This window comes from Chelon labrosus (genome assembly GCF_963514085.1).
Source record: "Chelon labrosus genome assembly, chromosome: 13".
Classification (NCBI taxonomy): domain Eukaryota; kingdom Metazoa; phylum Chordata; class Actinopteri; order Mugiliformes; family Mugilidae; genus Chelon; species Chelon labrosus.
The window spans coordinates 25,616,398-25,687,121 of record NC_140346.1 but is presented as its reverse complement, the minus strand read 5'-3'; the positions used below and the strand labels follow the sequence as shown (position 1 = coordinate 25,687,121).

General features: G+C 42.0%; 6 protein-coding genes across 8 annotated transcripts in view; 5 read left to right on the top strand and 1 right to left on the bottom strand.

Annotated features, from left to right (window-relative positions):
• prdm10 (PR domain containing 10) overlaps nt 1-1,250 on the top strand; it is a 12,128-nt gene extending 10,878 nt beyond the window's left edge. For 2 of the 3 annotated variants that reach the window (XM_084558116.1, XM_084558117.1), the window contains exon 23: nt 527-1,249. In XM_084558116.1, the coding sequence (XP_084414242.1) occupies nt 527-715 (189 nt within the window). In that variant the 3' untranslated portion in view covers nt 716-1,249. Of the gene's footprint in view, nt 1-526 lie in introns of all 3 variants that reach the window. The other variant, XM_084558118.1, reaches the window with a different exon arrangement.
• Nucleotides 1,251-15,569: 14,319 nt separating this feature from the next.
• LOC311498416 (Golgi-associated plant pathogenesis-related protein 1-like) lies at nt 15,570-17,594 on the top strand. Its single transcript, XM_084558991.1, has 6 exons — nt 15,570-15,637; nt 15,789-15,815; nt 15,920-16,129; nt 16,267-16,344; nt 16,574-16,723; nt 17,370-17,594. Exons 2-6 carry the CDS (start codon nt 15,809-15,811, stop codon nt 17,372-17,374), a joined length of 450 nt encoding a protein of 149 aa, XP_084415117.1. The 5' UTR covers nt 15,570-15,637; nt 15,789-15,808; the 3' UTR covers nt 17,375-17,594.
• Nucleotides 17,595-20,362: 2,768 nt separating this feature from the next.
• On the bottom strand, nt 20,363-22,001 carry LOC311498288 (putative nuclease HARBI1; the record flags this gene model as incomplete). Its single annotated transcript, XM_084558822.1, has 2 exons — nt 20,363-21,482; nt 21,886-22,001. 2 exons carry the CDS (start codon nt 21,999-22,001, stop codon nt 20,513-20,515), a joined length of 1,086 nt encoding a protein of 361 aa, XP_084414948.1. The 3' UTR covers nt 20,363-20,512.
• Nucleotides 22,002-29,119: 7,118 nt separating this feature from the next.
• On the top strand, nt 29,120-30,237 carry LOC311498287 (Golgi-associated plant pathogenesis-related protein 1-like; the record flags this gene model as incomplete). The annotated part of the gene is made up of 5 exons (XM_084558821.1): nt 29,120-29,126; nt 29,238-29,441; nt 29,657-29,734; nt 29,973-30,122; nt 30,215-30,237. 5 exons carry the CDS (start codon nt 29,120-29,122, stop codon nt 30,235-30,237), a joined length of 462 nt encoding a protein of 153 aa, XP_084414947.1.
• Nucleotides 30,238-32,421: 2,184 nt separating this feature from the next.
• On the top strand, nt 32,422-46,175 carry LOC311498174 (cilia- and flagella-associated protein 44-like). Its single transcript, XM_084558643.1, has 34 exons — nt 32,422-32,665; nt 33,121-33,268; nt 33,508-33,670; nt 34,021-34,123; nt 34,218-34,434; nt 34,539-34,653; nt 35,430-35,594; nt 35,735-35,887; nt 35,995-36,042; nt 36,230-36,329; nt 36,443-36,537; nt 36,627-36,827; nt 37,280-37,390; nt 37,491-37,643; nt 37,863-38,075; nt 38,650-38,792; nt 39,009-39,288; nt 39,435-39,490; nt 39,785-39,947; nt 40,140-40,270; nt 40,566-40,771; nt 40,845-40,986; nt 41,172-41,343; nt 41,559-41,800; nt 42,130-42,373; nt 42,559-42,762; nt 43,129-43,324; nt 43,435-43,545; nt 43,703-43,833; nt 44,313-44,429; nt 44,700-44,901; nt 45,051-45,211; nt 45,322-45,456; nt 45,833-46,175. Exons 1-34 carry the CDS (start codon nt 32,605-32,607, stop codon nt 46,103-46,105), a joined length of 5,355 nt encoding a protein of 1,784 aa, XP_084414769.1. The 5' UTR covers nt 32,422-32,604; the 3' UTR covers nt 46,106-46,175.
• Nucleotides 46,176-46,582: 407 nt separating this feature from the next.
• Nucleotides 46,583-50,550, top strand: LOC311498809 (uncharacterized protein). Its single transcript, XM_084559547.1, has 9 exons — nt 46,583-47,227; nt 47,453-47,708; nt 47,800-47,864; nt 48,089-48,227; nt 48,602-48,720; nt 48,801-48,981; nt 49,101-49,184; nt 49,260-49,355; nt 49,450-50,550. The coding sequence occupies exons 1-9, from the start codon at nt 47,079-47,081 to the stop codon at nt 49,795-49,797; spliced, it is 1,437 nt and encodes a 478-aa protein (XP_084415673.1). The 5' UTR covers nt 46,583-47,078; the 3' UTR covers nt 49,798-50,550.
• The last annotated feature ends 20,174 nt before the right edge of the window (nt 50,551-70,724 follow it).

Below are 70,724 nucleotides of genomic sequence, written 5' to 3'. Positions count from 1 at the left end.
GGTATATTTTTGCGAACCTCCACTCCATTGAGTAGCGTCTCCAATTCGCTTTCTTTGAAGTTCTTCTTTTTTCCCGCCTTACTCATTCTTATGTTTTCATTTTCTGATCGTGCAGAGAGGTTAACTCGGGTGCAGTGTCAATATAAATATAATTTGCATATTAAAAAAGTGGGCTTGGCCAGGGAGGGGTCAGGTACAACATGTGCGCTCAATTCCAGGAAATGTGCTTCACGTTCCAGTAGGAAATCCGCACAAGTCTTTGTACATGAGGCCCCTGATGTTGAGTTCAGTATTCTCTGCCACGTTATTTTATTTATCTGCGTCCCGGGCAGTGCTAAGTGAAAACCAGTGTGATGCTATTTACCTTGTTTAATTATTTATGTGCTCGCATTTATTTCCTTTGTTGTTTTTTACCGTTCTGTTGTTCTGTCCACACATCTTTTAATACCTGTCGGTATTGGTGGCAGATGGGAGTTTCATTTTATCGTGTAACTAAAAAAAAAAAAAAACGTTTTCTGCCCTGTAGACACACTACGTTATCTCCGAAAATCAGAGCGAGCTGGAGTCAAAACAGGCCGCTCCTCAGAGTGCAAGCCAAACCCACACCGAACACCTGGAGCAGCAGCCGACCAGTCAGCAAGCCACCACGCAGTACATCATCACCACAACCACCAACGGGAGTGGCAGCAGTGAAGTTCACATCACGAAACCATGAACTCAACAGTGACGAGGAACGTTTCAGGTCCGATGCAGACCCACAGACTGATCCTGCATGTCGTCTTCAGCAGCTTTTTCGTGCACCACGAGTGAACAAATACGCATCTGGGTGTAGATTTGTGTACATACAGAGATAAAATGGACCGGCACAGTTTTATGTGTTTGTAATGTGTTACGACGTCGAGGAAGGCCGTTGTGCTGCAAGCTGCTCTAGGACTCTGTGACGAAAATAAACTTAGCCGACAGAGAAAATGTGACATCTGATTTTTGAACAGAATAAAAGAATAAATACCCTGAGATGTTTTGAAAACATGCACTGGAAAATGTAGACTTTTCATTAAAACAGAGTGAAGCTCATTTATAATGTTCCAAGTATTTCTTACATAATATAAAATGTCCAAAAATGTTTTTTTGTCCCTTGCTGCTCCTCATGCACCCTGTGTTGTATGTGAGCATACTGCTGCTAATATATGATGTGCGTTTAAAGTATGGAAGACTGTTTCATGTCTAAAACATTTAGTAAAGCAAAGATTATTGGTGCCGTTCTTCAAAAATAATAAAATAATAATCCACAGCACCCAGTGTCACCTTACAAGAGACAGTAACTAAAACAATGTTATATTTATCTAGAAATAAAAGAAGTGGAAACAGGTTAGACTTTAGTGTGATTAGATCTTTAAGATGCAGTCTGCCTGATTGAACCGTCTCTACCACCCACAGGGTGTCAGGCTGTGTGCGTCAGCGGGAACCAGGAATGTCACACCAAATAGCTCAAATAACTTGGAAGGTGCTGCCAAGGATGTGTTCACCCTATAATTTAGATTTATGATTTTGTTGGCACACAACTAAATTATTTGCATACAAACATTGGAAACACAACCCACAACGCCAAACGTAATATGCAAATTTTACACCGACTCGTCTAAACTGCTCTGGGATAGCGTGGTGAGCTACTGAGGGCAATCACGCGTTCTAATCTAATTATTGCTGTTTTCTATGTGTATATACTGGATGTATTTATCAGCACAGAGTTCGAATCGCTTTACACACTTGAGCAAAAAGGACTACACTACACAAGTTATTTGAAATATTTAACTTAAATTCGTATGCACAAATAGTAGTGCAAACAAGATCAATAAAAATACCTTAGCGGAGGCCAGAAGGGGAAGAGTTTACAAGGTTGAGGTGGTGCAAGCACCTGAAACTTAAAACGGCATTCATTAACATGGGATGTGTAAATGCATTCCATGAGTTTTGTTGCTCAAACTCAAGCCACCACTACAAGTTTGTTTTGCACATTTTGTGCCGTAAAAATTCTCAAATTTTAGTGCGAAAATTATAATGAATGATGCCGTGGTTTTCCACATTCTGCCTCATCAAAAACAAAAAGCATGAACTCCTAAATGGGCTTCAACTGTGAGAGACAGAATCTAAAAAAAATCCAGAAAATCACATTGTGTGATTTTTAAATAATTAATTTGTATTTTATCGCACGAAATAAGTATTTGATCACCTACCAACCAGCAAGGATTCTGGCTCTCACAGACCTGTTAGTTTGTCTTTAAGAAGCCCTCCTATCCTCTACTCGTTACCTGTATTAATTAACTGCACCAGTTTGAACTCGTTATCTGTATAAAAGACACCTGTTCACACTCAATCAATCAGACTCCAACCTCTCCGCCATGGCCAAGACCAAAGAGCCACCAGAGACAAAATTGTAGACCTGCACAAAGCTGGGATAGGCTACAGGACTGTTGGTGCAATTATTAGAAAATGGAAGAGACTCAAGACGAGTCAGTTACCACGAGTAACACACTGCGCCGTCATAGATTAAAATCCTGCAGCACATGCAAGGTCCCCCTGCTCAAGCCAACACACGTCCAGGCCTGTCCGAAGTTTGCCAATGACCATCTGGATGATCCAGAGGAGGCATGGGAGAAGGTCATGGGGTCAGATGAGACCAAAAGTGAACTTTTTGGTATAAACTCCACTCGCTGTGTTTGGAGGAAGAACAAGGATGCACAGCCAGGGGAACTAAGGAGTGGCTCCGTAAGAAGCATTTCAAGGTCCTGGAGTGGCCTAGCCAGTCTCTAGACTTGAACACCATAGAAAATCCTTTTAGGGAGCTTAAACTCCGTGTTGCCCAGCTACAGCCTCGAAACCTGAAAGATATGGAGGAGTGGGCCAGAATCCCTGCTGCAGTGTGTGCAAACCTGGTCAAGAACTATAGGAAATGTTTGATCTCTGTAATTGGATCTGTACTAAATATTAAGTTATGTTTTTCTATTGTATCAAATACTTATTTCATATACAATGTGATTTTCTGGATTTTGTTTTAGATTCTGTCTTTCACAGTTGAAGTGTTGTTGCAGACCTCTCCATTCTTTATAAAGGGGGAAACTTGCAAAATCGGCGGTGTATCAAATACTTATTTTCCCCACTGTATATATGAAGGAGCTGTGCCAGGTGAGGAAAGAGGGCAGTGAAGTGGAATTTCACAGTTCTCTTTTCAGCAGAGTGGCTTAAAGCTGATCCCATGATGGTGTCATGTTTCTTTCTCTTTTATTGTTTTCCTTGTGGAGGTAGAACGCTTATGTCCGCTATGATCAGACGTCTCTCTTTTCTACACCGACTGCTTGTTTGACTGACCATTGACTACGTTTACATGGTCTTTAGTATCCCGGTTTTGAGGCTTATCCCGGCTTTGAGCATATCCGGGATATGGTGTTTACATGGACAAACACAAAAACGGGATACTTCAAAAACCCGATCAAAATCGGGATACTAAAAACCATGTAAACATGGTCATTAGCGGTTCTGTAGGCATCTGTTACGGCCCTAGTTTGTGTCTCTGTCTCCCACTCTCCTCCTCCAGGTGATCGCCCCTGCTCTGACCACTCAGGTAATCAGCTGATCTTGGTTAAAGAGTGGAGGAGAGGTGAGGCGGAGGAGAGGTGGTGGTGGTGGAGGAGGCGTGAGGCTTGGCTTTGTCTGTTGGTGATCGTATTAACGGTGAAGTACTAGCTAATCTTTTCTGTGGAAAAGACATTGTTAATCTTTCTTGGTGTTTCCTCCCAGGTGTGGGAGTGTTTTTGGTTTGTTTTGTCTCTTGGATTTTCCTGTGCTTTTTTTTTTTTTTCCCCTGCAGAGTGGCGGCGCTTTTAGTTTGTCCTATCTGCTGTGTTTAGTTTGTGACCAGTGTTTTTAGTTGCCATTATTGTTAATTTGAATAAAGAATCATTATTTTACACACAGTTATCAGTCTCTGTGTCGCTTTACTTTTCCCGAGAACCATTTTCTTTTGTTTTCCTCCCCTCATCCCCTGGTTGCACACTCGGGAGGCAATGGCATCTGTGGCCCTAGATGTAGCACTGTGTCCTGCATCACTGAGAAGAGCTAGTCAAATTAAAGTAGAGCAACATGTGTAGGATGTGAAGGTGTGTCCAGCCGGAGGCCGGACCCCAAAGCAGGAGACAACACCGTATGTCAAAGTCAGTGTAGCTGAGCTTATTCTCTTTTTTTTTTTTTTTTTTTTTTTTTTTAATTAACGTTTTTTTTTTTTATTGATTCCACATATCAATATTCAGCATTTTACATATACAATTTTTCAACAGTATAAAACATTCCTATACTTCTCCACCAGGGAGCAGATACAAGGATAAACACATAATCTCAAAGAGAGTTACCGTATAGTAAGTTTGAAAAGGAAGGAGAAAAAAAAGAAAAAAAAAAAACACTTTTTCACTCCTGTCCTTATTTTCACATCTCTCTTACATCGTCCCTTTACTCCTGGTGGAGAGTAAACATAATAAACATATGAACAACAATTAACAAATTCGTAGCCTGAACCAAGGGGATCAGTAATCTGCCATACAGTGTCCTTACTGCACAAAGTCTGCTCTCAATGGAGACACAAAATTAACCCAGTTTTCCCAGTAATTTTTAAATATCTCTGTTTTTAGTCTAGTTGAAAAAGTCAGCTTCTCCATTCTATAAATATTAAGCATTACCTCTACCCAGTCCTCAATTTTTGGTGCAACAGTTTTTAGCCAATTTCTGGTGATGGCTTTTTTAGCTGCCACAAGCATTATTCGAAATATGTATTTTTCTCCTGACCCTGTAATCACCTGGTTCTCTTTTCCCAAATATAATACTTCAAATGTAAATGGAATTTGCACTTTCAGAATTTTTTCCATACTCTTCTGTAACTCCTGCCAATAAGGTAGAATACAAGGACATCCCCAAAAGATATGAAAATGATTGGCTTTATTCTCCCCACAAAGTCTCCAACAGTGTGTATCTCTAGATTTCTGTTGTGCTGGTGTAATAAAGTATCGGACAATGTTCTTCCAGCCATACTCTCTCCATGAGAGGGAGCATGTTGTTTTCCACTGTCCTTCATTTACCATCACCCATTCCTCCTCTGATAACATCCTCCCTGCCTCTCTTCCCCACTTTTCTTTTATATATGTTGTATTATTGCCCTTTAATCTTTCGATTTCTTTATATAATTTTGTGATTAATTTCTTGCCCTGGTCTGAGTCATAAGCTGAAATGAATAATTTGATAATTCCAGACTCTAGCTCCTCCAAATTGAACTTTTTAATATTTTGCTCCATATAATGCCGCATCTGTAAATATCTGTATAAATCTTGATTGCCTAATTGATTTTTTAAATCCTGAAAGCTTTTAATGGTCTTCTTTTTAAAAAGCTCCCAAAATATTTTTGGACCCGCTTCCCATTTACTGAATCTACTATCTATTGTGTTTGGTATGAAGTCTGAATCATGTGCAATCCATCGCAGTACCTTGCTCTGCTCAATCAGATTATTCTTTGATATAATCTCAAACCATATATTTAAGGATACCCCCAGCCAAGGATTTAACTCCTCTTGAAGATGTTCCCTCAATTTTTTATCGTTTATTATTGCTTGTATTGGGACATAGCTGAGCTTATTCTCAAAACACGGCTGGGTCATAAATCCCAGAACAAAAAATACAAAAGGCGCTGTAAATTTCAGGAGGAATGGATGAAAAAAAAAACTCAAAACAGTTGCTTGGGCAGGACTCTGGCTTGCCCTGGGAGGCAATGGAAGGTAGGAAACAAAAGAGTTAAATCCAAAGTTAGCAAAAGACTAATCCTTAAAGGCGCAAGACGAAACCACAGAGCTGGCACAAACCATGACATGCGGAATTATCTGGCACTGGAGTGAAGCCACGACCACCAGTTGCCTGCCCAGGTGAGCCGAATGAGGGAGAGAGAGAGAGAGCAGGGACAGAGAACAAACAGCACCAGCACTGGAAACCCAGGACCACAACATAGGATTCAATTAATCAATCTTTATTTATAAAGCACTTTAAAAACAACAACCTTGGCCAAAGCGTCGTACACAGACATGAGAATATAAAAACACTTAGAAGAATTAGAAACAAGATTAAAATCATAAAACCAATCAAACAATATAAACAATAAGAACCAACATCTCATGCTGAATGTGTTTTAAGAGAGGATTTAAAATGAGGAAGACAGTTGGTCTGTCTGATGTGCACAGGCAAGTTGTTCCACAGATTGGGGCGAGCAACTGCAAAGGCGCGGCCACCTGTCATCTTCCTCTTTGTCTTTGGGACAGCAATGGGACAACAATGACTGATCTGCCGACCTGAGAGAGCGTGAGAGAGCGTACGGCTAGAGACAGATACTGACGAGCGATGCCATGAATACATTTAAATACAAATAAAAGAATTTTAAAATCAATCCTGAAACGGACAGGCAGCCAATGAAGTTCCGCTAAAATTGGGGTAATGTGCTTTTTGGTACCAGTTAAAAGTCGAGCAGCAGCGTTTTGAATCAGCTGTAGTTGAGACAGTGACGTACGGCTAAGCCCAACATCAAGTGCATTGCAATAGTCTAAACGAGTCGTGATTAAAATCCCGAAGCGATGGAGAGAAAGAAATGGTTTTACTTTGGCCAGTTGTCTCAGTTCGAAGAAACTGTCTCTGTGCCTCCTTTGTGTATTGCCTTTTAGCAGCCTGAAATGCTTTCTAATGGATACACTCAGTTCAAATGGTCAACCCAGTGTCAAACCAGGAAAATAAATTAAAGCAAAAAACTAAAATTAACGACACAAGACAACAAGAAATGGGTTGGTTAAACCGTTCAGGCAGTAATCAGGCCTGTATGACGACACCGCTGTTGTAGAACGAATCTCCCACGACGACGAGACACCCTACAGGAGGGAGGTGTCCCACCTGAAGGACTGGTGCCGGGAGAACCCCCTCCTGCTGAACGTCAGCAAAACAAAGGAACTGATTGTGGACTTCAGCAGGAAACAGCAGAGGGACTTCCATCCACTTATCAGTGGCTCTGAGGTGGAAAGAGTGGACACCTTCAGATACCTGGGAGTGACCATCTCACAGGACCTGTCATGGACTCATCATCTGAACGCCATCGTGAAGAAGGCCAGACAGCGTCTCTACCTCCTCAGACGCCTCAGAGACTTTAAGCTCCCTCTCTAGGTGCTCAGGAACTTTTACACCTGCACCATCGAGAGCATCTTGTGTGAGAGCATCACCACCTGGATGGGAACCAGGGTGGTCCGTTCAGCGGAGCGGACCATCAGAACCCCCCTCCCCAACCTGCAGGACATTTACACCAAACGTTGCAGGTTAAGGGCCAAGAAGATCCTGAAACAGCCCAGTCACCCCAGACACTCTCTCTTCTCCCTACTGCCATCAGGTCGGCGTTTCAGATGCCTGAGGACGAAGACTGAGAGGCTGAAGAAGAGTTTCTATCCACATGCCATCCGCCTTCTCAACTCTGAGCCTTAACCGGACTTAAATACCACTGCACCACTGCACTTTATTCATGTAGCTGCTAAATACTGTAAATGTATGTACAACTACCCCCCCTCTAAGTTTACACTTGAGTCTTACAGTCTATATTTTATTCTATTTCTCTCGGTGTATATTGCTTACCTTGTGTGTAAACTACTGTTTTACTGTAGTACTTATATTTTTTTACTACTGGCTGCAGGTACAAGAATTTCACTGTGCATTGTACTATGTATAACTGTGCATGTGACGAATAAAACCTATCTATCTATCTATCTATCTATCTGGCTGTGTCTGGTCCAGGTGCAACCAGTTATCACTGCAGCTTGGTAGTTTGGATGAAGCATTAAGAGGACAAATGCCTTTGCTTTATCGGGATGGGGTCAAATTCTTTTCTACAGTGATGTACAGTAAACCCTGCACATTAAAGAGTAAAAACAAAGTAAAAATCGTTGGGTACTTTTTGGCTCTTTCTGTGTGGAGTTTTGCACGTTCTCTGCGTGGGTTCTCTCCAGGTACTCTGACTTCCTGTCCAAAGACATGCTCATTAGGTTCATTGGTGATTCTAAATTGGCCGTAGGTGTGAGTGTGAATGGTTGTCTGTCTCTCTATGTTAGCCCTGTGATAGACTGGAGACCTGTCCAGGGTGTACCCCGCCTCTCGCCCGATGACAGCTGGGATAGGCTCCAGGCCCTCTGTGGCCCTTCACAGGACAGGCGGTTACAGAAGATGAAGATGGTTTCTGATACCTGATCACTGCTATGCACCATACTTCTCCTGTTGGGTTATTAAACCACATCTGAAAAACAAAAAGTCCACAGTTTGGTAACTGACAGATGGACTAATACACAATACATGATTTCTTTCTCTCATGCTCTGCACATGTGCACTATTTGATAAGAAGGTAATGTAAATAAGAGATAAAAAGCATTTTCTCTTTTATTAGTTTTAATTGCCAAATATCAAACTATGTGGTACATGTCTGTAGTTGCTACGGTAAAAAGGTATCAAGCAATGAATGTCGTATGCACATTTACAGTAAGAGAACTCACCTGCTGTTCGGTAGAATTATGTGTTTAATGTTTACTTAGTTAGTTCCCTCATTTGACTTCCTGACAGACAGACAGACTACATTCATTAGAAAATAAGGGAAAACCTGTCATCTTTGTCATGCTGTGTTCAGGAAAAGGGGCCATGTAAAACCGGTCAGTCTGAATACCAAAGAATTTTATGTGTCTGGAACCGCGGGCTTCGCTGGAAACAGTTTTTCCTGATTTAGAAAGCTACACAGCACAAGGTGACACTTACTGACTGAGGGATCTTTACCTCCAACTCTTACAAAGTCAGAATAATAATAATAACCGACATGCAGGTCGCATGCCACATTCTTGAATCTTGAACATTCATTCTTTCATTTTCTGCAACTGCTTGTCCTGTGGAGGTTTGCGTGGGTGGGCTGGAGCCTGTCCCAGCTGTCATTGGGTGAGAGGCGGGGTACACCCTGGACAGGTCTCCAGTCTATCACAGGGCTAACACAGAGAGACAGACAACCATTCACACTCACACCTACGGCCATTTTAGAATCACCAATGAACCTAATGAGCATGTCTTTGGACGGTGGGAGGAAGCTGGAGTACCTGGAGAGAACCCACGCAGACACAGGGAGAACATGCACCAGAACCTTAATCTTGAAAATGTACCTCATTCAGATTCTGTTTTAAATGTTATCAAATATCACGTAATATGCAATTACAAAAGCAAAAAGGGACAACTAAATATAGCCTGCGACTTCAAAGACACCTGGTAATTCACCTGGTTGGGGCAAAGAACAAGGTAATTACACAGTACACTTTAATCATTACTATAATATGCTTTCATTTTGTATTCTCTCTTTTCTTATCTTGGCATGATCCCACTCATACAACAGGTCTGTTGACTATCATTCACCACATCGCATATTTCTTTAACTACTCTTCAGGAAAAACACAACTTCAGTTAGCATCGAGTTACAGTTCACATTGTTTGTTTATCTGTCCACCATAACCTTCTCATGTTTGGCTGTGTGAAGGCGCACATCAACTTTGGTAGGAGCGTAACGCATTTCTATAAAACGCATTTTATGGATGCTGAGTGTTGATAATGTAGTTTCATGAGGTAATGTTGTCACACCAGCGATATCAGATCTCTCACGCTCAGCAAATGATATGCAAGTTGAAGTGTTTTATCACGTTTTCTGATGAATAAATAAATGAGCAAATAAATATTGTTGGAAAACATGATCTATGGTTTTTCTCACCACCCATGATCAATTCCCTTTAAAAGAACACTGACGTCTTTATCGTTTTTTAAAACCAAATGATATCCTGAAATCCAGGCTCCGTATGTATCCAGTTTCACCACATTTTGTGTTTTTTCCCTTTCAGCCTTTCTGGGAAGAGCTACTCACCTGCCTCAGAGATTCACAAACAGAAATATTTCTTTGTCTGAGAATGAATGGACTAAAGTGTCTTGTCTTAGAAATGGGATACATGAGTGTAGTGATAAGGATCGAGCTTCTAAATGCTGAAGCTAGGAAACTTTGAACAAAAGTTGGTAAACACTTAGATAGGCTATTTTTTTTTATTTTTTTTTGCAGACTAAGAGAAAAACTTGTTTGATTCTTTGTGGTTGTCTGTTTCTGTTTTTATTCTGTCGTGGCTGTATGGGTGGTCTACTGACTGAACACAGACTGTAACTTTCTCCGTATCAATGGCATCTGCAGAAGCTCTTCTGAGGAAACGTTTATATGTTCAAAACAAAAACACACTGTCTTGACACTTTTGGTTTGTCTTGTCGTGATCCAATCACATTATCTCATTGCAAAAAAAAAAAAAAAAGCTTCAGTCAGTCTCCAGTTACTCCCCATCTAGAGCAGCAGTAAGCGAAAATAAGCAAGCAGGACATTACACAACCTAATTTCCTAGAGTTCTACTATAATATTTTCTGCAGGGCATGTGTCTCAGATGATGTGCTCTATCATTGCATTGCCCATGAGATAAAGGTGAAATTATTAAACAAATCAAACTGCCTTGGCTGTCCTCTGAATTGGTTTAGGAACTGTTGAGTAGTCCGACTCGACCGGTCGAGTCGGACTACTCACGAGAAGTACTGTATGTATTACTCTGTGTTTGCCAACTGTCACTTCCACTGAAGTTTCTTTCCTGTCTGATTGTTTAGTGGTGGCATGAGGGTTGCTCACCTGCATGAAAAGGGATGCCTGAGGTGTATTGATTTACCACCTGTTCGTTGCATAGTAACTATGTTCATGATCTATGTCCGCTGTAACCTGACAAGGCCAAGGTGCAGCGCGCGTGGTTCGGAGAAGGCTCTGTAAAAGCAATGAACAGCATGTCGGCTTCCGCCTTGTTAATATACAACCTTTATACCACCTATACAAGGAATCTGTGTGATAAGTGATAATCCAAAAAAAAACAAAAAAAAAACAATTCATACCAGGGAGAACCTTCTTCGAGATAACATGAGAACAAAAAATGAAAGCAACCAGAGCTAAAAACAAAAATGAACTGTATAATTACCTTGTGTTTCTTCTGCAACCTCTTGTATTACCTTGTTTTTATTAATCGCTTCAGTACCATTACGCCATCTCAGCATGTTGACATTTACTGGTTAGGTCTGACATGAAGAACATTAAAAAAATAAACCAAAGTAAAGTCAAGGCTTCAAAAAAACAAACAAACACATAAAAAAAAGTGTGATTCAACCTCCAGGGACCACGAATGCCTGTGTGAGATGTAAAAGAATTCGGCTTTGTTGGCAAACTGTACGATTTACTCTTGGCAAAGGCACAAAGATAAACCAAAACAAAGTACGTCTACCATTACACCACAAATGAGCTGTTGTGGATACACCTCCTGTCAGTTAATCAAGCCACTAAATTTAATATGTGAACGCCATAAAAAAATGGGTGCCACTCAACAGAATATGAACGGCATGTGTCAGCATGTAATTACTTGCCTGATCAGAAAATGGAGTAAAATTAGGACCGTGGTTTAAGAACTCTTTTACGCCTGTGACAGCAATGGGCGAGGTCCAGCGTAGATGACAAACAATGAACGTTATAGTTGAGTTTCGTTGAAGTTTCGAGACAGTTACAGGAGAAGGAAAGCTGTGAAAGACACAAGCTCTGTCAAATTATAGACAGTAGGAGCAATATTGTGCAACGCCACCTGCAACTATCATCACTGTGCACATGTACTGTGAAAATCACTCCCTTGAGTCTGTCGCCTGAGTTTAAAGCTTGCTCCTTCCTCGGTTTTACAACCTTGCTCATAATGAATGGGTACCTGTTTCTACAAAGGAGTCTGTGCATTGCATCCTCTACTTATAGACATACATTTTGCGTAACATTTAAACCACTCAGAGACATGCCAAAACTGGCTGCTCTTATATGCAAAACAGATAGTCTAGTTGTCTTTCAAGTAGAGACTATGAAGAGTCCTTACAGGTTTACATGCAGGCTTCATTGCCCGCAAGTTTCAGGAATATAAGTAAAGCATCACACAAGGAAGTACCACGACCGAAGGTGACATCAAAGAGCTTCCTTTTCTTTTCTGGTAAAAATAAATATCACATCCATAATCCATTATAAAATGTGCCTATAATGGATTATGGAGATGATTTACTGCAATATCCTTAAAAAACGTTGTGCAACATTTACCACTGGACCATGCTGTTGATTGCTCAAGACAGCTTTCATTCACATGACTGAGCGTTATGTGGACAGGTGTAAAGGTGCAATGATGGCGCTGAAATTTATTAGGGCATCAGCATGCAAGGTTACCTTTAGCATATTTGAGCATGTTCTGCCTGAGGAATTATGGCACAATATTTTATTTAGAGATTCAAAACTTCCCCATTCCAACTGACGGGGAGCAGATGTTTTGTCATGCTTTGAACTGGAATTAACCGCAGAGTGTGATGCTTGTTTTGGGTGGCTGACTTCCCTGTACCCTGAGTGTGTTTGTTAGGGAAATTCTTTTATCAAGAACTACAGAGTCACTGGAGTATTGTTTCACTTGCAGCAAGGAGTCGACACATGCGCTATAGCAAGTGCAGAATCGACTGCCAATAGTAAGGTTACATACACTTTTACACAGTTTTTTACAGAGGAGAGTAAGTTTCACTCAGTACAGCGGGCTGGCGAATAATAAATAAAGTTCCACGTTAGTCAAGAGATGTCTCACGCACATATTCTTTTCCGAAAACACGACATAGACTGGGTGCGTCGGTGCCTTATCTGTGTGACCTTTCCCTTTAGTTGTTTTTCGATTTTTCTTTTACTTTATTTTTATTTCTAGGCCTTTCTCTCTTTCTTATCTTTGACGTCCTGGACAGAGTTACTTATTCCTGTAGTCTTCTCACACAGACTATGGACTATTCAGTATTACCAGGGGCAAACAGTATAACCAGTTCTTTCCAATTTCTTCAATGGTCTTTTTCAGCTTTGCCATTATGTCTTTCCACTAATCCTGCAGACTGTGCACAACTAAGCACAACTAAGCACAATGTTTTTTTTAGTTGTAGTGTTTAGTGATAAAGCTGCTTATCAGAGGCAGGCAGCCTTTCAGGAAAGTATTCTTAGGCCAAGTCCACACGTATGAAAACGATCTTTTCCCTCTCCGTTTTCGATGGCATCGTTTCAAGAAATATCCGCGCCCACACAGATCCGTTTCAGCACGACCGAAAACACTACTTCATATTCCAGGCCTATAGGTGGCGCTGTTTTAGTTTCAGAAATTCACCAAAAATGGAGAGGAAGAGGCGGAGCATGCGCACAAATCTTGAGCGCTGTTTACAAATCGCCTTTTTTGCTCAGCGTGGTGGCACAGGAGCATGATATTTTGCCCTAGTAACCTTAATAGGCTCAATATCTTCTCCAGCAGGAAAACTAGCATGTAGTCCGCCATTGTTGTTGAGAGACGTCTCGCGGGAGGTGGAAGGCTGCTCGGGGGTGTGGCGATGACATCATCGTTTTCTCCGTTTCTGTCTGTCTACACAGAAATGCAAGAGGTGCGTTTGCGAATTTCTCCACCCTGGGACCCGTTTTCAGAAAAGTGCGTTTTAGGGCTATGCGTTTACAGGATACGTGTGGACGATCGGCCAAAACGATGCAAAACTCCTGCGTTTCTGCATTTTTGCGTTTCTGTGTGGACAGGCCCTTAAGCTGTTGTTCTGAGGGGATGTCCTGGTCGTGGTTTGCAGGTGGAGTCACCCCATTGTGGGTGTTACAGATTTCCTTACGTCTAGGGTTAGGGTTAGGGTTCTCTATTGCCTGAACTAATTTAGCACATTCTGGTACTTAACTTCCCTGCAAATCCATACTTCCTTTCCCATTTCTTCCAGTGCTTAACATTCTTGTCATGTCTGTCTCATGAATTTTACATCTTCGTCTAATTCTTCTGTTTTAGCTTTAACAACATGAGTTCCGCATCTTCTCATTTTATCTGCTTTGATCTTATTTTATTTTGTCTCGGTTATAGCCAACCAGTTTGTATGGAGTTCACCAGAGCAACTGGTCCAACCACTTCTGTTATCACTGTTAGGTTGCCCCTCTCCGTGTCCTTCACCAAAAGACACCATAACCAAGCCAACTAACCTCTCCTTTTTATCTATTTTTTTTTATTTATTTCACTGTTTATTTTTAGTTTTTTGTTGTTTTTCTATTTTTCTATATATTCTTTTTTTTTTTACTTTATTTTATTTAAGTAAGTTTCACTCAGTACAGCGGGCTGGCGAATAATAGATAAAATTCCACGTTAGTCAAGACATGTCTCAAGCGTGTACTTTTCCGAAAACACGACATAGACTGGGTGCGTCGGTGCCTTATCTGTGGGACCTTTCCCTTTTGATGTTTTTGTATTTTTCTTTTGCTTTATTTTTATTTCTAGGCCTTTCTCTCTCTCTTATCTTTGACGTCCTGGACGGAGTTATTCATTCCTGTAGTCTTCTCACACAGACTATGGACTGTTCCTGGTCCTTGTTTTACTTAGTCAAATGTGGCTGCGTTTCTCTGATTATTCTTTTATCAAGTCCGCAATATAGTGGCCTATATATCATCACCGCTTTATCTTACACTTAACCTTTTAAACAGAACTAGCTGTGTTCTCTTTAGGATCCCGTCACTTTTCCTCCTCCCAGCAGGTGTCTTTACACAACAATTCAGTTGGAGGTCTTTCTGTAGGAGTCCCAGACTCCTCCGTGCACAGTGTTGCTCCCCAAAACCTGGAAGGAGGAAAGGCTGTTGGTATCCGGCTCGAGGGACCAAGTTGTTAGGGAAATTCTTTTATCTTTTCATTTTGCATTTCGGTGAGCTGAAGGATCACAAGAGAGAGAGTGCAAAGTCAAGCCGCTGGGCGTAGGATGTAGTTTACTGGCTTTGTGGAAAACATACAGTGAGCATGCATTAAAGGAACAGAAATAAAGTGTTTTATTGGGAGCTAATGAGACCCATCTGCGCTTGTAGTCTCCTGTTTGTCTGTGTTTAATTCTGGCCTCAACATGTTTAAACCGCTGGCAACGGTATGCTGTGGCTGTTAGGAAGTAATCTGCACTATGCAAAAGAAGACATTACCACAGCCGGTTTGACGGTACACTGACAAGTCTTCAATCATTTTACTTCTGTTTTCATTTGCAAAACCTATAATGACAGCTCCTTAATTGCGTGGTTAATTCTTGTACTTGCCCAGATTTGGACTAAGTGCTGCACCTGTCTAAAGTATTACCAAGGAACCCTAAAAAAACCCCACTGTATTGAGCTTAATTACCTTACACAAAAGATGACACTGAATGAAATGTTCTGTGTGGGTAGGTTGTGGGGCATCCTTTAAACAACACCGCTGTGCACTGTGAGTCATGTTGAAGAACAACAAGTGGCAAAGATTACTGGCTAGAGCTGAATGTCTGTCTCCTCCTACTCATGAGCATGGGGAGGGAGAGGTCCAGCTTCTCTACATAAATATGAGCTCTGAGACGACAGAAACACTGTCTTCACAGGACATTCCTCCTCACCTTAACAAACACTCTGAACCAGGTGAGTGCTGAGATTACTGCAAGAGGGTATTTCTGTGACTACTGCCAAATACACTCTGGCAGTAAGCATGAACAACTTGATTATTCCTTTTTCAGATTATTTGTAATCATTTTTGCTGCTTCCATATAACTCTGTTCTTATTCATTTTCAGCCTTCTAAACTGCAGCAGCTATGGCAAGTAAGTACGTCAAGTGTCTTATTTTTCAAAACAGACATTACCATCATTTATATTTGCAATATTCATCCTGAATACGCCCACGCCTCATCATGTTGCTTTTGCAGGTGCAAGCTTTCAGAAGGAGTTTCTGGATGCCCACAATGCCTACAGGGCTTTGCATAGTACCCCACCTCTGACCATGAACTCGGAGCTTAGTGCTGCAGCTCAGAAATGGGCAGATCACTGTCTCGCAAAAAATACCTTGGGCCACAGTCAGACTGATGACGGAGAGAATGTCTTCTATAAATCCAGCTCTAGGGGCGTTAATCCAACAGGTGTGTACTGATTTAACCTGTCAGGTTTATGTGTTTCAGCATCACATTTTAAAACAAGAACACCTCTGCTTGTAATTAAGTTTCCAAGCAATGAAACATACTCTTTCTTAATCCAGCCTTCTGTTTTTATGTTTTAGGAAAAGAACCTGTAGACAGCTGGTACAGTGAGATTGAGAAGTACAGCTGGAGAAACCCTGGATTCCAGTCAGGCACTGGTAAAACATAACGCTGAATTCCTCTCAGATGTGAAATGTGAAAATGAATGAAAAAATTTCTTCCAAACTATTCATCACTTAAAGATCAAGCCGTGTTTGGGTGGGGTCACATTGTCTCATTATGTGTGAAGGTTAAAATCAGCTTCATGATTTAGTTTCTACAGCTGAGCTTCTTTTATTTTTCACTGCGCATTACGGCCTAACTATTCTACTGTGCTGCATCCTTCAGGTCATTTTACTCAGGTGGTGTGGAAAGGCTCCACCGAACTGGGTGTGGGCCTGGCAACTGATGGCAAAACAGTCTTCGTAGTTGGGCAGTACCGTCCAGCAGGCAACATCAGCAATGAAGGGTACTTTGAGAAAAATGTCCTCCCGAAAGGTAATATATTATAAACTAACCTGTTCAAATTAACTTATTTTATGAGTCAGAGGTTACTTGGATATGACTTTTTTCTGCTTATAATTATGCAGCTTACATCCTTGAAATACAGTGATTTTACTTGTGAGTGACCCGTAATAATCCTAAAATGTACTTTATTGGTAAAACTTGTAAATAGTTTGTCCTACTTTGACCTACACCACTTGCTTGCCAGCAGATTACTCAATGATATGAATATAATAGTGTTGCAGATTGCAAGCTTTGGTTGTTTTGGTTTTGGACTGTGTTTTACGGTTCACAGGAAAAAAAACCTGTTTGTGTTAACTAATGTGTGTGTCTTGGATCCTGTCTCTTTGTACACATAACTTATTCTCTTGAGGGGCATGCAGTGACTGGTGAGGGGAAGTGTGTCTCCTTTTTAAACTTGAAGTCACAAAAACAAGCTGACTGTCATGGGCTAGGCTTAGCGGTTGAGGACAAGTCTTTAATTCTGTCTTTAATTTTAGTCAGCTATCAGGATTGTATTCATTTCCGTCACATACATATTTTTGTCTGGTGCAGGTTGACAGGAAGTAAAAAACAAAAACAAGGGTTGTTTGATTAACACTTGCATGCCTCACCACTAACATTTACTTGCACTCTCCAGCGTAAAAGCTGTGCATTTTACAGCTGGAGGAGGAGCGGGCTCGTCAGGCAACACCTCCAGTACAGCAGCTGAAAAAGAAAGGAAAACCTGTACACTCCTATAGATGACCTGGATCTCCCTGCAACTGCCACACACGTTTTTGTTAAACATTTTAAGATGTAAACATGTAGAAAGAAAACAATAAATAAAATAAACCGTTGTATTTTATCAAATTGTCTGGTGCAATATTTTCAGTTCAATTTATATGCAGTACTGTATGTTACTGAACATGTAGGAAAATCTCACCTGGAGCAAAACTATGATTTAATGAGAATCAAAAAAAGGGTGCTTCAGGTTTGATGAACACAACGTGAATTATAGTGAACATTGACATTTTGTTTAAAGCCACGCATTTTCACATCTTGACCTATTATTATAATTAAAATGTGTTCATTTATAAATGTTTGACTTTACTGAAAGATATGTTGATATTTTATAAAAAGTCAGGTGGAAAAGTAAAACAAACAAGCAAACAAACAAAAAGCATTCCTGAGCAGCAGCCTGGTGTGGCTGGGCAGATGGATTTATGCTGCTGAATTAAAATAACTGAAACTCCTCAACTGTAACTACAGGATTGTATGCCTTGCACTGCTGCCACATGATTAGCAGGATGAATTATTGCATGACTACGCAGGAATGCAGGTGTTCATAATGAACTGCTAAGTGATTGTAAATGATCCACATTAAAAAACAGTTCTAAAGCTGACTGGACAAAACAACACTTGCACAACTCATTGAGTCTGATGTGGTGCTTACAAAATTCTCACCAAAGAACATTCAGAACAACTCTAATTATACATTTTCTTTGCTATAGTTTAAATTAACTGCATTTAAACATTTTGTTTGTTTCTTTTCTTACCTTTGTCCTAAACTAGTTTTGCCCTTAAAAGTTAAATTGAGATAATCCATAGAGTTGTATAAAGTTCATTAACATTAATTGTGACATCCAGGTCCAATGTGACATACTGCAAATGGAACCAGAGGTTAAATGACTTTAATAAGGAGTTTCTTTTTCAACTTATAATCAGACTTAATTAGAGACTTAACTGTGCAGTGTGTGCTAAGTTTGTCCACCGACTGACAAAGACTGCCCCCGTGTGCCTACGAGTGTATTCAGAAATATTGCTTTTACTAAGTAGTTGAGTTAACTCCACCTCATTGAGACATTGAGGAAACATGACTGTTTCATGCCTTCTCTTCAGGTCCTCCACAGTTGCTGAATAAAGCACCTAAACAGAATGAATTTAACAGGGAGCATCGCTTTATGGTGTGGTTTTACCTTATCCTGTATCAGCTCCTGCTCTGGTTTGGGGTTAACATACATGATTTCTAACAGAATTATTAAGTTCAGTCGGTCCTGAAAGAATGAAATACACTTTGATTTGATATTAAGATATGTACATATATGATTTTTACTTTATCTCCTCCTGCAGTGTTTTAAAGACACCAACTTAATAAATCGTTTAATTTTCAATCTATTAATATTCCCCACAAAAAACAACAACAAAAACAAAAAAAACAAAAATGGAAAATTAAGTAAACAGTGTCTTGGATGTCTGTTGAAGCATAAAATGATGAAAAATATTAATTAATGTATACCGAAACTGAAAACAGTTTCATGTTTTTTATTTACATTCGAAGCTGCTTTAACAAAGAAGATGATTTAACACATTTTGTGAGAACAACTGAATAAATATATATTAAATATTAAATTTATATTCTTTCCAATTTTAATAAATAAAATTAAATGTGAAATTTTGAGTTACTCCGCTGTGTTAATGTGTTAAAAAGTCTATAGTGAAACAACTGTAAATGGAATTGCAAACGGTTCCTTTCGTTTGTGGTGACATTAACGGCCAGTTTATTTCGTAGATATAAAAACACCAGTAGTTTAATTTAACGGCGGAAATGGCGGAGAAAATACCGGTAATGTTCGTGAACAGACAGCTTCACAGGAAAACGCTAACTTATAGCTAACTACAGCTAACAAGCTAACTGCTGTTAGCTTAGCCGTTTTTATTAACCTGTTGTATGTACGCTGGATGTTGACAAATTCCTCTCGAAACATTAGAAATATGTGGAAATATTGAAATATGTGAAGTAAAACTTTAATTAGAAATGAACTTAAATGAATTCAAAAAAGCATTTAAAAAGGCAACTGGACTTGTAGAGTTTTTTGAGAAGATGTTTCACCACTCAGCCGAGTAACTTCTTCAGTTCTAGGGGACTGGTGGGGAGTTGGAGGTTTAAGTAGGAAACTTGTTTGTGTAAACAACCAGAAACCGGTGCAGCTAATGTCCATTAACGGCTATAGCTACTTACCTGTCCTCTTTCCCTATGAATGGTGCTCTAACGACCCTTGTCAGAGGCTGAATGGGGTTGAAACTTCATGGGGACAGAAGTTAAAACTATTGTAAATTGATGGCAGATTAAATCTCACTCCACTTCCTCTGTTTAGAGAAGGCTTTTTCAAGCTGACATAGATGGCTTCCTTTACTCCTCTTTCACACCAGTTATCTTCTTTGGCTAAGATTTGGACTTTGTTGTTGTCGAAGTGGCCCTTAGATTAATTTTTGAACTGAATCAGTTGTAATGACACAGTTGGCCACTAGATGGCGCCTCTAATGCAGACGCCGCCTCGTACACGCTTCCACCAGGTCTTCTCCACCAGTGAAGAAGAGACGTTCAGCCATGGCTAACGATTGATAGAGAAATTCTGAGTTATTTGGACATGTGATCCTCCCTCTATTTTTGTGTAATTTGTTAAGTGGTGTGTATATATTTATATTTATAATTCAAAGTTTTTATAGTTTGTTAAGTTAAGTTGTATATATAATATCTTTTGTATTCAATTGTTTATTCTATGTTTCTCATTTGATATTTTTTATTGCAAATAAATATTTACTTGTATCTTACCCAAGCCTTCATTTTTTCAAAACAAAAACTCAAAACCATACTGTGGGCTACAAAAAGGTGAAGCATTCAATTTAGGGAAACCACTTTTATTTGTACAGAAAATAAAAAGTAAACATCAATCACAATAGAAAGAGCAAATGCATAGTAACAGTACATGTATTTAGAAGCTTTCAACCCTGAAAATGAGTCTACTCATTGTGATCTTCCTGCCTTGGGCAGCCACGTCGGTGTTCTGCACATACGTCTGAAGCAGCAATACACATGTTGTGTAAGAAACAAGCAGACATAATGATCATGACCACAGTGTCAATGCGGGTGTTCTGTAGGTCACGTAGACGCCTCCATTTGCACTTCATTCTTCCAAAGGCATTCTCTACAATGACCCTCCCCTGGCTGATCTTCGCATTGTGCTCAAGGTCTTCCACCGTTAGAGCCCCATTATCACGTTTTGGAGTTTTGATGAATGGGAAGGCCTGGCCAATGTAGGCACTATCTCCAAGCAGACAATGCTCCCCCATCTTCTCCTGCCATTGTGTGTAGAAGGTGGAACTCCTCAGCATTCTGGCATCATGCACCCTGCCTGGTGGTCCAGCAAAGATGTCGATGAAGCGGCCCCGGTCATCCACAATCCCCTGAAGGAGTACAGAGTAGTATGCCTTGTGGTTCATGTAATCCCCTCCTCTTATGGGTGGCCTCTGGACCCTGATGTGGCAGCCATCAATCGCCCCAATAACCCCATCAAGGCCACAGGTGCGGTGAAAGGCGGCAGCAGAGGCAGCTTTCTCACAAGCATTTGGCCAGGAGATAAAGGTGTTCCCCATGCCTGACATGATGGTCAGCACTTGCAGGATGATTCTGTGCACTGCTGACTGTGACACATCAAACTTGTCATACATCTCCCTGAAGCTGTTTTGACTGGCCATATACCACAGGAACATTAGCAGCTTCTTGGTATCAGGCACCGGAGGCCTTCCTTGAGTGTGATCGCTGTGTAGGCCGTTCTCCTGCAGCTTTGTCAAGAGGTACTCAAACTGGTGTTTTGTGATACTCAAATGACGAGCAAAAGTGGCATCACTCCAGTTGAGCATGATTTCCCACTCTGTTCCCGTCTTGAGGATAATTTGTTGTCTGGAGCGCAGCACAATTGAGATCAGTGCCCTGAGGAAAGAGAAAACCTAAAATGAATAATTGTTGTCTAAAATCTATTGCTTTGTTATATTGTTTCGTTTCTTATATAACATATAGCTAGAATCTAATTAAATTGGGACATTCCATACATCATTCAGTCAGGCACGTCTATCAAAGAAAGCAGACTGGGGCACCTTTGTTTCTTTGTCCTTTCTTTGTAACGTATCCTAGTACAGCCTTCTGCTTACAAAACCTTCGTTCAGAATAAAGTTCCACTAATATCTTTCAACATCTTAGGTACATCTAAAAACGTATGTTACACATAAATAAAGCCTGTTAGGCAAACAGTTACCAGTGATGTTAACGTTAGCAACGGAATTTTCGCTTAAACAGCGGTTAGACTACAATCAAATAAGATGAAACATGAACTTACATTCTCCGCTTTCTATCATCTTCTTCCATATTTTGCCGATGAACCACAAACTTTGATTGTAGCTCTCTGTACTCTTTCAGAGCTAGCGCAACAGCGACTTTCCTGGAGGCGTCCATCTTTTCTCCGACCTGTCGTGTTGTGTACAAAACAGAACACAAAAACCCGCTGTAACTTGTTTTCCAACACGGATGTGACGTCACTCTCAAGTTGCAAGTCGCACTTACAAGACGAATAGAACGGGGCATGGAGAGCCGAAGTCCCGCCCCTCTACTTCCGGTCCATGGGACCTATCTTTCGAAAAAATATGAACGGGAGTTAATGGAGAGATCATAATTATTTTTTGGTCCCGTTCGAATTGTGGCATGAATTTCACATATGATGTGTGTGAATTTAAAAGATAATTTTTCACGTCAAGAGATAAATTATTTGACGTAAATAAGCTGAACAACATTAGGTTTTGTATGAGATCGCTTAGTGAATTACATCTCTCGTCTCGAACAATGTACGTCACTAGAGAACTATGGCTGTCTCCTTGTTGAGCTTTACCGTCTTCTTCCAGGACGAAGGCAGAAGCATCAAACGAGGTGACACTGGCATCGTTAGCTGTATCTTTTACTGTAAGGGCAGACAGAACCGAAGAGTGGAAGGAAAATGTGGTGACGTAAGGTAAGCGACTTGGACTTGTAGTTCGTTTAATTACGTATTTTCCATAGCGTTTTACTTAACTATCTTGCGACAAACTGTGACATTCTTGACATGTAAAATCATTTTTTATTCCGAAAAACAATATATGTATAATCCAAGGCACAAGTCGATCGGGACCAGAAAATAATTTATCTTTCGTCATAGACTGCCGTTCATATTTTTTCGAAAGATAGGTCGCATGGAGGCAATCGGAAGGGGCGGGACTTCGGCTCTCCATAAGAGCAGAGGAAAGAGAAAACTTGATCGAGAAAATCGTGTGTGTTCCAGGTGAAATGGGAAGAAGATTATCTGTTCACAGAATTTAAAAGCAAACCTATGTACTTAGTCTGCTTAGAGACGTTATCTGCTATGAAAGATTTCAATTTAAGCTAAATACGAGAAGTATACTGAAGCTGCAAGGGCTGCTATCGTAGCGGACCTCAAATTAAAAGTACACAAACAAGGTATAGTGGGTATACAGGTAAAATGTTAAAGTCTTTCTTAGTGTAAAAATGCACAAAATAGTTCTTGCGATCAGTGTTTGTCTGTTGTGGATGGTGATTTGTATGTTTTATTTTCATGAGCGCTTTGCACTGGACAAAAACAAAAGAAATAACAGTAAGTGGTTATTTTTTGTTTGCCTCAATAAACATATACAAACATATTTAAAATGGCAGTTTTATAATATCTGGTAAAGTGTGCGGTCCTATGTGGCCCTCTGGTAGTGTTGATGAAAAATTGTGGCCCCCTCCATCATTTAAGTGTCCCATCCCTGGTATGCTGTAATTGTTGAAGAGAGCTCAGAAAGATCTACTGGAGAGAAGGATTCCAGATATTTATTAGGTCTTACAGAAGTTTCTAATGCCACTGTACTTACATCTTTGACAGCTGTCGGAACGATGCCTTGAATTTTTTCTCTAATGCCTACAATTTTATTAGTACAGTAAAGAAGCTCATGAAGTCATTACTGAGGGCTAAAGGAATAGATGGCTCAACAGAGCTGTGGCTCTTTGTCAGCCTGGCTACAGTGCTGAAAAGAAATCTGGGGTTCTTGTTTTCTTCTATTAATGATGAATAATATGCTGTTCTAATATTACGGCGAGCTTTTTTTATAAGTTTGAACAGTGCAACTGTGAATTATACCAGGGAGCTAGCCTCCTCCGATTCATGACCTTCTTTTTCAGAGGGGCAAGTTTAGAGTTGTACTAAGAGATGCTGCAGTGCCATTAACAAAATAATCTATTTGTGTAGGAGTTAAATTGTGGTTGCTGTCGTCCACATCATTGGTTCATGGCACTGAGGTAAATAAAGAAGGAATTAACTTCTTATATCTAGTTACAGCATCATCAGATAAACTTCTACTGTAATGAAATGTCTTTCATTACCCTCCAGTTCCTGTGTTATCCATTATTGTAAATTCAAAAGTTATGAGGAAATGATCGGACAAAAGAGGGTTATGCGTAAATACTGTTAAACCTTCAGTTTCTATGTTGTATGTTAGTACAAGATCTAAGGTGTGATTAAAACAGTGAGTTGATCTGTTTACATTCTTAGAAAAGCCAATTGAATCTAATAATGATGTAAATGAGGAGCTAAGGCTGTGACTGACAACATCAACATGGATGTTAAAGTCACCTGCTATAATGACTTTATCTGTTCTAAGTACTAAATCACATAAAAACTCAGGGAATTCAGCTAAAAACTCAGAGTAAGGAGAAGGTGCGCAATACACCACAACTAAAAGAATTGTGTTTTGTGTTTTCCAGTCTGGATGAGCAAGACTAAGAGTAAGATTTTCAAATAAATTAAAAGATTGCTGCCACTCCTCCTCCTCTACCTGTGCTTCGAGGAATCTGGTAATTGCTATAACTGGGTGGAGTAGACTCATTTAAACTAATGTAGCTCCAGATTATTTGCATATACAGTAATGGCCATTGGCAAAGAAACACGCTACAAAGCACAACACAATATGCAAATTTTACACTGACTAGTCTAGACTGATTTGAGTAAGTGTGATGAGCCAGAAGAGAAGAGTACTCAAGGTTAGCGTGGTGCAAGCACCTGAAACTAAAACAGCATTCATTGACATGCGATGTGTAAATGCATTCCATGAGTTTTGTTGCTCAAACTCAAGCCACCATGGGGGGCGGGTGTGGCTCAGTAGGTAGAGTGGGTTGTCCACGAAGCAGCGGTTCGATCCCCGGAATGTGCCACATGCTGAAGTGTCCTGGAGCAAGACACTGAACCCCCAGTGTGAATGTGTGTGTGCTTGTGTGAGCGAATGGGTCAATGTGTCTGTGACTGTAAAGCGCTTTGAGTACCAATAGGTAGAAAAGCGCTATATAAAAGCAAGGCCATTTACCACTACAACTTCATTTTGCACATTTTTTGCTGCAAAAATTTTCAGCTTTTACGTAGTACGAAAATTATAATAAATGATGCTGTGGTTTTCCACATTCTGCCTCATCAAAAACAAAACAAGTAAATGCATAAACTCCTAAATGGGAAGCTGAGTGCCTTATGTCATTCCTTGATGACCTTATATATAAGAAGGAGCTGTGCCAGGTGAGAAAAGCGGAATTTCAGTTCTCTTTCCAGCACGGAGTGGTTTAAAGCAGATTACATGATGGTGTCATGTTCCTTTCTCTTTTATTGTTTTCCTTGTGGAGCTAGAACGTTTATGTCCACTATGATCAGATGTCCCTCTTTTCTACACCGACTGCTTGTTTGGCCACCAAGCCTATGACTAACCGTTGACCGGTGTTGTGCCACCTGAAGGTATCTGTGGCCCTAGATGTTGCAGAATGCCCTGCATCACTGGGAAGAGCCAGTCAAATTAAAGTAGAGCAACATGTGTAAGATTTGTCAATGTCTCTGTGCCTCCTTTGTGTATTGCCTTTTAGCAGCCTGACTCTTTGGTAGAAAAGATGTTTAATGGATACACTCAGTTCAAATAGTCAACCCAGTGTCAAACAAGGAAAATAAATTGAAGCAAAAAAATAAAATCAACGACACAAGACACTTGTATCACAGTTACTGAGTTATTGTGTTTCAGAAATGGTTTGGTTAAACTGGGCAGGCAGTAATTAGGCCCGGCTGCATCTGGTTCAGGTGCAACCAGTTATCGCTGCAGTTTGGTAGTTTGGATGAAGCAGTTAAGCAATTCTTGCTGTAGGTCTGACATGAAACAACACATGAGCTGCTGTGGATTCGCCTCCTGGCAGTCAGTAAATCCAAAAAACTTAATAGGCCCATGGGAAAGCAACAAAAAATAAAACTCTCAGAGACATGCCAAAACTGGCCCCTCTTATATGCAAAACAGATAGTGTAGTTGTAGAGCTATGAAGAATCCTTACAGGTTTACATGCAGGATTCCTTTTATGGTAAAAATAAATACCATATTATACATTTCAAAATGAAATACCCCCCCCCCCCCCTCCAAAACAAAAAAAAAACACCTACTGTATTGAGCTTGATTACCTTACACAAAAGATGACATTGATTGAAATATTCTGTCTGGGTAGGTTGTGGGGCATCATTTAAACCAGTTGTTCTCAACTGGTCTGGCTTCGGGACCCACCATCACCCCTTAATGACAAGCCGTGACCCAAATCCAAGTAAATTTTCAACTTCTCAAATTTATTGAATGGAAAGACTGTGCAGTTTGAACCCGAGATAGTAGAATAGAATATAGCAGTATGAAAACACAAATAACAAATGTAATGATAAACCAAAACGACCAGCAAGTGCCAATGCTAGAGAGGGAACTACTCCCTTTTACGCTCAATTAGCTGCATTTTAATTAAAACCAAAACTCCTCACTTCAGTAACTTCGGACTTTTTTAACAGACTCAACAGTGTTTTCATACACAAACACGAAATAAAAAAGTCCAACTACTGAAAAGTAGTTTTAAAAAGACTCAAAATATGAGTACCCACTCATTGAATATATAACAATGTCCTATTAAAACTATTCAGTCACATTCAAGCATTAATCATAAGGCTGACATGACAATCAGAACAGTAGTAGTCTGTCAGTAGTCGTCAGTAACAGTAGTCGTCTTCTGAAGTACTCAACAGGTTTATCTTTGGTGTTTTGTTTCCAAGTGCCGCTTCAGTTTTGACAGCTTCATGCTTTCACGTGGCAAAATGAATGGTGGAGTTTACTGCGCACTTTAAACAGATAGAAATTGACCTGTACAAGACAAAACTCGACAGATCATATATCACAGACCCTTATCATGCCCCAGATGTGCTTTTTTTGAGCAGTGAAACAGCCGGTACGGACAATGTTCCTGACCTGCAGTATCCGGTATGACTACCTCATTAACTTTCCTTTGTCCTGCTCCGGAGACTCACTGAAAGCATACATTGAAGAATTGTTCTGAGAAGGTTCATGACAGTAATGTGCCACATGCTGAAGTGTCCTTGAGCAAGACACTGAACCCCCAGTGTGAATGTGTGTGTGCTTGTGTGAGCGAATGGGTCGATGTGTCTATGACTGCAAAGCGCTTTGAGTACCAATAGGTAGAAAAGCGCTATATAAAAGCAAGGCAATTTACCACTACAACTTCATTTTGATTTTATGTAGTATGAAAATTATAATAAATGATGCTGTGGTTTTCCACATTCTGCCTCATCAAAAACAAAACACGTAAATGCATAAACTCCTAACTGGTAAGCTGAGTGCCTTATGTCATTCCTTGATGACCTTATATATACGAAGGAGCTGTGCCAGGTGAGAAAATAGGGCAGTGAAGCGGAATTTCACAGTTCTCTTTCCAGCACGGAGTGGTTTAAAGCAGATTACTACAAAAAATAAAACTCTCAGAGACATGCCAAAACTGGCCCCTCTTATATGCAAAACAGATAGTCTAGTTGTCCTTTAAGTAGAGACTCTGTAGAATCCTCACAGGTTTACATGCAGGATTCCCTTTCATTTATGGTAAACATAAATACCATATTATACATTTCAATACGAAATGCCCCCCTCCCCCCTCCCCCCACAAAAAAAACAAACAAACAGAATAGAATATAGCAGTATGAAAACACAAATAACAAATGTAATGATAAACCAAAATGACCAGCAAGTGTCAGTGCTGGAGAGGGAACTATTCCCTTTTCCGCTCAATTAGCTGCATTTTAATTAAAACCAAAACTCTTCACTTCAGTAACTTCAACCTTTTTTAACAGACTGACAGACTTAACAGACTTTAACAGTGCTTTCATACACAAACACGAAATAAAAAAGTCCAACTACTGAAAAGTAGTTTTAAAAAGACTCAGAATATGTAGCTTTAGCTGAGTACCCACTCATTGAATATATAACAATGTCCTATTAAAACTATTCAGTCACATTCAAGCATTAATCATAAAGCTGACATGACAATCAGAACATTTCAATAACAGTAGTAGTCTGTCAGTAGTCGTCAGTAACAGTAGTCGTCTTCTGAAGTAATCAACAGGTTTATCTTTGGTGTTTTGTTTCCAAATGCTGCTTCAGTTTTGACGGCTTCATGCTTTCACATGCCAAAATGAATGGCGCCAGCGCTGATTTCAGAGTCAGAGTTTACTGCGCACTTTAAACAGATAGAAATTGACCTGTACAAGACAAAACTCGACAGATTATATATCACAGATCCCTCTGTTTTCTCCTGCCCGCTTCTTGCACGTTTTATTGCGGTAATCCATACGGTCTTGCAGGATCTTTGGGAATCCTATAAAACGATTCCCCCTTTGCTTGTCCCCAGCCATTCTGGCATCCTGACCGGTGCAGGTGCATCGGCATCCTGCACCGGCATATTGGCATAAGGGTTCGTGATATATAATCTGTCGAGTTTTGCCTTGTACTGTATCTGTTTTTAAGTGCACATTAAACTCTGACAGCCTGAAATCAACGCTGGTGCCATTCATTTTTTTCTTAAGAGTTTTCCTGCCAATATGGTGGTGTCAACAAAAAGTCACGTAGCGCCCAGAGCTCACTGGTGTGAAATGGCGGGTGTCACCCGCCACCACAGGAGAGTGAATTGATGACACCCTGTTGTTGTTTTTTTCTTAACATTTTGTTTTGCCCAGGTAAAGGCACGCGACCCATTGAAAACAGGCCTGCGATCCACTTTTGGGTCACGAACCACCAGTTGAGAATCACGAACCACCAGTTGAGAATCACTGCTTTAAACATCACCACTGTGCACTGTGAGTCATGTTGAAAAACAACAAGTGGCAAAGATTACTGGCTAGAGCTGAATGTCTGTCTCCTCCTACTCATGAGCATGGGGAGGGAGAGGTCCAGCTTCTCTACATAAATATGAGCTCTGAGACGACAGAAACACGGTCTTCACAGGACATTCCCCCACACCTTAACAAACACTCTGAACCAGGTGAGTGCTGAGATTACTGCAAGAGGGTATTTCTGTGACTACTGCCAAGTACACTCTGGCAGTAAGCATGAACAACTTTTTCTTCCTTTTTCAGATTATTTGTTATAATTTTTGCTGTTTCCATATAACGAAGTTCTTATTCATTTTCAGTCTTCTAAACTGCAGCAGCTATGGCAAGTAAGTACATCAAGTGTCTTATTTTTCAAAACAGACAAAATTTATATTTGCAATATTCATCCTGAATACGCCCACACCTTTGAACGAAATCTCATCATGTTGGTTTTGCAGGTGCAAGCTTTCAGAAGGAGTTTCTGGATGCCCACAATGCCTACAGGGCTTTGCATGGTGCCCCGCCCATGACCATGAACTTGGAGCTTAGTGCTGCAGCTCAGGAAGTGGCAGATCACTGTCTTAAGATAGGTGACTTGAAGCACAGTAAAACTAAGGATGGAGAGAATATCCACTACAGTGGTGGAACTGATAATCCAAAAGGTGTGTTAACCTGCATCGATTATACCTGTCAGGTTTACAGTATGTGTTTCAGCATCACATTTTAAAACAAGAAAACCACTGCTCTCTGCTTTTAATCAGAACGTTTCCTAGCAATAAAACATACTCTTTCTTAATCCAGGTATTATGCTACAGCCTTCTGTTAAAACCACATCTCAAGCTTCACAATGTATTGTTCCTTCTTATTTATGTTTTAGGAAAAGAAGCTGTAGACAACTGGTACAGTGAGATTGAGCATTACGACTGGGACCACCCTGGATACCATGACGACACTGGTAAAACATAACGCTGAATTCCTCCCAGATGTGAAACATGAAAATGAATGAAAACATATTCTTCCAAACTATTCATCACTTAAAGATCAAGCCGTGTTTGGGTGGGGTCACATTGTCTCATTATGTGTGAAGGTTAAAATCAACTTCATGATTTAGTTTCTACAGCTGAGCTTCTTTTATTTTTCACTGCACATTACAGCACAGTAGAATAGTTATTCTACTGTGCTGCGTCCTTCAGGTCATTTTACTCAGGTGGTGTGGAAAGGCTCCACTCAGCTGGGTGTGGGCCTGGCAACTGATGGCGATAATGTCTATGTAGTTGGGCAGTACCGTCCAGCAGGCAACTGCATCGTAGCTGGGGCCTTTGAGGAAAATGTCCTCCCAAAAGGTAATATATTATAAACTAACCTGTTCAAATGGACCTATTTTATGAGTCAGAGGTTACTTGGATATGACTTTTTTCTGCTTATAATTATGCAGCTTACATCCTTGAAATACAGTGATTTTAATTGTGAGTGACCTGTCATAATAATTGATTGCCAGCAGATTACACAATCATATGAATATAACAGAGATTGCAAGTTTTGGTTGTTTTGGTTTTGGACTGTGGCAAAGTAATGTGTGATTAACACTTGCATGCCTCACCACTAACATTTACTTGCACTCTCCAGCGTAAAAGCTGTGCATTTTACAGCTGGAGGAGGAGCTGGATCATCACGCAACACCTCCAGTACAGCAGCTAAAAAAGAAAGGAAAAGATGTACACTCCTATAGATGACCTGGATCTCCCTGCAACTGCCACACACGCTTTTGTTAAACATTTTAAGATGTAAACATACATACAACAATACATAAAATAAACCATTGCATTTTATCAAATTGTCTGGTGCAATATTTTCAGTTCAATTTATATGCAGTACTGTATGTTACTGGATATGTAGAATAATCTCACCAGGAGCAAAACTATGATTTAATGAGAATCACAAAAGGGTGCTTCAGTTAATTTTCATGAGACAAATGTTTCAGGTTTGATGAACACAATGTGAATTATAGTGAACATGGACTATGGCTATGTTTAAAGCCACGGATTTTCACATCTTGACATTTTATTAGAATTAAAAGGTGTTAAAAACAATTTATAAATGTTTGACTTTACTGAAAGATATTTCGATATTTTATAAAGTCATGTGAAAAGTAAAAAAACAAAACAAAACAAAAAAAAACATACCTGAGCAGTGTGGCTGGGTAGATGGATTTATGCTGTTGAATTATAATAACTGAAGCTCCTCAATTGTAACTACAGGATTTTACGCCTTGCACTGCTGCCACATGATTAGCAGGATGAATTATTGCATGACTACGCAGGAATGCAGGTGTTCATAATGAACTGCCAAGTGATTGTTAATGATCCACATGAAAACAGTTCTAAAGAGTTATCAGTAGGTGGCAGTCCAACAGGACAAAACAACACTTGCGCAAATCAGTCTGATGTGGTGCTTACAAAATTCTCACCAAAGAACATTCAGAACAACTCAAATTATAAATTTTCTTTGTTATAGTTACGTTCAAATAACATTAACTGCACTTAAACAAATCCATTTGTTTGTTTCTTTTGTTACGTTTGTCATAAACTAATTTTGCCCTTAAGAGTTAAATTGAGATAATCCATAGATTTGTATAAAGTGCCTCAAAATACACTTCATTAACTGTGACATCCATGTCCAATGTGACATACTGCAAATGGAAACAGAGATTAAATGACTTTAATTAGGAGTTTCTTTTTCAACTTATAATCAGAAACAGAGATTTAACTGTGCAGTGTGTGCTGGGTGTCTGAAAAGCAGGTCTGAGTAGTGTCCAGGTACGTCACAGGTTTGACTCAAGCAGCCTGTCCTGAGACGACTGGAATGGTTTCTGAAGGACACGCTGCACGGTCATCATGTGATTGCCACTTCATCATCAGGATCTAACCATAGGCATATATACACATAATGTATATATGTGTGTGGATCTAACCATACAATACAGTGTGAAATTAAATGTTAGCAGGATCACCCAGCAGCCACGTCACTGAAAGACAAAGACTGCCCCCTTGTGCCTACGAGTGTATTCTTTATGACTCTCCCCCTGCAGTGTTTTAAAGACACCAACTTAGCAAGTGGCTGTGACTAGTGCTGTGATAGAGATACGCTGCTGAAATTCTGTAAACAAATTAGCTGGTGGATGAGGGGAAAAAAATGTTTTCAGAATTACTTCATCCTGTCAAAATCTCACATAAATGCAGCTACCTGGAGCAAGTGACAAATTAGTGTGAAGGCATGAAATAGATCAGTCTGCAGGGAGAAATATTAGTCATAGAAATATGGTCACAAAATAAATCCTTTAATTTTCAATCTATTAATATCCACCACACCAAAAAAATAAATAAATAAAAAAAATAGCAGATTAAGCAAACAGTGACTAATGGATGTTTTACACAGTTTAAGCATCCGACAATAAATCGAGGAAAAGCACTAATTAATAATTGATTTTTATTTACATCCAAAACCGCTATAACCAAGGAAAAAAAAATTAAAATAACATTTTAAAAATGTAAATCCATTAAATTATTACATTTTATGCGAACACCTGAATAAATATATTAAATAATAAATTTACATTATTTTTAATTTATATTAATTCAATTAAATGTGAAATTACTCCGCTGTGTTAACGTGTTAAACCGGCTACAGTGAACCAACTGTAAATCGAATCGCTAACGGTTCCTTTCGTTCGTAGCTCACATTAACGGGCTGTCAAAGATTAGCGCCAGTTTGGTCCAGTTTATTTCTCAGATATAAAAACGGCAGCAGTTCAATTTAACGGCGGAAATGGCGGAAGAAAATACTGGTAATGTTCGTGAACAGACAGCTTCACAGGAAAACACTGCAGGTATAGGCTTCTTGATCATGTAGCTAACCCATAGCTAACTACAGCTAACAAGCTAACTGCTGTTAGCTTAGCCGTTTTTATTAACCGTTGACGTTTTGTATGTACGCTGGATGTTGACACGTTCCTCTCGAAACATTAGAAATTTGTGGAAATACTGAAATATTTGTAGTTAAACTTTCATTAGAAATAAACTTAAATGAAGTTTAACTGGCAGCTGAATATCTGTTAATGACCACAGTTCAACAATTTAAACTGCAAAATACAAATCAGTTGCTTTACACAAATAATACCTTCCCCCAAAATGAATGCTGTTATGGAGAGAAGTATTTACCCACAATAGTTTACTCATATTTAACCCCAGCATAGAATAATGATTTCTTTAATTTGTAAATGCACAGCTTAATTAATATGTGAGGGGAAAAAAATAAATGCTTTCCAATATTTTCTCCCTTCAGGAGGTGAACTCTCAATGATGGAGGACGTGGCTGAGGGGAAATCAAAGAAGCAGCTCCCTGCAGACATGTACTACGTCTACGAGGAGCTTCACTCCAGACCTTCAGTCACACCTGACTCAAAAATACCAGAAAACTTCCTGCACTTCTCGTATCCTTTTTCATCAAAAACATTTCACACTGAAAAACAGAGGTTAATAAACAAATATCGCAAAGAGCATTTACACAGTGTTTCAGCTGACTGTCTTGCAAAAATTTCATATTTTTTATCTCATCCATCAACGAGTTAGCTCTGTCCACAGTAATAGTAAAACTTGCACAAGATACTGTAAACAAGCATATGATTATGATTGCTAGTAGGTTTTGATGCTTAATTCAACCTGCTTTCAGTCACTCCTTTGGTTATGACAGTGGGCGCAGGGCGAACCTGCAGCTCCTGGATGACGAAACTCTGATGTTTATCGCAGGCAACCTGCTTGTCTTACTGGACATTTCCACCAAAGAGCAGAAATACCTACGCTCCTGCAGTGGAGGAGGAATCGGCTCCATCGCGGTAAGATAGCCGACCAGTTGTGTCATGAAAGTTAAGAGTCACACTGACAAACTACTACTTCGGGATAATGAAACTTTGACAGAAAATATGTGGACTTCAGGTTGACTGATTATACTGACTCAAATGTTTGATACAGTATGAAAATTATTTCCAACGCTGGAGCTCTCTATAAGTCTGTCTCCACTCAGAAATGTTTTGGTTGGTGTATTTTTATATATCCTCAAATCTCAAATATCTGGATTATCTATCTGAAGACAAACAAACTCCAATTTCTAAAAATGGATGTGGAACAAACGTACATTATTGTTACTGCTTAGAAACAACGTCTTCATATCTTTGTGTGTGTAAAGGTACACTATAGCAAAAAGTACTTTGCTGTGGCAGAGAAGGGAAACCAGCCCAACATCATAGTCTATGAATACCCCTCGTTACGACCGTATCGCATCCTCAGAGGTAATGGACCAAGATGCATTGCGTTTCCCAACCTTTTTTCCATTCACTGTATTGCCTTATTTGGTGTTTGTAATTTTAACCTGCGTATCTATAGGTGGTGCAGAGCAGGCGTACAGCTTTGTGAACTTTAACCCTGATGGAAACCTGCTGGCTAGCGTGTGCAATGTACGCTACTACATGCTAACACTGTGGGACTGGAAGCAGGAGGAGGTGGTGCTGAGGTACCAGGGCATTTCTCCGGAGGTCTACCAAGTCAGTTTCTCCCCGTACGACCCGGCATTGCTCACATCGTCAGGATCTGGGCACATCATGTAAAGGACACACTGAATGCTATTCAGAACTGGCAGGATTTAAATTGTTAGTTATTTTTTTATAATATATAATATAAAACAACCTCTTTCCCTCTCTCTGTCAGGTTCTGGGAAGTTGCTAGCACAGTCACAGGTCTTAAATTGCAAGGCCGTATGGGAACGTTTGGGTTAGCTGCAGCAACTGATATTGAGAGCTGCATGGAGCTTCCTGATGGAAAGGTGTGTAGGTGTGCTCTAACCGGTTGACTTTGAACGCAAGTCAGATGTGCCAGGAAATGTATCAAGCAAGAGTCTACAGCCTTGTTGGCACCTCTCTGAGACTCTACTTTGGTACAGCAGTACTTTGGGGTGAATGCTGATGTCAGCATGTTAACATGCTATTAGTAATTATTCTAACATGCAGCTATTTAGCAGGTATACGTGTTCTTTCTCTTAGTTTACATTTGTTAATTAGCACAAAGTACAATTGACGGTATGTAAATGTCGTCAGTTATGTTTAGTCATAAATTGTGTATGATAAATAATAATGTCTGTAATGATGGAACAAATGTCTGTAAAAACATGCATTTAATATTTGTTATGATATTTAAATTTTGTCAGTGTAATCCCAGGTGTCCCATTACCTTGATAAAAATATACAGCAGTTGAGTAAATATGAGAGTTCAGATGTTTCAGTATTAACATTTGGTTTGTTTGATGATGGATTTAAAGGATGTAAAATATGTTTAATAATTCATGTTTCTGAGGGAAAACTAAGCTATGAAACAAAGTCAAACCTGCACATGTGAAAAATCTTTTTTCTTTTCTAACCACAAGGTCCACTCAGTAGCTCTCTAGAAGCTTTCAGTCACATCACATGATTTTCCTCACTAGATGCCCACTGCATGTTTTAATAGCTTTTAAAACATAGTTTTCACTTAAAAAAAATTTTGTCCGACAGAAGAGAAGTAAAATGTTCTTCTGACCCTGAAATCTACCGTCATCTCTTCTGTCAGGTGGTGTCTGGCACAGATCGGGGCAACTTGCTGCTGTGGGATAGAAGTGACATAATCATGGAGATTTGTCGTAAGGGCGGGCGGACCTGCCATGCCGGGACAGTCCAGCCGTTTTCCCTAGAAGATGGGCAGCTGTTGACGTTTGGGTCTGATGGGGTGGTCCGAGTAAGATATCTGCTCTGAAGAACCTGGTTCACTTTTAGGTTTTTTGTGACCACTATGACAGCTAACACCTGTTACTGTCGGTCACAGTACAACACTGTAGGTTTACAATATAACATTTTGTGATCCCTCCACGTCATCAGGCCTGGGACTCTGAGAGGATGAGTGGTACTGCCAGTAACAGCGACTGCAGGATGGTTGAGTTGGATCCCCTAAATGAGCTGGTGGTTGGACACGTCGTCCTCTCTTCTATGGTGAAGAGCTCCCTGCCTGACTCCTTTATCTGGTTTGCTCAGGTCAGATATCAGAAGGTCAAATGTCACTTAATGAAAATATTGTTGTGTGTTGTAGCTGTCATCCACCCTTGTCTCAATCCATGTCTCTCTTCTATGTGATCTTGTAGGATTCCCATGGAGCTATCTGGAAACTAGATCTTTCATTCACCAACACAGTGAGTTTCCTATACACCACTTTGGTTTTATAGAAATGTGATGTACATGTTATACTTTACAGTTTATAACATAGTAAGTATTCAAGATTTGGATGTTTCAAACTTTTAACATGTGTTGTAAAATGTTGCTGTAATAAACACAGTGAGTTCAGTGTAATAATCATTTTTGTGTCACCTGTGTGTGCAGACTCTTGATCCCGAGTGCCTGTTTTCCTTCCACACCGGAGCGATCAAGGGCCTGGATATATCAAAGAAATCCCATCTGATGGCCACGACCACTCTAGACCGTAAGTCAGGCACCATTTCACACCTGCACACATAATGTACATGCACCAGCTGTACACACACACACACACCAGCCGTAACAGGTACTTTGTCTGCATCTGCCCCTTCTGTCCAGATTCTGTCAAAGTTTTTGACTTTCTGGAAAAAAGAGAATTGACCACGATTTGTTTCAATCAAGGCGGCACTGCTCTCACCTGGGCTCCACTGTCGGTAAGTGTGTCCATAAATACGTGAGCCATGTTAGCACATTAAGTGTGCTAAGAGAAAACTAACCTGGTGTTTTCCTTTACGTCACTCAGAGTGGATGTTCACTGGTGATAGGCTTTGAGGATGGGGTGGTCCGCTTAGTGGAGCTGTACAACCCTCAGAAACTGCATGTGGCTGCGGGGCACAGCAGCAAAGAAGATGCCAATCTGAGACTCAAACAGGCCTTCAAACCCCACAATGCTGCTGTAACTGCTTTGGCATATGAGCAAAATGGAGAGATCTTAGCCACGGGGGTAAAACAGTGTTTCTCACTATGAACTACAATTTTAGGATTATGATAAGTCAGTCTGTACATGTGTGCCACAGTTCAAATGAGGCTTTTATTTAAGAAGACTGGCCTAAGGCTGCAGACAAGTCTTAAGTCCAAACAGAAAGGCTAAACTTCCAAAACATTGCAATACTGAATTAATGACTTGGTTGATTTTGGGCCAATATCTGTTACATATATTCGGTTATAAAATCCTATAGTGCACAAAATGCAAGATACAAGATGATACAGTACATGTACGGCACAAGTATGGGAAGTATGCAAGTATGCAACCAAAACTTGCAAGTATATGTTCAGTTTTTTATTTATTTGTAACCGAATAGAAAGTTTGTTACTTTTGTTAGTCCATTGTGTTGTTTTCATTTGTTTGCTCTTTGTTTCACCTTTCTCACTTTTCCCCACCTGCTTCCTGATCAGAGTGCAGACTGTACTGTGTTTTTCTTCACTGTTGGGGTTAATTACAATCCCATTGGTTTTATTCACGTTCCTGGGAGAGTACAAGCGCTGGAATGGTCACCTCATTCTCATGTAAGTCTCCGCCGTACAGGGAAGTCCTCATCAATTTATCCACCCCATCCCCAGCGCAAAAAATCTTTAAACAGAATAGTTTTTGTTTTGTTTTGCACAGGAAGAAAAAAGTCTGCTCGTTCTGTGTCAAAGCGGTCACGTAGTTGAGGTGCAGTGTCCTGATCCTGAGGCCCAGCAGCCGTCCCACACCTTTCATCTGTCTGAGCTTCCCAGCAGATCATTCAGGTTCAAGAGCATCAAATCTCAAATAAAGGTGTGAACATTCTCTGTCCTAGCTTTACCTTGTTAAGCTTTGATAGAATACATATTGTATGTGTTTTTAATATATTTTACAGCGTAATCACTCCTGATATCAGTCTGTTGCCATTTCATTTATGTATATCTGTACCCTTGTCATGCCATCTTAATGTTTATCTAACTATCACCAATTCACATCAGATCATGTGCTTTTTTTAAATTGTGTGTGTTTCAGAGAGAGGAGGAAATTGCAAGACGTCAAGCCATAAAGGAGAAGAAGAGGAAAGAGAGAGAAGAGCAGTTAAAAAAATCAAAGCAACCAGATGCAGAACTAGAAGAAGAGGAAGAGGAAGCGGAAGAAGAGTTACCGCCTCTCTACATCCCTGACCCTCCAAGTCCTCTCTACTGTGGCTTCTACTCACAGCCTGGCCAGTTCTGGCTCTCCATGGTACACTCAGACACACACACGATGCATTTATTGCCACTTCACAATTATATTTCAGTAGACAGTAGCTAATAACAACTAGGAGCTTTTAGGAAATTACTCCAGTTCGATGAATAATTTCTGGATATATCAAATGGAAATTAAAGGATGTGGGTTAATGCCAGTGTTCTACAGTCATACAAAACTATTTTAAAAGACATAGATACCATCATCCAAAGAAGCGGTGTTTGATTACTATTTTTTTCCTACATATAAAACCGTACGTACATATATATTTGAGGCCAGTAGTTCGTATTGGTACCATAATTATCAGACACTGTCCAATATCAGATGTGTTCAAATTTTTAATGAGATGCTGTAATTACTTTTACAATTGATCATTGTCTCCGTTTCTCATTTTAAAGTATAATATATATATATATATATAAAAAACAAATAAATAACAACAGTACTAGAAGCTGCAGGCAGGGCATATTAGCTAAGGCCTAACCCATCAACAAATGAAGTGATAATACTGCATTCATTGCACATATATCCGTAATGTTTTCACTTTTGTGTTTATCTGCATGTCTTGTAGGGAGGATTTGACTCGGGTTACTTGTATCACTGTAAGTTCTCTGACAATCAAGATGAGGATCCTGGGAAGTGGCAAGATGAACCCTTTGGCTTCCTGCCTGTCGATAACGCAGACAATGACCCCATTCACGTAGTCACGTTCAGGTAGCCGGAGAGCAAATTAACAAATCAGTATCCCTTTTTGTCAACAATGACTCAGTGTTTGAGTGTTCAAAAGTTGGCAAAGATGATAGATGATTCCATGTTTTTATTGTCTTTGTGATTGTTCTTAGTAACCCTAGTTTCAGTACGTTCAGCAACAATTTGATCTGTTTAAAGTAGCAGTTGAAATGTCCTTCACAGACGTTTTGTTTTCAACAGCTCCAACAGGGAGCTTCTGCTCTGTGGCATGCACTCAGGCTCCCTCAGAGTTTACCCTCTAGAGCCTGGAGATCACAGCCTCACCTCCATGCAGGCTTACTGGACTCTCAGCGTCCATGACAATGAGTATGGACACCTGCGGCACATCCGCTTTAGCTACGACAACCACTTTGTGCTGACAGGAGGAGACGATGGGAACATCTTTTCATTCAGTTTGCTTCCTCCAGAGGAGCTACAGAAGCATCTGCAGATAAAGAGGGCCAGGGTTCCTTCGCCCAAGGTCAGTACACAGATTGGCTCTATGGATAACAAAGTCAGTCTGTTAGCTTTTTCCACACTGACTCACACATCATTCAGAATTTTGGTTGTTATTGAGTGGAGTTTGGAGATGTATAAAATAATCTTGTGCACATGCTTTTCTTATAGGCTGGTACTGAGTATGATGCATTGGCCCAGGACATTGAACACCTTGCAGCCTACAGGTGAGAATCCTGGTTAGGGTAAATTTGGTCTCCCTGTTTTGCTCTGTCAGTCCGTTCAGTTTACTGTTTTCGTGTCTTTCTGTGTATCTGCCTTCTTTTGTTCTGTCTGCTTTTGGAAATTATTTGTGGAGTAGATAACAGCATATTGTTATTAATAGTTTATATTGATTTTGTTACAGACAATGTGATTTCAGAAATGATGAGGTTGTACTGCTCTTGGTGTCTGTGACAATCAACAAAATAATGAAGGTTTTATCACTTGTAATTTATGAAATCTACCGTGACTCCCTCCAGTTTAGAGACAGCCAAGCAGAAGCATCAAAATGATCATCTACTTCAAAAGACCGAACTAAGACACACGGAACAGCGGAAGAAGCTGTCTGAGCTGCAGAAGAAGTATGAACAAGTGCTGAAAGTCAACCGGAGTCTGCCAGAGCACATCCGCCTGAAACCTGAGGTACAGACACACACAGAGTTCCTACAATGTTGCCCCTGAAGATGTTATCTTACAAAATAGACTTTAACTTACAGGTTTGTGTGATATAAATAAATCTACCAAAGCCTCTGCTTTACGTACACCTTTTAATACCTTTTGGTCATTGAAGTCAGAGAAATACAACAGTGTGGGAGTGTATGTGTGGGTGTTTAGGAGCTGCAGCTGGACCCACGGTTTTATGAACATATAGAAAGGATAAAGGCTGAGCGTGTGACGGAGGTCAGGATGCAGTTGGCCTTGGAGCAGGAGCGCTGCAACATAGAATTCAACAAACTACAGAACTGGTACACACGGACACAAACGACATGTTCTTAATGAAACCCTTAACTCACCAAGTTTAATTCTGACATTCATCTACACTTAATCTGCACCTCTCAGTACTCCAATCTAATTTAAAAACAGAAAGGAGGCCATATGAGTCATGCATTATTTTTTTGCCAATAGCGTTCCCAAATATAGTCTCTCTTTACTCAACTTCTTCTTGCCGTGAGTTATTATTGACATAAGCAGACTTCTAAGAAGATCTGATTTATTTTCAGTAAAGTTAGCAGAGCATCCAACTAATATTTCTTTCTTCAGGTTCAAGGCCACTGCAGAGGCTAACACAGTAACTGTGGTGGCCATCCACACCGAACACAAGGTCTCTACCTACCATCTGCCACCGGTCCTCACCAGTCATTTGCCTCAGATGAGCAAACCCATCTCGCCTGATGGAGAGAGAGATACTACTCAGAGTCACACAAAATCCAGAGTTGAGCCTGCAACAGGCATCAGCCAGACAGGGGGTAGGGAAGTATTTCCGATTTTCTTTCAACTGTCGAAGACATTGTTGGTCTCTCACTTATGAGTGCTTTGCAGAGGAGGAGGTACTACGTCCCCCAGACATTCGCCCAAGGGTAAGGCTGGGAGATTGGCAGGAGAAAAGGCTTCGTAAGGCTGCAAAGAGAGCTGATCAAGCTCGAGCCAAAATAGACAAGAGGAAGCAGGAATGGGCCCATCTGTGAGTGTCAGGTTCAGCAACACCAGCTCAGTCTTCTGGGCTACAGTTGGAATTGCATGTTTTGTCTTATTCTTGAAATATGCTGAAAAAGATCCCAGACCAACCAGCTACGGGCTGCTGGTGATAAGATTAATTAACTATTACTCTTGCAATGTCTCTGCAGTAGCTAACTGTTGGTTTCTCAGTTATGCCGAAAAACCAGACAAGAACTATGAGGACCCAGAGGATGTGCAGGCCATCTGCGAAGCCAAAGAGAACACTGGAGACTTAACGCTGAAGTCCGATGTTTCTGCGTCAATAAACCTGAGGATCATTTCTGAAAGGAAGAGGGAAGAGCTAAATGCCCTGGAGGAAAATGTACAAAGTTACACAGCAACACACATACTAACACAGATCATTCACAACCTTAAATTCTTCACCCCTTTTTCATAATTTAGACTTTAAAGTTAAGAGAGTAATACATTTTGGATATATATACAATTTCAAGCATACTAATTTTGCACACCTCAGTATTTGTCTGCAAAATCTGCAGGTATAGCAGATTCATTCAGTGACGTCTTCTATATAACCAGGTCTATAAAGAGAAGCTTGAGATGAATGGACGAATTGTGGCGTTGCGGGACTCCAAGATTCACCTGGTTTCTTGGTTGCGTGCTCAGACTCAGCAGCTGCAGAAGGTCCAGCAGCGTCTGGCAATCCATCTCCATTTAATTCCACCCAACCTGCCCATCATACTACCAGAGGAAACCCCAGAGAAGTGGCTGCAGTACAAGCTCTCCGCTTTGGAGCGATACAGGGTTCTGAGGGAACAAAGGTACTGGAAGCCTCAGAAGAATCAGACCAAAGTAGACAGTATATACTGTACTTTACATTGTCTAGAAAATTATTCTTTAAAAGATGAGCAAATGTATAGCAGCCATACAGTGTCACTTATGGCTGCTATACATCAGCAAATCACATTCAGTGTTGTCTGAACAGATTTCCCTATTTTCTAAATGATTGCACACGAATACTTCATTTCACACATTCAGTTGCATTTTCATGCAGGGTTTTTAAACAAAGTAGTTGTTCTGGGTGGGACCAAAACTTTTAAGATTGATTTAATGCTTTTAAAGAAATATAGCTACTCTTACATTCAAACAGGTGTAAAGCTATTAAGCAGGAAGAGCGAGATGATGTCTGTTGGAACAGCTGCGAGGTTGCAAGTCTGTTGGAGCAGATGAAAAAAGAAATGGAGCTTGAGGAGAAAAAAAAGGAACAAGAGCAGAACATCGAAGAAGAGAAAACCGCAGTATGTGAAGAAGCAGAGCTGAGCGAGCTGGAGGAGGAGCTGCTGAGGGAAGAGGAGATCAGACTGCTGTATGAGCAGGACTCACTGTTGAGAAAGGTCCTCGATATTTTGTATATATTTTGACTTTGGTCAAATAAAAGCCCATTAAGTTAGATAAAATGTGTAATCATAAGTAAAATATCTGGGTTCTTATAGCATTTGATCTTACAGTGTAAAAATTGTAATATAATCGTTGTATAATTATATATTTGTAATATAATGGATTTTTTTTTCACCTTTAGATGGAGAGTTCAATGAGCCAGTTTGATATGGAACTAGTACTGCTGCATCAGCAGAAAGTGCATCTGGACTCCCAGCTCAAGCTGGCTGACCTCCACCAGGTGACACTCGTCCAGGAGATGCTGCTCCTCAGGCAGTTCGAGGGGAGAGAGGGCCTCCTGCAGGAGAAGCTCACCGGATACATTAAGAAGGAGAAAAGCATCAGAGTGAGGGAGTTATTGTGTGTTATTGTATTGTTATTGTTATTCCATATCACTTTAACAGTCTGTTTAAAATGCCATACCAGGATTTATGTGTGCTCCTATATTGTATATGTAGTTACTGTAATATCGCTGACAGTGTTTAGTAATTTGATTTTCTTCTTTCAAACAGACTTTTGTTTTTCAACAATGAACAAAAATGAGGCTCTCTTACAATACTGCTGTGGCCCAAATGTCACAGGGGTAGATGTCATTCAAAATCTCTTCACATTGTGACTTAACTGTCGTGGTCTGCTAACGGGGTGTAGATTTATTTCAGTATTAGCTGTTAATACCTGCTCATTACAGTATCCATTCTCTGTTTCTGGACAGGCCGAGCTGGAGAGGTCGAAGGAAGAGCTGGAACAGAAGCAGAGAGAAATAGTCAAGTTGCAGGAAAGAGAGAAGGCTCTGTGTTCCACCTTCCAAGCCTCTCTGGGTGAAGAAAATGAGTTTGAAGAGTTTCTAACCAGAGTCTTTAAGAAGAAGATCAAACGTGTCAAGAAGAAGGAACAGAAAGAAAACGAAGGTGAGGGAAAGTAATCAGTGTGTGTAATTTGTGTGATACAGTGTGTGTGTGTGTCAATATTAGGTTGTGCATGTGTCCTACATGATCCAAATGTGTGTTTGAATATGTAGGTCAGGAGAGTGATGAAGACTCTGATGAAGATGACTGGGATGAGGAGGATGATGAGGATTACAGTAGCACACTGGAAGGAGCTGCTATTGATGACAGCGTTTGCCCTTCAGGTTAATATTGTAACATAAGGATGGTTCCTTTTGTTCTGTCAGAGTAACATGTCAGTGCAGTCTGTCTAATAAAGGTCCTTGTTTTCCTTGTTGAATCATTATGTGTTTCAGTTTCGCATTAGCTTCAACTTTACGTGTAAATGTTTCTCTGTCTCAGGATGTGATCCGGAATTGTTTGAGTACACGCTGAAGCTGCGAGAGCGTCGGCTGGACTTGGAGGAATTGTTGTCGCAGGAGAAGAAGATGGCTGAAGTTCTGAAGATAGAAAGTGACTCCCTCGCCAAGAAGGTCACACTCTGTTTTCATGTCTCCTATAATATAATAATACACTGCCTGGCCAAAAAAAGAGTCGCCACTAAAAAAAAAAATAAATTACACACACTACTATTTTGTTGGACTACCTTTAGCTTTGATTACAGCATGCATTCACTGTGGCATTGTCTCAATAAGCTTCTGCAATGTCACCAGATTTATTTCCATCCAGTGTTGCATTCATTTTTCACCAAGATCTTGTACTGATGATGGGAGAGTCTCTTCTCATTTCTTAAACGACATGGTTGTTTAAGAATTGAGAAGCTACTCATTGCATCAGTTGGGGTTAAATAACTTGTTGCCAGTTGAAAGATAATCACCCATGCAGTAATTATACAATAGGAGGCTCCTACCTATTTGCTCAGTTAAATCCAGGTGGTGACTTCTGTTTTGGCCAGGCAGTGTATGTTCATATGTGTACACGTGTGTGTTTGTGTTCAATTTTGCCTCTGCAGGAGAAAACGGTGAAGAGCTGTCAGAAGGCGGTAGTGGATGACTTGGAGCTAGTCAACAGGGAGATACAGCAGAAAATGAACCAACTGGATGTGGTAGTTCCTCTTAAACTACATCAGGTAAACATTCAACACTGTGAGGTTCCTCTAAAAACAAAACAACTTCAGGCTAAGATTAGTAACTTTGGAGGATTAAGGGCAGTATTTTGCTCAGTGGTATTAATTTCCAGGTTTAAAAAATAGTTTAAAAAAGTTTAAGGTTTAAAAGATCTCAAAAGCTGTTGTGGTGTTTTTTCACACACATTTAATGTAGTTTAAAATATAAAGTCATTTTCATGTTCAGAGTTTTTACATTTGTTGTTTTCCTTCCACCTTCTCCTTATCTCTCAGATTCAGTTTGTCGATAACGACTCGGTGCCATCAGACTTGAGTGAAACGTTGGTGCTGGACAGCGCACAGCTGAACAAGCTACAGGAGCGTATCAAGGAGCTGCAGGTGGAAAACAAGCATCAGCGAGAGCTGTACCATCAAACTTGCCATCAGCGCACCAGTCTCATCAGCGGCCTCAAGGACATGACAGATGAGATCCAGGGTTAGACACACATAGACCAACACCTTGGCTTTGAAGAGCTGAAGCTCCCATCCAGTTAAACCTGAAAACCTATGACGTGTAAAGATACAATATCTCATCTGTGTGTTTGTGTGTGTCTTATATATGTGTGTGTGTGTGCGTGTGTATAGTACTGGAAGAACGATGCAATGGGCTGATGATGACAAAGTTTGGGAGGCTGGTGGATCTGGATGCTCTGCAGGTGCAGAAAGGGAACAGGAGGCTGGAGGAGCTCAAACAGGAACAGCACCTCAGAGAAGATGCACATGCCGAGGAGATCAAGCACTGGGATGTATGTTGACAGTGTGTGAGAGAGAGATAGAGATATGGAACATAATGAAATGATTTAGATTGGAATAAGTTCATTACTACTTTTTGGATTTGTGTTCTTGGAAAATTTAGGCAAAAGTAGATGAGGCCCGTGCTGGTCTGTTTGAGATGACCGGACGCAACACAGAGCTTCTCCGCACAGTCACAAGCCTCATGAAGGAGAAGAGTGAATTGGAGCGTAGACTGCTGGCCAGGCAGAAGAAAGTGGTAATTGCAGTCATTTTATATTTATTATTAATCAGTGGGGAAGTGGGGATTCACGATCTTTACATGCGCAAGTGTACGGTTACAATATGTTACACAGGATTACACTACACTTTCCTTAGCCTGAGCTTTTGTTAATGTTATTTATAGTCTGTCTGCACTGCTGATAGAGGAAAGTGTCTCTGAACTCTCCTTCAAACAAACTTTGAGATGTGCTAAGTATGAGCACAAATTAGTACATCACTAACATTCACTAACATCAGCAACTTCATAGTCAGCATTGTATCAGCATTTTAACTTTTCTTCTTTTTCCATTTTCCACTGAGTGACTTTGTGACTTCTAAACTGTTTGAGTAGACATGGGTTTATGTGTATTCAGGGCAAACTGCAGTACCAGGATTACAGCAGATATGAGATCCAGGAGGACATTCGAAGGCTCGAGGAAAAGGTGAAAACACAATCACAGCAGGAGGAAACCCTCAGGAGAGAGATCGACCTCCTGACCCGTAAAGGAGGCCACGTCACGCGCCCCAGCCAGGTCCGTCTACCCCTGATCACCTCGACTACTTCTACAGGCCACGTTCACACTGGCAAACAAGAAGTTAAACTTAAACACAAAGCACAAAACTCACCCAGCAAGAAAGAGAGTTAATTAAGTGAACACAGAGGCAGAAGCTGTGCAAACATCTATAGTATATGTTACAAGTTCGAGTTTATTGTCATTTAACAGTAGTAACTGACTTGCTTTTATGTAATATATTAATTAATCCAGATCATATTTGATCCATTATTGTGTTTTATATATTGTCATTGTTGTGATGAATTATTTCTTAATAGTTTTGATCTTGTGTTTGAAACCCGTCTGTTATTATTTGACCATTAAACTCCTGTTGATTTTAACAACATCATGACCTTTTAACTTCAACATTGTCAAGTAATTATTAGATTGTAACAATGCTGCTTATTTTATTTCACTATTGTTTCACTTTTAAATCATGTTCACTGAAAGTCAGAGGACATTACAGTCAACACAAAGAACAACATCATCTGACACGTTCCTTCAGCTGTAGTTTTAAGCTGATTGTGTTGACATACCTGGGATTTTTGTTCGGATTATGGTTTACACTGTAACAAATGGTGCTTGTTCAGGTTGAGTGGTTCTTTATTTGTCGGTTCTTGTTCTAACTGCTAGATGGCAGTGTGACTTCAGAAACCAGAAACTGGTTTCACACATAGACTATGGCTTCACTGCATGTTGCAAGTGTCGTAGTCGGACTTTACAATAAACAACAGACAGTGAACAGGGATAATTGAAAAGGTTAGACTACCAGGTTGTGATTTAATAATAACACAGAGATGAGTTGAGGGGTTGTTAATGATTGTGGCGTACCTGGGTGGAGCAGGGCTTGTCTTCCGCACGGTTGTGATTAGTGTGTTTAGCACATTCCTGCAGGGATGGAATGTGGGAATAGAAAAAAGCCACTACCCATAAAACAAATCTTCCAGTACAACCAGTTTAACAAGCTTTTTTACGTCACACACTTAATCGCACTTTGACCAAGAGTACATTCATCTAATGGCTCTGCTGCAGTTTCAGACACCATGTCTGTTTCTGCGTTGCTCTAATGCCTTGGTTGACAGTCACCTACCCCAAAGGTCAGGGTATTACCGGACAGAGGGAGAGGGTGAGCTGGGACTCGGCCTGTAAATGGATGGAGGAAGTAAAGAAAGATGGGGAGGGAGAAACTGCCGAGAGGAGCCAAAAACCTCAAAGGTAGGAAAACCATTAAGTGTTTTATTGAAATATTTTTTTGAGTGGCAGGTCTAATTTTCTGCTGCTACAGGGAGGAGAAGTCTGCGTGTAATGATGGTTCTACAGTGACAGCAGAGCTAAAAATAACCTTCTAGTCCTCCCTCAACCATATGCAGCACTATTTTATTTAACTACAGTTTGCTTTCTTTCTTTCTTTCTTTCTTTCTCTCTTTTACGTCATTACAGTTCAAATCAAACACCAGCTAATGTTCAGCACCAAACCACTTCTTGGTCCCAGATCCTGAGGACATCGCTGCGACCCTGGTACAGTCTAGCTCCTGTCGGTGTAGTGTGGTCAGTGTGCCAGCTGGAGGCGCTGTCGCACCCCTCTGTGTTGCTGCTGGACGTGTGCTGGAGGCTGCTGTCTGTGTGTCTGCTGTGGGTTGTTCTGGGAGGTTGCTTCCATGCCCTGAAGTGCTGCCTGCGGCCAGAGCAGAGCCAGGTGAGCGCTGCGGCGTGAACTGGACCTTACATAAACTTGGTGGTGCTTTTAATAGTGTTGTGTTTATTCAGTGTCTTTGCTTCAATTGAAGGGGGAACCTCCACGGAGCAAACAAGAGGAGTATGTAACTGAAAACAGGAGTAACCAGTATTCATGGTGAGGCTTTCGTGTTGACATTTTTTAACAAAACACCAAGCGCCAGGCGTACATAGAGATTTATCAAACACCTTACAGCGTATCTGCTCTGGAAACTACTAGCATCTTAGTCCTCACACCAGTTTTCACCAGTAATTTCCTTATTTGCTCACATTTGTTATTTTTTCACATATAACGTTGATTACAAAATATCTTATGGTAAAAAATTTGCCTCGTTTCTCCAGGATGTCCCAGTCAAGGCGTCCAGGACTCTGCCTCCCTCTGACTCTCGCCCTGGCCGACAGCCTGCTGCTTTGTGTGCTTCAGGAGCCCCTGGCAGACCCCGGTGTGCCCCACATTCAGGCTCTTATCTCCAGGCTGGAGGTAAGAGGAAGAAAACCCACCTCCAAGAAACAAAACACTTCCCTCCTCACTCCCACACATTTCAGCCTCCAGCAGTATTTGTCATCTCCTGTGTCTTCCGTCGCTCTTTGCATGTAGATCAGTGTAAAGGCTTTGTTGGTAATATTACAGAGATCTGACATTGCACTCAGGAATACATAGATATTTTAGCCGCAGGCAACACACACACCCTGAGCTGCTGTCATGTGCACTCTGCATTAATCAGACTGCTGGAGGGGAGACATTTTTGTGTTTAGTCTCCTTCCATATTTCCTGCTTGTATTTTCTAATCATACAAAACCACAACACTGAAACTCTCACTCCTCTGTTTCTTTTTCTTTTTCTTTTAAATGTAGTCAGTTGCTCACACACTCGAAAAGGCTGACATAGGACCAGAGATGATACTGGAGGAAATGGATTCAGGCTCCATAGTGACAGACAAACTGAAGCTCATCTGCACCTATCTGCAGCAGCGGTGAGCTCAACATCTAGCGTACATGTCATCTACTTCTTTGTAGTTCTGTTGAATTAACTTCCCGCTCTCTTCTCTGGTAGGATAACGTCCCTTCGCACTCTCGTCCAGGCGCAGGGGGACTTTGAGGCCAGTGTGAAGGAAATGCTGCAGGGCCTAGATGGCCTCTGGGCTCAGCTGGAGGAGCTGCATACTGGGGTCACGCTAACCAAACAGGGGAGCCAAGGTCAGGTGGCTGTGGCCTCGGCCCAGACAGGCGCAGAGGTAAGCAGATGTGAACGCCTTACGCTGTTACTATATTTTCTTATTCCAGCATGTTTTTGCCCTCTTTGACCTTTTCCTCGCCTTTAAATATTATTCACACTGCCGTATGCTTGTCCTAGACTTTGTTTGCAGTCTTGGGTCACTACAAGAACAGGCTTCAGTCCTGCCAGGCTCATCTGAATGGCACCACACAACTGCTGCAGGTAAAATTCTCTTCATGCAAGAAAAAAATAAGCTACATTTCTTGCTGCCTTTACTCAGACGTCCCTGTTCCATAGGATTTAACCTGGAGTCACGCTCATACCAGCAACAGTGTGAACAGCAGCAGTGAGTCAGTCTGGACGGAGCTTTTACTTCAGTCCAACATTGAGCAGGTACGCTGAACTCTGCCAAGAAGAAAAACATGCTTAAATGGTTTTAAAAACCCACCAGGACTAAAAACATCTCTCTCTCTCTCTCTCATTTCAGTTTGACAAGGTTCAGGAGAATTTCATCTCTCTAGAACAACAGACCTCTACCTTCCAGGCCCACCTGGAGGGACTTGGAAAAGGAAATCAGAAGGGACATGTAGGGCCCCAAGCTCTGGCTAATGGGGCCCATTCACGCTCAGTCTCTCCTCAGACTTCCCAACATGTCCACCGTGGATGCACACGTGAGGGTTCACTGGGGCACCGTAACTCGACCTCTTCGTCCGCGTCTTTCTCCTCGATGGGTGCAGACTCAGAAAAAGATGCTCCTCTCTCACTGTTTAAGAAGTCGGCGCTGCAGTTCTCCTCCACTATTGGATTCCTGCGTAAACCTGGAAGAAAGAAGTGATTTACGGCAAATGTTCAGTCAGTTGGGAAGGTATTTTCAAATGTTGATCATTTGCTGGTTGCCTCAGATTTGAGTATTTATTGCTTTTTGTTACTTTGGCTGTGATTTGTTTGTGTACTGCTGCTCAGGTTGCTGTTAAGCTGCTGTTTTATTTTTCTTCATTCTGTTTAAAGAACACCTAGCAGGTCTAGGAGCAGGCAGCAGCAGCTCTTAAATGTGAAGCATATTTTTTAAACACAAGGGGGCACACTTTCACCGGTTATTGAGAATGAACGGGCATTTGAAGCATTTAAAGAACTGAATTATACCATTATACAATATACAATATTATATAATATTAATAGAATTATACTGCTTTGATTTAGCGTGGACTCGACCTTCGTAGGAGGAAAATGTTGGAACATGTTGATGAAAAAAGAAATGTTCTTCTCTAAGATTACAGCAGTCTGAGAAGTCTTATGATTTGATTCTGTGTTCTCAGAGTGAGTTTAATTTGAGTTATTGATTCATATAATCAGCAGTCCTCTTTGCACTTCAGCAGAAAAAATAATAATAAATATATGAAATGAATCTGATGATGCCTTTTTCCATTATTAATATTATAACTTCAGTATCTGTCAGTTACAGCTCTGTGATTTTTGGACGGATGTGTGTGCAGGAGGAATACATTATAAGTTTTGAAATTCCATTTGTTTTCTTTGCCAAAAACATTTTTTGTTCTCTCTCTTTCTGTTTCTATCAGTCCGACCGCAATAGCCCTGAGCCCTTCAAAGCAGGGATTTTGAGGGCAGAGAGGGGGAGAGAAAGGTAGAAGGGGGCAGTGGAGGTCAACGCCGGAAGCGTTTCTGTTATTACTAAAAACTGAGCAGCCCTCTAGACCTTTTTGAAAGACATGAATGCCTTTGATCCCAATTCAATTACCCTGCAGCACCACACTGAAGGAACTGGAGTTGACATAGTTTTCTCAACCAGATTCCAAACTTTTCAGGCTGGAGTGCACAGGAGTATGTTCACCGATGGCTGCCGATAAGCACCACTTCCAGGGACACAGTGTACAGTAGTATGCGCGACATAGATAGATGTCATTTGACCATGGACTTGCCCACCATCTGCCAGATCATGCATCTGTCTGATTCCCTCACGCTGGGGCTGTGATTGGGAGAGGTGGGGTCAACCCCTGAGGGATCTGGGATGAAAGGAATGTGTGCTGAGCGCTGCAGGATCCGAGCTGTCACAACACCAAAGACACAAACACACCAAGTCTGTTGTAGCGGGATGTAAAGACAGAGGAAGGAGGGACATGTGTTTGGTTATTTGGAGTCAGTGACAAGGGCTTTGAATAAAAAATAATTTGTTATGACATGCCACATGAATATGAAACATTTTCCATGAATCAGTTATGGAAAGTCTTGGATGCTTTGCTTATAATAACAATGACCACATTTGCTTTGAGGTCCGGCACCAAAAGACGACCATAGAAGTTTCTGAACTGATTTATTAAGTGCTTTAATAAATGAATTGAAGTGGGAAGAGTTACTTCTATTAGACATCAATGAGAAACAGCCTCCAGTGCAAAACCAGCCCTGCTTTACAAGCTGGTGGGGGAACATCCTGGTCCTGTCCAGATGAACTCGATGCCTCGCATTGCTGGTGTGTGATGTCATGGCCAGCAGAGGGACGGTCCGGAGGCTGGGAGAGCAGATGGCATCAGCTATCTGCTTTGCCGAGAATGAAAGAGTGAGCGAATTAAATTACCACAGGCTTTGTTTAGTTACACTGAAAAGTTGATGACTGGCTTCCTCACGGGCCACTCCGGTCCTGGAGGAGAAGGCTATTTCAAAGCTGGCTCAAGTGTGTGTTGTTTCAGAAAATATGGTTCACGGCAGAGGTCAATCCCTCGCCTTATCCTGACAATTACTCACGATCGGGTTTCACTGGCGTACACATAGCGCGCATTTGCGGTGATCCCTCCTCTGATGGGACTGCAAGACACCATGCAGCAGAACAAGCGGCTGCTATCTGATATAAACAAACTCGAGGGCCTGTTGCAAAACTTTCTTAAGAGCACGGTTAAATAAACAGTTTAAAACCTACTTTAGACTCCCATTAAGATTTAAAGTCTGTTTTCCATGGAGACTTGGAGAAACAAAACAAAACCCCAATGTGAAATGCTTTATCAAACAAAAACGCACAGTTAATGAATATATGGACACGTAAGAGTCAACTTAGCAGATTTTAACAATGAGGAGTGACAGGTGACGGAGTCCTGTTAACCTTTTAAATGAATGGCAGTGACACTTCCAGGTCAAGGTTGTATGTCTACATCATGTGACAGTGATATCACCCTCCTGTACTGTGTATAGCTATCGTAAAACAAGTAAGAAAAAGACAATATGAGACTAATTCTAATGTTTATTTAAATGTTAACTTGTTTAGGTTTTCTAGTTCATGTCAGCACACAAATTACATGAAACAGGTTGGTTTGTATTGGAAACACTGACAGCTGTAGTTTTTTAGAATGAAAATGACTTGGTAAGCTAGTTGGGCTCACTTGTTCCCATTTCGTTACCGTATTCTTGTGTATTTGGTTGCATGTTTTTGGGGCTATATCAACTAGAAGTACCAGACAATTAGTTTATATCTTTCCAACATCTATTCACATTTTATGACACTTTTAAGGTGCGTCAAACCCGAACAAACATGAATCCTGTCAAGTGTTTGTTAGGTATTACGGGCTAAATAAAAGCATCTAATAGCCGGAGGCGGCTAATCGTAGCCGTGCCGACCTGTGATGCTGAATTCAAGGCCTTTCTCCTGGTGAAAGCGCACGCATGGCTGCTATTAGAGAGCTGGACACAGATAACGGAGGGCCACTTTCAACCGGAGGCTGTTAGAAACGAAGCGGACAGCTGCACGCTGAGACAAAACATCAAAACACCAGCCACAGATGTGCGCAATTAGCAACATGGTAGACATTTGGGGAGCAAAGGTCCATAAACTCGCAACTTATTATGGTTGATCTAAGATGGCTGGAGGGAAGCCTAAACTCAACAGCATTAATGGGCTCTTAGTCGAAACATTCCACCGGCCAGGATTTGATCTCGGACCTAAAATCAGACCTCTAACGACAGCTTTCTGCTCTGATACTGAACGTTATGTCATTCAGTGCATGTGAAAGCGAGTGTATAGAGGTGTGTGTGTGCATGTGCTGAGTGAGAGAGTGGCACAAATAGTCCCGGGGAGAGAGAGTGAACGCCACACTCTGTCTGTTTCCAATCATGCTAAGCTTCCTGTTTGTGTAAATGTTTTCTTATTTTGTTTTCCAAGATCGCGGGGTAGAATAATGAAGCCTGACCTCCCTGGCCTCCGGTTTCCTTATCACCTTCTTTGTTGACACTGCTGAGGCCAGAGGCAGAGATATGTATTTCCACCAGCCATTGATACCGGTTAGAACATAGACTGTATAAAGATGAACGTCGGAACAGCTCCTCAAAAGTGAAGCCAAAGCAAGTAGAGCTCCCCCTGGTGGCTGGCTGCAGTATAGGTCATAAGCTCCGCCCCCTCCATGTTAGTGAATGGGACTTGGGCCAAACTAAAAAATTAAAATACACGTAAAATAATTTTTTCGAGGATGGTTTCTGTCATTTTAGATATTTTTTTGGATAAGTTTCCTTTTAGTTAGTTATTTGACGCTATAGAAACAGGATGTGACATAATGGCGACCACCAGTCGGCTCCAAAGTCGTAAGATGGTGCCGCCCGTATCCCCGGGAAAATAGCATCAGTTTCCCCAACACAAGGAACTGGCGACACATTGTCCATATCTATATATTTATATATAGTCTATGGGCCAGAAGCAGATGTGGCTCCAGTTGTAAACTAGTCAACTTTGAAGCTCCGTTCAAAGATGAAGATCCCTTTTAGATTCTTTCAGGTTAAAGCTTATGTGCTGATATCAGCCGAGTAACATCTCTGATTAATAACCTTTGATAAGTTATGGCTGCGTTATAAATCTGAAAACAACTTATGCTACATTTGAAAGAATAGGGCTCACCGTGAGTTATTTGTGACGTTGAAAACTCACCAACCTACAGGATTATTCCAGATGTAGACGTCGGCAACTTTAAAAATTGCGCAATTAATCTTTTAGCTGCTGGATTTTTGGAAAGAAGAAGTTAAAAAACCTCAGCAAGCACAACATCACCTGGGTTTTATCTTTCACTTACGCTCTTACCGCCAAAACAACTGACAGCTTGATCCCTCAGTATGCCTCCCTAAGAAATATATCTGGAAATGTTCTGAGGCCTCTGCAACCTCATGACGTGGCTCTGAACTTTGGAGTTCTTGCTGTTTGTTGCTTCATATGTCCGTGGTTGTAATCCTGCACTAACCCTCTTAGTCTTTTTTTTTTTTTACCATCATTTCTGTCAGCAACTTTGGAGCTATGGCTGAATATCATTTTATGTTGAGATTTCTTCACTGCACCGTCCTTATAACTGCAAGAAACGATGGTCAAAATAGTAGCTGTGAGAAGCTTATAATAAAACAACTTCACGTTCATTAATCTGGATCTCAACGGCTATTTTTTGGCGTCTTCTCGTTCCCTCTCCTCTCCTCTCGTAGCTCGGGCTCGTTTCTTTTCTCTTCTGTACGAGGCACCGATGTGTGAGGCGGCTCTCTGAGGAAAAGGCTAAACAAACAGGCTGGCCCAGGCACAAAGAGTCCGCCACTCAGAGACATGTGGCAGCGAAACCCTCTCAATCCACGTACACCCCCAACCCCACCTCCAACCTTCGCTCAGCAGTCACAACTCTGGACCCCTCACACTCCCACCGGAGCCACGCCGACTCTTCCGCACGGAGCCAAGAGAGGGAAAGATGGAGGAGGAGGGGGAGCGAATTCTGATTCCCATTCACCGAATGTCACCGCCTCACAAAGGGGGACCGCATGACACTGCCACTAAATCAGAGTTAATGGACTCCTTTCTCAGTCCCGCGAACATGACAGGGGGCGTGTGTGTGAGAGTAAGGGGGTGTGGGAGAAGGACGGGGGCTGGCGAGGGTGCCTGTTTGCCCCCATTGAAGGGGCACATGGGCCAATGAGCCTTGTGTGATATAGTGAGAGCGAGGGGAAATGTGTTTTCCAGGGGCATTAACACGTCTCATTCAACGCTTATTTGTTTTAAGCGGCCCGTAATTCAGATAATATACCGACTTGGTGCGTTCGCTAAATTGTTGGTGACTTAAAAAAGATGGATGTTAATCATTGTGTTTGTGTGACTGTTCTTGTCACTACTCTTTTAGCACAGCAACAACAGAGCATCAATCATGAGTCACTTTAACAGTAAGTACCACACTACACAAACCATGTTGGCGCACTGGCAATCAATCAAACTCCTGAAGTGAAGGTACAGGCTTGTGGGGCGATTGTTCATTTGCATGTGAACACTCATTTTACAATGAGGAGCCAGACTGGGGGACAGCAATTTCGGAGCCGTTTGTGATCTTCCCCACAGGGCAGGACCTAATATGAGGAGCCCCTTCCCGCCTTGCCCCGCATCCTCGCACCCCACCCCAACCCGGCGCTCAATGTGCTCGGCTCAGAGGCCACGGCGTAGATGAGTGAAGATGGCATTGGTGTCGCTCGGTCGGCATTCACAGCCGCCGAACCCCCCGCCTTTAACGACGCAGGGGAGAATCAGAGAGACAGAGGCGGAGAGACACGGAGCCCCAGGTACCGACCTCATTAGCAGATAAAAGCAACCTTTCTCTGCGACCCCTGACCCCGGAGGTTGCCATGGAGCCTTCCAGTCGAGGAATAGATGGAGCATGCTGGGATCGCTCTCAGCAGGGCGGGGGTGAATATGCGCTGCTGTGAGAATTATTAAGACCCAACCCACTGGCTTTCACAAATCCACATTTGTCCACTTCACGATCTTCTGGACTCAGTTCTTGAAGTTGCGCTGGAGTTCATGCGCCGCTCTTGCCTGCTTCCTGTTTCGTTTCAGTCGTCTTAATACCAGTCAAAAAGTTAAGCTCATTACATCCTTGAGTTCACCTTTGATGTGCGGCGAGGAGAGAAAGTGTTTATATAAGAGCGAAATGAACAGTTTCCTCTGCTGGTTTCTAAACAGCCTGTTTTCACACTGTTATGTTATGTTGATGGGCAGAACGCGTTCAGATGTATGTTTTTAAATCTAAACTAGACTGTCATCAAGTCTAACAAAAACTTCTGCCGCGTCCCTGTTGAAACTTCCTTTAAATCTTCCTTTAAATAAACTAAACTCATGCTAACGTTCCTGTAACCAGTGCTAAAAAAACAAAGACTGCTATTATTATTTCCAGAAAGTGTTGGGTCAGTGTTGTCATACACACACACACACTTACATACACATATATATGTGTGTATGTAAGTGTGTGTGTGTGATGAATAATGGGGGGGGGGGGGGGGGGGGGTTATATCTTGGTCATGCTGACTGAGTTTTATAAGCTGTGGCTAACCCCACTCCCCACAGCTGACTGAATATTAAATAAACAGAGCCAAGTGGCTGAATTCAGCGGAGTGACTGCTCAGGCTGGAGAAGCACTATTTCACCAGTGTGGGGCCTCCCCCATGGGGCCCCCACATCAGCCTGTCTTATTCTTGGCAGCTGCAGTGGAGAGAGGCAGCCTATACGGGGCGGGTGGATGGGACGTGTTTGGGATAGTGTACAAGGGGGAGGCATGTAAATAGGAGGGGGAGGAGGTGCGGAGGGCAGAGCTGGCTAGCTGGATGGAGGGAGGGAGGGAGGGAGGAGGGAGGAAGGAGGGATGTGGGCAAAAGAAAACTGGAGGCTGGTGTTTGTTGGTGTGCAGCTGTGGGCGGAAAATCACAACAGCAGAAGAAGAAAACTGAGAGCTGGAGCGTCGCCGGTTTAGAAAGTTTTCTCTTGTGGTTTTGAGGAGAATCTGTTCTGAATCCATCGGTTTGTGAAAGTGTGAAAGTAAGGCAGTGTGTCAGTGAGTCAAACATGAGAAGGGTTCCTGACAGAAACAGCGCAGGTCTTCAGGCTTAATCCCAAATCAGTTCTCATATATGACATATTTAACTGGTCAGATATGAATAGACACTGTCTGCATTAGGCATCACTGTCTATTAGACAATTCAGTTCAATTAAATTTTATTTATATAGCATCAATAACAATACAAACACACGGCCCGCGGTCCAAATCCGGCCCACCAGAGGGTCTAATCTGGCCCACAAAGAGCGAAAATTGCATGAAGACTGCAATTTTTCGATGAAAATAACTGCTATCTCTAATTTGTTCACTGTTTTAGAAAGAGACGTAGATAGAACACAACACTGAGACCCAGAACTAAACAGCAGACAGCAGTTTGCCCAAATTGCATTTATGTTTCTGGAACCAAAATGAGTTGGACACCCCTGCTTTACAGCATCTGCTCTAAAACCTGGCCCGAAACCCCCAGAGTAAGCTCGAAGGTGTCGAAGGCGAGGAAAAAAACTCCCTTTTAACAGGAAGAAACCTTGAACAGAACCTTAAGCTCATATGGAGGGACCCATCTTCCTAAGGCCGGCCGGGTAGAGACAGAAAAGAGAGCAGAGAAGAGCAGGAGGAACGAGAAGAAGGGTGGTGCCTAATGCAGAGAAAACAACAGAACTCAATGTGCAGCTCTTAAGATTGTTTCAAAAACATTATGAGTTTAAGAAAGGACCGGAACGATCATCATTGTAAGCCATTTCTATTTTTAGTTTTTTTAATTTTAAGCTTTGTGCATCAGAAACCTGGAAAACAAGAACAACGGGGCAGTTCATAACAAGTCGTTTGGAAGATTAAATGTGATGCATCTTTAATCTCTATTCTTAATCACAACTCTTTGTCTGCACATAAAATGTTAAACATCGTGCACACCTATCAGTTTTCAGAAAAGTTTTCGTTTACAGGAACCCGTGTATATATGCCGTCAAGAGCATGCCAACCCTGTAGGTGGCAGTGTAACGAGAAGCTCAAGCCCACGTTAGCCAATCAGAATCCTGAAAATAGAAAGCAAGCGACGAATAAACATAAACATAGGTCGCACTTTTGGAGCATGCTGGTGCACATTCTGGCGCATACTGTGACGTCGGCTGCCTAAACCTTCGTTTTTGTCAGTTTACATGCAAACGTGCAACCGAAGTTTTCCAAAATATCCACTCTGGCCGGAGTTTTTAGAAAGCATCGTTTTCAGAGGCAAATTCTCCGTTTGCGTGTAAACGAAGGGCTCAAACTAAGGTAAATGTCTCCGTTTTTCAAAATAACCATGTACGTGTAAACGGGGCCTAAAACAGAGCCAGGGTTTTCACTTTTACATGAGGTATTTTAACTTGAATCTAATCTAATCTGAAATAAAGTAATGATAGTTGTCAGAGAGAACCAAGTCTCTGCAACTGCTTGTCCTCTGGAGGGTCGCGGGGGCGCTGGAGCCTATCCCAGCTGTCATCGGGCGAGAGGCCGGGTACACCCTGGACAGGTCTCCAGTCTATCACAGGGCTAACACAGACAGACAGACAACCATTCACCCTCACACCTACGGCCAATTTAGAATCACCAATGAAACTAATCAGCATGTCTTTGGACGGTGGGAGGAAGCTGGAGTACCTGGAGAGAACCCGCTACCTGTAAACATGGACAAAACAATAAATATTATAACCTCAGCTGTGAACTCATCAGCCTCTTCCTCTCAGAAGGGTCAAGTTAAATCACCCTCCCCTCAGAGTTTTCTGTGATTTTTTTTTTCCTTTCCCACGATTATATTCGGAACAATCATCTCAGCCTTTCCATCGCTGCACACAGACACACTCCATGTACTGCCTTGTCCTCCGGGAAGCCAGAACCGACCATCCCAAACTGTGAGTTCACCCGTTCCAGACGGTGAATAAAACACGTTTGATATCCAGCTCCCGTCTGATTTACGCGGCGCTCCCACGTGACCGCTGTGGAGCCACGGAGAGCGTCGACGCAGGTCATGGGAGCCGTTTTCTGGATGGAGTGAGTCGGCGGGGCTCCAGCCTCCCACACCCTGCTCCGTAAACACAGCTGTCAGTCTCGTGTCTCCTGTCACTGCCAGCTCCTGCGTTTTATTCTCTCCTCTTTGCGCATAACTCGGGCTGAGCGGGCTCCCCGTCAGCATCCTCCTCTGGTGGATGTGGGAGAGTTTTGTTTACTTGCTGACAGAACTGATTAAGCACATATATCTGGGGTGCTTCCTTGTGTTTACAGAGCAGCCTTCCCTGCTAGGAATGCACGCCGCTGCTGCTGCTGCTGCTGCAAAAGAAAAAACAGTCCATCTTTAATGACTCACCAAAAAAAAAAAAAAGCAGTGATGCACATAGTGAGAGTTCAGCTAATTGAAGCCAGCGTCTGTGTTTTTTTTGATGAGTTGTTGTCCTGTTCAAATCCCTCCCTAAGCGTCCTCCCACACTGTGCGTCAGACCTCCCACAGAACGCCACAAACATACGTTCACATGAAGGTGCAGGGCAGGTACGGGGTTCAGTCGGGGAAATGGTGTTTCATCTTGACCCCAGGCAGGAAAGCAGAGGCAGGAGTGCAGCTCATTGGTTTTCAAAGGGTGAAAGAAATAGAAGAAGAAGAAGAAGAAGAAGAAGGAAGCCGCTTGCCAGAAACTCTGAGCGGACTCTCCTCTGCCTCCCTCTCCTGCAGCCCCACGCAGGTCGGTGTTCCCCCTCGCTCTCCTTGTGTGGTCTGGAGCTCCAAGTCATTCCCAAACAATCGGCATTAATCCAGGGAGCCCGGTGCTGCCAGACTTCCAGAGAGCCCTCGCCCCGGCCTGTACTGACGCATGCTACACTACACCCCCAAACACACACACACACACACACACACACACACAGCTAGGCTCCTGCAGCCTTTGATCAGGTTTGGTACAGTAGTGTGCTGTACATTATGGCGAAGCAGACTTTGATATGGGGGGACGTCACTCAGCTCTCTATCACAAACATCTGCCAGTTGATATTAAACTTTACCCAGAAAGAAAAACTTGTATTAGCAGAGCTGGTACCAAAGCACATAGACAACCCATAGAGCTGCAACAGCCACATTAAAGATGGGCTGAAATAAAACAGAATTACCCTCTAAGCCCTTGGCTTTAGGTTGTCTTCATGAACACACCGAGCGCTTTTGAAACGGAAGTTTAAACGACCGCTTTGCTGACGGGAATCACCTCATTCAGATAATTTTAAAGATTCATAATCACAGAGTAGTGAGTGTACTTTTTTTTTTTCCCACTATAAGCTGTTCAGGGAACTCCATGATCTGCAAGAACACGTGAACCAGTCCAGCTGACAATCACAGAGGAGAGGTGTTTTGCTTATAGTTTTCAAGGCGACTCAGTTCTTGCATGTGAGATCATGAGATCAGACGACAACCCCTCTTCTACAAAGGTGTGAAATAATCAGCATCTTATGAGTAGCATTTATGCGCATGTTTTTCTTTAACAAACGTCATTCGGACATGCTAGCTAGTTAACTACACCTCTTGCTTCTGTTCAAAGCTGCTCAGACTTGTTGTGTTTCCTCTTCGTCACTCTCTTGTGCGTCACATTGCTTTTCTTGAATTTTGTCCTTTGCAAACTGTTTCCAAGATGATTCTGTTTCCAAAACATTTTGACACACCAAGTTGTTCCACTTCTAAAAGCTAGTGGTTTGGTCAGTGACAGCAGGGATTCAAAGTCTGTTTAGTTTGATCATACACAGGTGGGGCTGAACTGCACAGTTCCTGATTGACCTTTGTACTTCTCGTAGTTGTGTACATAAACTTTTCCTGCACGTTAAAGGATCATTAACGCCGTTTTGGATCGACATAATTCAGTGTATAACCTATCACAGTGTTTCTTTATTTAATCGTAACCTCCTACCTTTCCCAGGTGGGCTTGACCAGCTTTTTCATGGATCATCCTTTTCTTTTCCCACAGGTCTATTTTTGCATCAATCCAAAGCTTTTAAGGTTGGCTGCACACTCCCCTCCATGAAGGGCTCACATTGACCAGGACTTGCTCCCCTCTCCTCCCTCCTCCTCCTCCTCCTCCTCCTCCTCCTCCATCACTTGCAGGCTGAGGGATCTGAGATTAGCCTGCACCGTGTGCTGCAGCCTGGAATGTATATTCTTGGCAGTGCTGAGGGTAAATTGCCGCAATCAGCCATTACTCTAATTCAGCCATTTACCTGACTTTACGCATTCATCACTTTCATATAATTGTCGGCACACAGATGATGAATTGAAGTGTTTGAGGCCCCGGCCCTCAGTGCAACCCAGAAAACATGTCTCGCCAGGGGACCCTACTGGACTCCCCCTGCAGCCTCTTACAGCGTAATCACCCACCCTGACCAACCATTAGTCAGTCAGTTCAGACTGACCCTGACACCACATCCGGTACCCTAACCCCACCCCACCTTGCTCATCGGCCCACAGGCCCGCTGCTGGGACGTTGGCTGTATGGAGCTGTGGTGAAGAACCAGGTCACTGACTCCCTAACGGCCATTACTGTAATTATAGTTGGCGTTGTTAATTGTTTTTCGCCGGGCCTAATGAGGTAGGGGAGGTGGGCCGGTGCGACGCAATTAGGGAGGCGGAAGGGGGGCGGGAGGGTGAGAGGCAGGGGGTGAGAGGGGAGGTTAGAATGGAAGGAGGAAGCGAGCGATGGAGTATGGGATTGAATTGTCAGTCCAGGTTATGATTAGGAGGCACAGATGCGGCCATGTGAGAAATGAATTTCATGCCTGTTGATTCTGCGATTTCTCCTGGAATGTGGGGGTGTGCTGCCGAGGGAGAGAGAGGGAGAGAGAGGGCTCCTCAGGCGGAGGACTAACAATCCATGTATTAGTATTATAAAGAGGAAGTGGGTGCACAACAACAACAACTACTCATGGTGTGAAAGAAATCACATTTTCTTGCTGTCTTTAAATGTTTCATATATATTCTCTCTGCCTTAACATCTCTAAATTGCATGAAACATTAATCAGTATTATAAATATAATAGTCATCGTGAAACGTGTACTTCGTGTGTATTTTAAATGGAAGCCTACACGTGTACATGTTGCATTGCTCTGCGTTCTCTTTGCAGTCAAACGTGACCAGCGCTGTGACGTCCTTTAGAAAGACATCACAAGACAAAGCATATGGGAAGAGAGGTTACCCTGCATGCCCTTCCAATTATGTGACAATTAATCAGGAAGCGTCAGATAAATATTCCCTTGTGTTTTTGCAGGGATGCGTCAGTCTGGATTAAAGGGCTGAGTCTGAGGAAAAAGCGTGAAGCGTTTTGTTTCCCTCGGCGTTGCAACAACAGAGCCTTATGTACACTTCTCTCCCCTTTGACTCCTTATGTGAGAACATGTTTTCCACTTGTGTTTGGAGTGTCAGCGAAATATGTGACACAAGGGGATGCACTGTATGTATGGAGGCACAGTTTAGCGCCAGTTTTGGATACCAGCCTGCTGGAGGCAGCTGCCAACCTGCTGTCTCATCTGCAGCTTCCAAAAAAATACCGTCATCCCTCCCCCCCCACACTGCTCCCTCTCTCCGTAGGGCCAAGGTTGGACCCGCCGTGCGCTGCAGGATTTCTTGGACATGTAGCAGAGAGGCCGGCCAAGCGGACTCCTTGTCATGAGAACACAAACATTGGGGTTGAAGTTGCTTTTCTTTTTTTTTTTCAGAGCTCAAAACATCATAAACAATCTGAACGAGATGAGATGCAGATGCAGTTCATTATGGTTCGGTGGAAGCAATTAAGATATTTACAGTTAGTCCTAATTACACTGGATTATGCGTTGCAGCACATCGGAGCTGGAATGAATGATGCTCGTAATTATTTGTCCTGACCAGAGGAACCAGAGCGTAGAGGCTGAAATAAAAAGTGAAGGGCCAGAGAGCGCTTCGGTGGAACTTGCTGACATGATTTTTCTTGTCTCGGCCTATTTTATTTTTTGTTCTGCAACTCATCTCCAATCATGGGTGAACAACTGAGCCGGCAATGTACACCGGATAATTAGCAGCTATCACGATGAAATAAAAACTGGCATGGACTAATAAAACTGGCAAATTTGTCAGATGCGCCCCGAGCTTTTCCTTGTTCAGACAGGTAGCGAGGGCAGAGAGCTGTCAGCAGCCACATCCTCAAACTCTTCAGCGCCAGTTTTTTTCAAGGCAGTTTTACTTTATACAATGAGGTCTTCAGTTTTAAACATTAACATGCTGTCAATAGATGGCTTATTGCCGCTGCAGCTAGGTAATAAATAATCCGCTGAGTCGCCCAATGGAGCAATGAATTGTAACGCTAACAGGGATTCTGAGTGGTCGTGATTTTAACTGGGCACCGTCGTGTTACTCTTGGTAGAGTCCGTCACAGGGTGTTGAGTCTGAGCACCGGGTTCCTGAGCAGTGAGGTAGCGCACTTGCTGTAATAGGGTGTCACAGTGAGACACAGTGTTGTGTGTGTGTCCACTGGGGACATCGCATCATGGAAAACCGAGCACAGAGCTCAGTCTGTGCAGAGCTGGACGTTACAGGAGGTTTTCAGCGGAAATGATTCAAGAATCTCCCAGAAGCATTTGACGCACCCTCGGCCGTGCCCACACCCCACAGTGTGGGAGAATGCACAGGTGTCTGAGCATGTGGCCGGGCCCTGCTTGCACCTCTCCTGCTGGCTTTGTTAATGAAGGAGTCTAATTGGATTTCTTGGGTTGGTGCTGGGGCGTTCAGTTGAAGCTGAAGCCCCCTCAATAGAGGAGAGATGAGGGGGACAAACCTGCAGGCTGGATTACCACTGTGCCCTTTTCTCTTCTGCTCTGTCTTCCCAAGGTAGAGGATTAATGTCTGTATGAGCAGGGAAGCTGGTGAGAGGGCATTTCATGAGTTCAGATTGTTAAGATGAAGGCCAGGCCATGCGAGGCGACACAAACTCGCAAAAGAGATAATTTAGTGTAGGTCAACTGGTTCTATTCAAACTAGTTGCGCAAATTAATTCCCCAAAGCACTGATAAATGTAGCAGTTGCATTTTTATGACATTAAATTTATAAAGTTTCGTCACTACTGATGCAAAACTGACCGTAGTTGCTGAGCGGTTTACTGCCACGCTCTCTTCCTGTCCAATGAACTGACTGAATGCAAAAAAGTGAGGCTGAGCCTGTCAGATATGCCATGACAATGGCAAAGAGAAGAGGGAGGTTCTGCAGATTGTTTTTCACCAGCAAAAGCAGGAAAACAGAGGGAGACATGGAGCGAGGGTGAATACAAGGGCCGCTGTCCCTCTCGCTCCTTCCCACCCTCCCTTGTTCCCTCTCCCTCCGCTGGGCTATTGTTCGCGCTCCCCGACCTCCCCGTCTTCCGGCTGGGACTGGAGGAGTTCCCGATGGACGCAAACAGGATTAGGAGCACCCACGGCTCTGGTCATTCTCTGTGGATTTGGGAGCGTTACTGCAGCTTGGCTGGGCTATGGTGCTTTAATTACCCTGCCACCAGGGGGCCTCAGAGCGGCCCAGCGGGTAACAAACAGGGAGCGGGAGAAAAGCTTCTGTCTTTACATGGGAATAATCCCTGAGCTCTCTCATCAGGTCAACTTGTACTAAGCACTGACAAACAATTTTAACCTTGACTGCAAGGCTTCAGTGCCAAGAGCAGTGCTTAAATGGAAATATATTTATTTGTATAGTATTATCTACCTTAAAACAGTTCAAAATATTCAGTTACTAAATAGGTAAATGTTCTTTAAATGAAATCATTATCTAGCTCATGATTAAAGCTGCAGATAGGAAGTCATGGCACAACCAAGGACTGCAAAACAGACTTTAATTTTTATCTTTAGCGTTCACACAAAAGATTTTTACCTTCTACATAAATTAGAAATTAAAATGTCAACGGTAGAAATGCGCGATTACTACGGATCTAATGGTAGATGACTCATGAAGACAATGTCTTGGCACACAACCCCCCAAAAACTAAATAAAATAAAAGTAGTTCTTGAGTTTTTCCATCTCACTTCACTCTTTCATGTTCACAGAATGCAAACTTACGCAGATTGCCGTCTTATTAAATCACAGGTTGACGCAAAATTTCATCAACAAGATCTATAGGGTCTGATACAGAGATGCATTTTTATGGCTCAGATAGGATTTGAGGGATTCTGTACGTGAGAGAATGCAACATACTGTAGCAGCGGTTTTGTCTGGTGTCTGGGTGATGACATTAAGGGCAACGCCTCATTGTTTACTCGTGCAACATTAGGGTTGCTGCTGCACCTTCCCCTGATCGACCGACCTCATACAAACAGAGATTCTCAGGTCTTCACAGCCAACAGTGACTTCAGGGCCATGCGCACGCAGCTGTAAACATAACTGATTTCATGCATTGTTCTTTGCCGTACTTCGCAGAGACTCTAAATGCAGCTTGAGAGCATAATGAGAAAATATGAGTTAAAATGCCAACATCTGGACCCTGGCTTAATGTCACTGTTTGCTGTGTGTGTGTGTGTGAGTCTCTGTGGGTGTGTGATGGCAGATACAATAAGTGTGTATGTGCCTGTGAGAGAGCAGGGTCTGCAGAGAAGGAGGCAGAGCGCGGGCACAGACAAAGGTAGGCCTGTGTGCCCCTTCCACTGACGACCTGTGGAAAATTCCCTGTCAGCGCTGTGCCAAGACGCCTGGCCCTGCGAGGCAGGACTCCAGAGGAATGCGAGAAGCACAGTACATGACCAGGAGTGCCAGCATTTAGCCGTGGCCAGAGAGGGCAGAGGGGGGCGGAGGGTAGAGGGGGGGTTATGTCCTGAAGTAATGACGTTTCTGATGAAAAGAAACAAAGCCACGACATTTTCATTTGGTGACACTCGTCAGTCTTTGATGAGGGAAAATGAGACGAGACGATTCTAGTTGAGAAAAAGAACATTTAGTAAAAAAAAAATTCTTGCTCAGTAGAGGTGCACTCACTCGGTGCTGCAACTGGTTTCTGGAGAACATAACGCAAGCTTGTGTCACTCAGTCAATGATACAGTATAGAAAACATGTATGCTGGATCAGAGCTCTGTGCATCTAGGTGTCTTGCAAAGTTTTAGCTATTCTGTTCTCAATTTGAAGCAATGTATATTTGTTTCTCGGGTTGTGCTTTGCAACCAGGATGAACTAAAAGGCAGATGATGATGCAAATTAGTCTAATGTCCGAGTTTCTTTAGGTTATATTTGTTGTTGCTCACCCAAACACCTCAAAACCACCAACCACTTCTCCTTCTCTCTCTCTGCAGCCTCATTTTAGCCAGCTTTCCTCAGGCGATTCACCTGGCCGCCTGGCTTCCAAAGGTGTCAATCTGCACCAGGTGTCGCTTTCTACCTATCGCCCCTCTGGTGAGGCGCGTCTGACCTGCTGCAGGAAGTTGTCAAAAATATCCCTCCCCAACCTGCACGAGAGGCCTGCAGTGCCTCCAACCGCTCCAGTCCCTCCGCTGCTGGCGGCGGCCGGACGACACGCTACAGTGACCGTGGAACTTCCAGGAAGGGAACAGCTTAAATGTCCAACTTTGCTAATGAGCGTGAGTTATTGCTCTGGATGGACATTAATAATGAATGATGAACGATTATTACGACAGTTGGGTGGCACAGTGATTAGAGAGCACGTCCCTCATGCAGAAAGCCATGAATTCAATCACGCTTGACAGCAATATCCCTTGGGGCTCCTTTGTGTAGCTGATGGCCTCATGATTGTGAGCCGTACAAAATGACGACATTCTTCTAGTATCACTATAAAGTAATCCTGTATTTGTTTATGGCCTTCCAAGAAGTATCTCAGAGATTCAGTTCTACAAGGCAGTGTTAAGGTGCTGCATTGTATTCATTGTGTTTTAAGGGGTGCAGAGAGGAAATTGTCCCGTCTGCCAAGCCTCCGTGGATCCTGTCAGAGGCTCCAACGGGGCTACCGAACCTCTTCAATCAGGCCCAGGAGCTGGCAGGACCCTCGCATCTGTTCCTGCTTAGGGCAGCCCCCAGCCTCTCCCAAATAACGTAACAGCCATTTGCTTTTGCTCCAGTTTTCTACCACGGCGAAGCTCCAAGAAGACGCTCAGGCGAACTGCTGGGTGTGCTTCTCTGCCGTGCTACCAAAGCATGCGTGAAAACAGTCAGGGTTTGGAGGAAACACATGCCCAAATGCATAAATAAACACACATACGAAGGCTCGCACACACAATGGAGAGAGAAAAAGGTCACCTCTGCCTTGCCCCCACCCTTGCAGACATTCCTGGAGCACCTGCACTCACTTAATATTTTGGCAGGAGTGGAAAAAAAGCTCCTCTGCTCAGCGCCTGTCATGTTTGTTCACTGAAGGAAACAAGTTTGGTTTTAATTAGAGCCGCTGCCAAGAGCTGAGGTAATTGCCACTCTGTATGTCTTTCTTTCTTTTTAACGTTTCTTTTCTTTATTGTTGGTTCATATACTTTAAAACAGAGCTGAGTGGAGCTCATGCTCAGAGAATTTGTCTGAGCATGCGTTAAGTGCGGTCAGAGAGTGCATCCATGCTTGAAATCGAAAATACAGGAAAAACAGAAGGTTAGCAACCGCGGCGCGTAAGCAAACCTGGTTTGTCTATTTACGCAGGACACAGAGTATATGCAACGAGCAACATAATCATTTAGATAATTGCCACTCTGTACGTGCATGTGTACGTTTTCTGGCCCTGAACAAAGTTTTGTCCTCATGGGGTCCCGGGTTCCGCTCTTACTTAACCCTCCCTGCAGCCATCCATCCACCCTGCTTCTCCCCACCTGTAACCCAGCTGTGGCCTTGTGCAGCTCATGAAAATTCCCACCAGATTATTCTGACAAAACACCAACATCTGCTTAGGGGGAGACACCCCCTTCATTACACATGCACAGTCATTTACATATAGGGGAGGTCAAATCTGTTTGGAGTTACTGGTGCATGCACACACACACACATGGCCAAGAGCTCAGTGCACATAAGTGAAGAAAACACTTTCAACACTTTGACTGTGTTCAACACAAAGAAACATGCTGCAGTAGGCATCTGTTAACAGAGATATCCTAAACAACACAAATGCAGATTCTAGGGGAACTCATTAGTGCAGTACAAGTCTAATTCCAGGTGTATCTCTATAATAATGTATATTAATGATAAAGCATAGATGAACTATAATAAAGGGAAGGGATGATTGCCTTCATCAAATCACATTCATACGTTTTTAATGTGCCCCGGAAACTCTGGACACTGTGTTGTTGAAAACTGTACACAGCTGTTTCTGTATTCACTCTGCATGGCAGCATTTAATAATATGTTGCACAGAACTGAGCAGTTACTCAGAAAAGAGAGAGAGAGAGGAATTAATCAGGAACAATCAAATCAATAATTTTCTGAACAGGGTTGATGGATTATATTAAAGCTGTTGCAAAAAACATGTGGAGACAACGCTCAACACACAGCAACTTAAAAAGAGGAATTAACGTTTTTTTTTGTTTTTTTTTAAATCTGGACCTTATTTCTGGCATAAAATACGATTGTTTACTCACCCATATAACTTTGGTGTCATTTGGAGACGTTTGGACTATATTTAGATCCGCGTACCATATAGTGGGAGTGACTGGGGCACCGAAATGCAGCCTCTAAATAACTCATTATCTGACGTGAAACTTGTTCATTTCACCAATATTTTCTTATGATACGCTAGTGCTATTCCCCGTTGAGTCTGGAGTTACCTGTTATCATCATTCGGGGTCTGTAGATTGACCTACTAACCTCTGACCTGGATGATGTCATCTCTGAGCGCCGTGCGCAGCCCGTGCTGCTTGTTTACCTGTAATTTGCTACTGCTAGTTTTTGGCAACAAGGCTGAATATTTTTCCAATTCTGAGGTTGTGGACGACGACTTTGTTTATGATGGACGTCCTTACTGTTTTGAGCCAGAGTATACGGATGAGGAGCTCGTTGAAAGGAGGATGTGGAGGCAGAGAGAGGAACAGCTGACCAGAGAACAACAAACCGCTGCACGTCCGCAAATAGATAACAGGTAACTCCAGACTCAATGGGGAATAGCACTAGCGTATCATAACAAAATATTGAAATGAACGAGTTTCGTGGCAGATAATGCGTTATTTAGAGGCTGCGTCTCGGTGCCCCATTCACTCCCACTATATGGATATACGCAGATGTAAATATCATCCGAACGACTCCAAATGACACCAAAGTTATATGGGTGAGTAAACGATTGTATTTTATGCCAGAAATAAGGTCCAGGTTGTAAAAAGTGGTAGTTCCCCTTTAAGGAAACCTATGTAAATACACAAAACACTAGCAAATAAAAAAATTAAAAAGCATCTTCATCAGTTCCACAACACCTGCTGCAAATACTCAGACTCGGGACACCAGCAAACACAGAAAACAATGCAACTTAAACAAATGACAAGAGAAGTGTTTCCAGGGGACCCCAAAAAGAGATGACATTTAGACATTTAGAGTTCTTGACGTTATAAGCAGTTGATTTTACATCCTGATCTCATTGCTCCTTATAAGCGTTTTGCTTATTAATAGCTTGCCAATTCAAACATTCAGACGAAAAACACTGCTCATTTTCAGATTAGCACCATTAATAATATTCATTGGTTTCCCCGGAAACATTTCCATTTATGTATTTGCCCGTGTTTTCTGTATTCGGGTTTTGTTGCAGCGGACGTGCTGTCAAATTGACGAAGATGTTTCCTTAATTCGTTTGTGTTTCGTTTGTTTGCAGCGTGTTGAGCTATCACTAATGATCAGCAATGAAAAGTGTTACCAGTTTTGTGCTGCTCGGTGAATTAATCAGGAGTGATTTGTGAAGAAACTGGTCTGCGTGCCAGCTCCTTCTTAAACTAATCATTCCTTCAGTGAGTCATTGTACTTTCCATTGTGTTGTGTGAAGTAATATAGAAAGTATTCATCAATGATTCATTAATTGTCGAGTCATTCCAGGTTTGTTCTTTACTCATTCCTCTATTTTGGACACTAGTTCTCATATTTCCCTGTGTTTTCGTCTTTCTGCTTGTGTTTTTGTTCTGATAAGGCCAACAGAACTTCCTTGGCTGCCACGGTCTCACACGCATTAAAACAAGAATGGACAGAGGCATAAGACACAGAGTCACATGACAGACTCATTCTTCACTGCACCTTATGAAACCAGGCAGCACGTAGAGATCGAGAGGGTGCGTCTGAGACAGGGAGACATTTTTGATTTGTCTGCCTGTCAATACGTGGATGAAACTCAGGGATGTATTTTCTCTGGGGTTTCTCTCGACGGGGCCCCAGATGACTTGAACACATGCTGAGCCTTTCAGAAGAGCTTTTATTTTGATTTGCACCAGCAGGGGATGGAATGAAGTCTGCTTGGTCTCCCTCCATCCAAGCCCCCGTGGACCCATTAGAGCTGCGCTTCGGTCCAGAGATGAGACGCCACGGCGCTGATTTACTATTCAGAGGTTATTCATCGCCTGTGGATGAAAAAGACAATTGAATTATGCTGTTGGAACAACAAAGCCTGGGCCAGAACATTTCAGGATGGACGACGTGTGTGAATTGAGATTGACAGATGAGAGAGTAGACAGACAGAGATGTCTGATCCGTCTGATTGCTCCGGGCGACTTCCTGTTTCTCTGATCAGGTTTTTCTGAGCTGATGAAAAACAGAGAGTGCTGTTTTCAGTCAAGGGAGCTGATGTTCTCTGAGACTTCAACCCGAAGCTCAAGGTCAGTGGTGAGATCTGAGCGTCATCGACGTGGTGTGTTCTTTTGTGTTTACATTTAAAACCATTTACATGAATCAATCTGAACAGCCTCCTCTTTTCTGTCGTGTCCTCAACACAGTTTTTGTGAAGGTCTGAGCTCAGGAGTGGTGATGTGTTTGCTGACA

Bases quoted from the DNA above. Each gene is read 5' to 3' on its own strand.
- LOC311498174 (XM_084558643.1), top strand. From the start codon at position 32,605: ATGGCGGAAGAAAATACTGGTAATGTTCGTGAACAGACAGCTTCACAG. The intron at 39,289-39,434 runs GTCAGTACACAG...CTTTTCTTATAG, and splicing joins CCAGGGTTCCTTCGCCCAAG to GCTGGTACTGAGTATGATGC. The intron at 40,271-40,565 runs GTACACACGGAC...TTCTTTCTTCAG, and splicing joins TTCAACAAACTACAGAACTG to GTTCAAGGCCACTGCAGAGG.
- LOC311498416 (XM_084558991.1), top strand. The intron at 16,130-16,266 runs GTGTGTACTGAT...TTTATGTTTTAG, and splicing joins TAGGGGCGTTAATCCAACAG to GAAAAGAACCTGTAGACAGC. The intron at 16,345-16,573 runs GTAAAACATAAC...TGCATCCTTCAG, and splicing joins TGGATTCCAGTCAGGCACTG to GTCATTTTACTCAGGTGGTG.
- LOC311498809 (XM_084559547.1), top strand. From the start codon at position 47,079: ATGCCTTGGTTGACAGTCACCTACCCCAAAGGTCAGGGTATTACCGGA. The intron at 47,865-48,088 runs GTGAGGCTTTCG...TCGTTTCTCCAG, and splicing joins AGGAGTAACCAGTATTCATG to GATGTCCCAGTCAAGGCGTC. The intron at 48,721-48,800 runs GTGAGCTCAACA...CTTCTCTGGTAG, and splicing joins TGCACCTATCTGCAGCAGCG to GATAACGTCCCTTCGCACTC.